A 72,089-nucleotide genomic window follows, 5' to 3' on the forward strand; every position below is an offset into this window, starting at 1 on the left:
ATCCCTTGCAGGGAACTAAAGACTTCAATCAGTATATAATCAGATACAGAAGGACCTAATTGATTTACTGAGTTCCTGACCAATCAAGTGGAAAACAGAAAGAAACCAATCAGAGATGGAGGCGGGCACCAACAGGACATTTATTCTCAATCCGATTATAACCACATCACTACTCCCAGAGGAAGATCTTTATAAGGTCGAAACGCATTGGAGCAAGAATAAATCTAACATTGAGACCCAGTTCTGGACATTCATTGAAAGCTACTGCGATTAGAGACCAAGCGCTACCAGAAACACGTGACCAGGATTACACACTTGATTCTGCAACCAGAGCGCGGCCGCGCCATATGACCGGGAGCACACACGTGATCGAGGAACAACAGTAACGAGTGAGGAGAAGATCACCAGCACACCGCAGACGGGCACCCATTACAGCGGAGCAAGAAGCACAGAGCGCTGACAAAAGGAGGAGGGATCCGGCCACACACGATGACAGGAAGACAGGTGAGTCTCTGAAAATGGAGGGGGAAGCCGGATCAGATCGCCCAAGTTCGCGTCCGACGGTTCCCCTCCCAAGACAGGGAAGTGAAAGACTGACAGGTGGAAGTATAGGATACAGTCTTTCAATAGACGTATCACATACTCCACAGTCAGCCCCGAGCAACCCAAGTCCGGAGATCCTGCATACCAGTCTGAGTGGTTCTCCTCCATCTGCACCAGAAGACACCCTGGGCAGCATACAGTACCATCTGCTAACATTATTTATACACCGGATATAAGTACACCATCCAAGAATTACATATGCAGTCTTGAGACAGTGGGACGCCGCTGATTCCATTCTCATTCTGTACCAACATTAAGGATATTGACATTAGTAAATCCACAGCAAGGACTCAATTGCATCGGGCAACACTTATACAACATTTGTACAGTTAAATCCAGTTCTAAGCAGTACCTTTTTATGAATGATTTCAGTTACTTGTGTATCAGACTGATTATGTAAGTTTGTTATATATGTCTTTTTACATTCAGTAAAGCATTTTTTGCACTAAGCGTATCGTAGTCATCAACTTAAGACCAGCAATTTATATTGTATATGCAGGATTGTGACATTGGGACAATTCTACACAAGACCATTATATAGAAGGTTGAGCGCTGTATATTTTTTCTGTATATTGCTATTATTAAGAGGGAAGGACACCCTCTTGTGCAGCTGCTTACCATCAACAGAGGCTTAGTTGCCCAGTGCGCAGTATTATTTCCTCTTATTTCCCTCATCACGTTGATGTAAGATACTTGTCAAATTTAAAGGGTATATTTGCTCCTGTTCCAATTCTGTACATGTATATATGCTAGTTTTATTTAACCAATCACCAATCATTCCTGTTTGATTATACTGTAGTCTTTAATATTAGGGAAAGTTAGCCCCCCATTTCTTTAGATTGATATTTGTGGAGGCTAATTCTAGGTCGTTTACCATTCCATGTAAAATTGCGATATAATGTATTAATTTGCCTTGTATCCCTTTGATTAGGAAGAATAGGGAGGGCCTGTAACTTATACATTAATTTAGGAAATGTGACCATCTTGATAATGTTAGCCCTGCCAAGATAGGACAAAACCAAATGATTCCAACCTTTAATATCTCGCTCTGTTTCTTTAATCACTTCTACAATATTCATCTCATATAAATAAGCAAGATTTTTAGGGAGTTTAATTCCCAAATAGGAAAACTAGTATTAGTCCATTTCAGCATTCTTGGATCTCCCCATTCTGGGCATTTTTCCATAGAATTTAAGAGCATTGCTATTGATTTATTCTAATTGATAGTAAATTCTGATATAGATCCATAAACTTGTAATTTCTCCAATATTGCTTCCAGTGATATTTCTGGTTTACCAATATACAAGAGAACATCATCAGCAAATGCTGTCAATTTTATTTCCTTTCTACCTATGCTTATTCCTCTAAACATTTAACACATTTGTAATATAGTCAATAGGGTATCCAGAGAAATATTAATTAATGTTGGGGAAAGGGGACACCCTTGACGTGTTCCCCTCACCAGCTTAATAGGATCACCTCTCAAGCAATTAACTGAAAAAGAAAAAAAGAGGACTTAGGAGATGTAAACAAAAATTTCACTAGACTAATACATTTTGGATCACAGGCTCTATATTCCAATATTGCAAATATATGCGGCCACATATGTGCTGGTTTTAAAAATAGAGGGTATCCTACCCCTAAGACTGTGCCTGTTAAGCACAATATTTTCAAATGAATTAAGTGGCTGTAATGTTTGGGGACTGAGGATCTTGACTATGTGGATCTAAAGGAAAACATTAGGTTGGTAACAGTGAATTGATGAAATACAAGGGTACTGTACACATAGCAGAATGACCAAGTGTGGGCTTAAGAACCAAAAAGACAAAGTTTAAAAATCAGGCAGGCCCTCCTAAACACCATAAATCAGTTTACCATGATGTTTGGTTTAGTGCATCAAATGTAAAAAGGATGTTGTATCATGCTTTTTAAAAAGTAAAAAATAAAATGGTCATTTTTTGAGATGAGCATAGCAAATATGTAGCTTAGCAGAAACATTACTCAAGGAGAGTTTAAAAACTGTTCTTTAGATGCAGATTCTTTCTCATGCTAAACTTCTCCACTGTGCTACTTCACCACTTTTTAATTCAATTCTGACATGAAACCCTAAGTTAGACATTTCCAAGTACTTACGAATACATTTGCCTGAAAGAAAAAATACTCACCAAATGGAAGAGCACATGGTGATGTCTGTAGTGTCGGCATAATTTGGGATGGATGTTTGTCCCTACTACCAAAAGAAGGAGACTGTGCTGGCTGTCTGACAGTTTGGCATGCTATAAATAACCCTTAAAGAAATGAAATGTGCAAATTGCAAGCCAACAATGTGTTTTGTCAGTTACCATAGCACAATCCTAATAATTGTACTTACCCGGCTGCTCATCACCCTGCCTCAATAGCAGCTGTGATGCTATTTTCTTCCCACTAAGACTTTGTCATATTGGGATAATAAAAGAAATGCATTAAGCAAAAAAAATATTTTTTAGTACCAAAATAAAATGTTGCCAATATGCGTAAGGACATTAGAGCAAATCAAGAGAATGAATCCAATGTACACTGCCCTAAAACAGTAGTAGAGCAGACAATAAACTTTACTTAGTATAGGCCATAATATTTATCCTTTTGCACATGTAAACACAAATGTAATGTCTTTAGTAATGGCATAAACAAAAAAATCTGCCTTTTTCTTTGTCACTAATAAAGTTCATATTTTGTGTTTTTCCAAGCAAGGTACAACATTGGCAAAAAGAAGATTATGGTTGTGTGGAGACATATATTTGCTAACATGACTAATTTACATTTCCAGGTCTGCAGAAAAACACAGGACAGTGTTTTTAAAGTACTATGGTGATTTGGAAAAAAGTACAGTTTGCAAAAAAACGCAATATTACAGTACAGTATATCACACTGAATACATTAAATTAACATGACAAAGGTTATCATTAAGATATTACTCACTCTGTTTGGGTGGGGCATCTGTGTTGAGCAGAGCCTGAACCACTTCTGGAAGGATGATGGAGTTCAATGGCTCTTCATATTCCAGCTGGACTTGCTGAAACAGTCTGCCTCTGGCATTATGCTTCCATGGCCATTTTGTGTTTGACCCACCACTTGATGTCGTGAAAGCACTTCTTGCAGATATTCACAGTGTTCTTCAGATTCCCTGAGCAGTTGACCTCCTCCAACATCTTCTGGCATATGAGAGAATTATTGCAATTCCTTGTGACCACTTGTACTTGAGGCTCAGCAGTCTAATAAGTGGTCATAGTGCCTCATCACTCCTTTTACAAGGACCACATTTTCTTTAAAGGCAAACTCCACATTGCGGTCACACTTGGTCTCGCCCCTGACCACAAAGCCTTCGTCATGATCCTTCTCCAACTCTGACTCCACCAGAGGCTGCTGCACAGAAATCTGCTCCTCATCAGACTCCATCTCCCCAGCTCTCTTGCCACTACTCTCTTCCTCCATCATAACACAAAACACTGATAAATAAATAAAATTAAACACCAACACCACCTCACACACACTTGTCACATACACATCACAGACACTCACAAATCATTGTAAGACAAAAATGTAAATGGCACAGGACCAAAAAGAGACAGACTTTTAAACCTAACAAGACTACAGAAAAAGGCAAGACAAGTTACTCAACCAATCAAAAACAATCAATTAGATTCTCTATGTTACAAAATTGAAATACAAAATGTAAGTAAACAATATTCTTCATTAATGTATGATTTGAGGCGAAATACATGTCTGTAAAAAGGTGTGAATACCCCCTAATGTTTTTCAACTGGATTTTTCTTTTAAAAAAAAGTTGATTGAAAAGTATAATTTTCTTAGTTACTTCATAGCTTTTCATAGGTAGTTAATTATTTTTTGAGCTTTTGCACAAAAATAATGTTTCTTGGTTTGAAATATGGCTACTCTATTTTGTTTACTGCAATTCCACAAATTATTTTTATATATCAGTAATTTCCACTGAATCATATTGTGTACAATATTAATTATTCTAGATTTCTTTTTTTATTTAAATCCTTTTGTGAAAATAAATTAATAAATATATTTGTGTTCTGAGCATGTACAGATACAATTCCTGAAGGATATTCAGATATTTACTTTCCATATTAAATTAATATTCATAATATTTTTTTCAATTTAAAGAAATGTTAATACAGTATATTTTCCATTTTAACAGGAACAATTTACAGCATTAATATTTTAAAGAAAAACATTTCTGTAATGCTACTAAATATGTATGAAAGATTTAATCTCTGAAAATTGCCCATTCTCAGATGATTTGTGCTAAAACAAAACAGTGTGGTTTGGCACTCCCAGACCTTAGTAGGTATCAAGAGAAGTGTTGTCTTGTTAATATTAGGAACTGGGCACTCCAACCTGCAGTCAATAGTTGTGTGGCCCTTGGGGTAGCAGCTTGCACTTGGTACACACTGGTGCACCTCCTGTTAACACGCCCCTTTCCAGCTCTTTGAAGCACTCCTTCATGACAGCCTCATTGCTGGTTTTGGATAGGTTACTTTTTCAGCTGAAGGTTGTCGCTCTCCCTAATATTAATATCTCAATGTTTGCTTTTTCTAAATGAATGCATATTAAATTGTTGCATAGGCTATTTCTAACTCATAACTATTTACATACTATGAAGCCAACATAGTCAATTTTTTTCTGGAGGAATTATGGGGAGATCGGTAATGTTTTTCATGTGTTTTGTCCATTTCTTTGTCTACCTTTTGGGATGTTGTTTTTATTCTTATTTATAAAGTACTGAGGCTATTTTTAACTCCTGGTCCTTAACCTGCTTCCTTATCCTCCACCCTGCTCTAGTGTAGCCTCTTTAGAGGTATGTGTTAAGTCATATTTTTATAGCAGTATGGGCTGCTATATCTCAATGCTGAAACCAGTTATTTCCCCTTTACTTTAGTTGCTTCTCCATGAATAATTTCACTTTGAGAAAAGACAGCTAATGTTCCTTATTCATCTTCAGTTTCCTATTCTATAATTTTCATCCATGGTGAAAGTGCTATATATATACAAAATTTTATATGTCCAACCTACAGTACTTCAATTTAGTTTGAATGAAAGCAAATCACCTTGACATGCTGTTGGTTGTACCTGATTTTTTAATATAATGGTTGTTGCTATCCAGACTGTTATCTTTTCTGTTATGTTATGTTTTGGACTTATGATATGTCCCGCCTTTTCCTGTCCCCTCCCTTTTTTTCTTTCTTTACCCCTTATTGATACAGATATGTCCTCAAACACTGTGACTTCAGGCAAGCCAAACAGCCGGCCGGGTCCTTAGAAACTCAGTCATGCTGAGCATCTATCTCAAAAAGTGTATCTTATTCACATAAATAAACCAACTGAAATCAACAAGACTACTCTACTAAAATGCATTGATCAATTTGGTGTGCAAAATGTATGCATCTGTGTGCGAATGAGTCTGAATCTGTATATGAAGTGCAATGATGCAGCGGCCATGGCTTTTTCTCATGTAAAGTTCAGTTGGGCTTCATCTCTGAATTTGTATGTGTTTAAAATGGTTAGACCATGTAATTTTGGTATTGTTACCACTGTTCTCAACTGTGTTTATTGTACATGCAGATTAGCTACAGATACAGTTAGATAAAAAAAGAAGGTAGCTACGTGGGCTGATTATCCAGACACTGCTATAGAGGAAGGGGTTCCTTCCTTCCTTTTTCTCCATGTTGAATGCAGCATGTTACGTTTGCAGCATGTGTTTGATCCTGTTCATACATAAAGAGTTACTGTTTGATAATACTTTCTGCTGCTCCTATATAGCATATCTGCTAACATAAACAAATTCCTGTGCAGATACAATAACAGCACATCATATCTTGTAGAGATGTGTGCGGACCCTGTGTTTTGGTTTTGGCAAAACCACACTCAAGTGTTTTGGTTTTGGATCTCTTTTTACATTGATTAAAAACAGCTAAAATAATGTGTCCTCAAATATCTTTGCTGCAGTTGTGCCAAACAGCCCCTCTCAGCACACCAGGTCCCATGAGACTCTGCTAGTGCATCTTTTTTTTATAAAAACAGCTAAAATCAGGTAATTTGGACCTGTGTTTGTACCTATAGTATTATTAACATCAATAAAATTAATTTCCAGTTATTTCCACTAAATTTTAACCACCTCACAGCACCTGAAACCATGGATGGGATGGACTTACATGCAATCCAAATTCTGGTTTATAGATCAGAGTTCTGAACTTGTCAAGAAGACCAGATTAAGGTCTTGATTCTACTCAGTGCCCTAAAATGATTGGAGCTGGGACTGAGTTTAACTTGGAACCCCAAAGTTTGGGTGTGTTCGGTTTTCAGCAAAACAAACCACTCATCTCTAGTATCTAGTACACTTTGAGTGACATTTTACTGTATTTTGACAGATCTGTACTTTTCTCAATAAAAACTATTTATGAAAAAAATCTATATATTTATATAATTCAGTTAACTCCATTTGCATAGTAAATTCCCAGAACTATCTTTGAAATATCATGATCATGAATTGTTGCAAAATACGCACACACAGATTCATTCAGAATCAGGAACAAAAAGCTCATAAGTCCATGATTCTAAATAAGTCTCTCCTTTATATCAAAATTATCTACTTTTAACATTTAAGTAAATATGATGCAATTCACACATCTACAGTATGATTATATGTTGATATTATTACACCAAAGCAAGTATTCAATTTATGTGCACAAAATTCAGTGTTGACTGTTTTGCAGCAATATTCTTGCATCATCTAGAGAAGACAATATGTTTCTGCATGATCTTCTTCTACACCAGATTTCTCTGTCTGTGGTGCTAGCTTAGAAATGTTTATCCATATGTCATTTGCCTGTGGGGAATAGCAAAAAATAATAATAATTACATAATTTCAGATTATAATTTATTTCCTTCTACTGTTCTAGCAAGACTATTAAAACAGCTAACTCTCTCGACTGTTTCGAACAGCTAGTTTGCATTGAAAACTTAAAAAAAATCACACAGTTCCTGAGCCTGATAAAATACATAACATTAACAAAGTTATTATTACTGTTATGCCATCTTAGTCATACATGCAAACTGTAAAGACTACAAATGTCTAGATATGATAAATAAAAGCTTTCATTGTGGAAACCTATAATACAGTCAACAGCATTCTAAATCATTATTATACATACTGCACCACCCTTCATCAAATTGACCTCCTGTGGTATCACTAGTGCTGGGCAAAGACCATATTGTTGGGTACATATAAGTCATTATATATTTATTAACAGTTATTTATAATAGTGCATAAATATTCTGCAGTGCATTACAGAAAATATTTGGCCATTTACATCAGTCTCTGCCACAGTAATGTTTACTATCTATATTCAATCCCTACCATATAGTATGTACACACACATAGAGTACACAATAGTGGTAATTTTTTGTTGTTAGCCAATTAACCGCAAAGTATATGCTCGGATAATGGGAGGAAACTTGAGTATCCAAGGAAAACCCACAAAAGCACAGGGAGAAAATGCAAACTCCACACAGTTAGGGCTTTTTTAGAAATAGAACCCAAGAATTCAGTTCTGTGAGGAAGTAATGCTAACTACTACAAAATAGTAATTGGTGGCATAGTGTTGGCCACACAGGGTAATGTATACTGTTCTGTTAACCTATACTTGTCTGTCTTTCTATCTACTTCTTACAATTTTCATAATAAATTTTCTCCAGTTAAAATACACTTTTCCATTACCTTTATTCTTCATGTGTGCTAATTTATAATTGTTTTTGTAGCCACTATTTTTGTTTGCTATCATAAACAACATATGATATGCTTACATGCAAATGTTAGTAACTTTAAAGTATATGGTAAAATGACAAAAAATGTCCCTCTGTGACCTACATTATCCATAAAAGCTCCTATGCAGTCTTTATATTAATAGCTTAAATTTCACTAACTCATTATGTCATAATCTCTTCAGGATGGCTTTATTTTTGTAGCTCCCTTGTCTCAGGAATTCTGGTAAAGAAGGGAAGCTAACTAATTTGGAAAGAGCTGCTCAATGAATGAGCTACAACCTTGACTGTAATGAGTTTTGCTGGGGCCATGTGCCACTGGTCATTTGTACCCAAGCAATTCCCCTTCTTCCCTCCATAGCTTAAATGAATCTGAAAATTATTAATTGTTGTGTTAAGATACCAAACAATATCATTGTACATATTTTCATCCCCTTAGCACTATGTTATGGTGTCATGAATATATTTACAGATGTGCCCAAGTTCATTGTGACTGATCTCACCACAAACGTGCACGTAGATCCCGCTATGTGCCACGATACCCTATCGTCCCCGATTGCGGGAGTGCATCTCCATTCAATCCTATGGAGACGCAAATGCGCATCTTTGAACGCGGAAGTCTGTCTCACATCGCGCATGGCACAATTCACTTGTGCTACAGGCAAGGATGTAGCTGGGCATATCTGTAGTACCCATTCTATACTATTGACAAAGGTGTTTCCTCATCTAAAACATATATTTGCATAAAAAGTTATTAGAGGGGTATGCACATAAGTAACATATTGGGAGTAGCATTATTTGCTAAACATAAAGCAGTGTGGAATAAAAACATACTATAAAACCTCTACAGCAAATGTCTTAAACTTAAAACAGTGCATGTTTTTCATATATCCTGAAAGAATCACAAGTGAAATAATAAGCTAAACCTGTGGATCTTTTAAAATGTGTCAGTGAGAAATTAATACACCTATGCACCTGGTAGATGACCTAGAATATGTGAACTGTTTGGGATCCTGAGGACCAAGTTTGAGAACCAGTGCTCTACAACAAAGAAGACACCACTATATTGCACATTCATATGATGGCTAAGTTGTAACTTGGTTTAACAACTATACTCTTTAACATTTGTAACAGTTATCTAGTATCTTACATATTTGAAGAAAATAGATTTGATATTTTTAATTGTAAGTCCTGTTACAGAACCTACTGCCAATATAACTGACCTTCCCAATGTTGAGGACATTTTTATAAATTTTATCAGGTACCAAATTGGTTTATGTGAGTTTTCCACAACATTCCCTCAGTAATTTTCTTATTCAAAAATTCCTTCTTTAAGATTGAATAAATTTAGGGGGCATGGCCTGGCAGCCATTGTAGGTAGATGTGCTAACTTAGGGCTCCTGGCTGACAACTATATTAAGCCTATTCCAGGGCCAAAACTAGGATTTTTGTTACCCAGGGCAGGACAAAAATGTGGTGCCACCCCCTCAAAAAAAATATTACAACATATAGGACAAAAAGGATGTGTGTTTTTGTGAGACAGTAATGCCCCTTACAACACATTATTCCACACAGAAATGCCCCATATAACACATTATGCCACAGAGTAATGCCCATTACATCACATTATGCCACACAATAATGCCCCTTACAACACATTATGCCACAGTAATGCCCCTTACTACACATTATGTCACAGTAAGGCCCCTTACACATTATGCTACAGTAATGTCACCCAGTGGCAGCAGCCTCCTCAGAATTGAAAGATGAAACACTATTAAAAATTTACTTTCACATTAAAATGGGATCTTCTAGTAAGACAGCTCCCTCTTTTTACCTGTTCAGGCCACATTTTGGGTGAGCTCTGGTGGCGCAGGATGGTATGGGGATGCCACATGCCAGGGATCAGTCAGCACCATTGTCATTCTAATGTGGGGCCTGTCGCAAACCAATTGGAGTTCACTGATCAGCAGCTGCATCTGACTGGCTGCCAGTCTGCAAGCTCTGATTTGCTCTTGACTGGTGTTACATTAGACAGACAGAGGTGCTGTGTCTTTCAAGCTGGGCTGCAGGTGGCTGCCTGCAGGTCCCAGTGTGCAGCTCCAAACTTACATGTGCAGCTAGCTGGGGTACCCTATTTAGTGTGATGCCAGGGGCACATGCCCCCTTAGCCTCCCTAGTTGTTACCCTACCTATTCCTACAGCCCTGTGACCTCCTCACCATCCCTAAAGTGAATTACCTGGCTCCAATAGAAGGCTCTTGTTGGGAAGTAGAGTCTGTTGAGCCAGGGGAGCCTCCTGTCTCCCTGCAGGTTGCAGCCTATCACTCCCAGGAAAGCCAGGACCTGGATTTTAAAAGGGACCCTGATATCAGTGGCCATGACTCTGCCTGCACCAGCCATCCCTGCTGGATCTTCTACTATCCTGCAGCACCTGAAAAGTGTGGTTCTGCACTTCTGATCAGATGCCCAATCCCCTGCATGACAATAGTGTTCCCAGTCTGGAAGTACCAGCTTTCAGCCCCCTCAGCCATCCACCTACTTGGTGGTCATGATGGACAGAGCATCTCTTGCGGAGGGTACTCCTAAAGCAAAGTGATTGTCGGCTGAACTGTGACCTGTGCCTCCTGGTCAATCTACTGCTCCCTGACTATGGGACCTTAGAAAATCCACACCCTTCTGCTAGACTGTGTTGTGGTAGTGAGTCTTTGTTGGACTTGTATGCTCCAATTCAGTGTCTAGCCCTTCTCCCTAGGCACAGCCTCTCTGTATTGTATTGCAGGGTCATTAAGCTGACTTACCTGCCCTTATTTCTTACTACAGTCCTAACACTGTTTGCCCTTGATAAAGAAACTTGATGGGTATTTTCTTTTCTTCTATTTTGTAAGATTCCTCCTCACATTATCAGGGAATCTGCTCAATAAGTTTATTTTCCTTTATTCATATGACACAGTCGCTCTTGGTTGCTCATTATATTAACATCACACCACAGCAGCATTTTTCTATCTCCCTGTTAGTGCTGTTCTCTATCCCTGTTGCCAAATTATACATGATAACAGACACTCAGACCACTATTTGTATTTTCATTTAACTGTTGTGGGGCTCTCTAACCACAATCTACTCAGTCTCCTTCACCTGCTATATTTAAGCTCTTATTATTTTTCTCCCTGATTTTGCTAGACCTTGATTGCCTGAACATAATGTCACACTAGAAGGCACACCCCTCCATCATCTGGGTGTTGCTACCCCAATATCTTCTCCTGATGAGTACACTTTTTCTTGCCCACTCATTTCATATTCCCTCTTCCCCTCACTTGGCATATATATTTGCACCATTCTCTCCTGTGGCCCCATCCCTGGAGTCCACATAGGCAGAAATATACCACCAAGATGCCTAGGCAAGGGGGAAGTGACCTCAGAACACTTCACCAGAGAAACAAAATCTTGTCAGCAAAGGGGTTGTCCCTCCCCTCCTCTAGGCATCATGGACAAGGATGGCTCACACTCAGGATATAGTTAAAAGACCGATGGCCAGGAAGCCATCTGTCAAAATGCCAGCATCTAAATCCCAACTTGGGACCAAAAACAGGCATGGAAATGCCGAGGCCTGTCTAGATCCTGATGCCAGAATCTCGACAGACAGCTTCCTGAAAGATGGTAAGCTGGCCACTGTTAGCTCATACCCATGGGCGGGGTTAGGTTTAAGCACCCCTGGTGACTCTTAGGGTTAGGCACCCTTGGGGAGGATTAAGGATAGGCTAGGGGGAGGTGGTTAAAGTTAGGCACCACTACAGGGAGGGTTAAGTATAGAGTATGGGGAGGAAAGGTTAGGGTTAGGCACCACTGGAGGGAGGGTAAGGGTTAGGAACCTCCCAGGAAGGTTAGGGTTAGGCACCACCAAGGGAGGTTTAAGGTTAGGGGGGATAAGGGTAGGGTTACATACTTACATGCCCCTATCAGGATATCTAATGATCAGGCTTCTGGCATCAGTATTTCACCTTGCAGCTATTCAGCCACTGTGACTTCATACCCATTCCCTTGCACTCACCTGTCCCTTCAACCAAAGAGGATATCTTAGCTCTCCATTTTCTTCAAGGACTCTCTCTAAACTAAACTCGACAAGCAGTTACATCCATCAAAGCTGAAGTCTCAACCCTTGCCACGTGAACCACTAAACTTGAATCTCACCAAGGGTATCCTGAAAGCCTTGAATGAAACTAGCAGAGACCAGGAAGATTGAATACATTTGCATCTAATGATTTTCTGAGTGCATGGCATACATTGTACGCTGCTCAGACATTTTTACAAATGTATTCATGAGATAGCAATTTCTCTGTTGACATATAAAAGGATATTTCATGGTGGTAACTGGGTGGCAAGGATGTGAATGCACATAAGAGAACATCTCAAGGAGTGTCATGGGCATGTATCCAGAGTTGTTTGCTATTCTAAGTTGTACATATGTACACTGCTAATTGTTCACCGGCATTTAGTATGGAGTAGTTGTAAGTGCAAATTATAATAATGATGGTTGCTCTCATGTATGGAAGATGTGTATGAATAGCAATGTTCGTATAAGGTCACATTAGCACTCTTTTTGCAATTCTTTCTCATTCTGTTCGCAGTGTGCAGCCAGAGATGTGTTTGCATTAAGTGTGACCCAGAATCAGGCCCAGTGCATTCATAAAATAACTGTAGTATTTATATTTTACCAAATTTGCCCATGTAGCTGGTACTCCTCTGCAGCAGTTTGCCATTTTAGGAGCAAATTGATTTTCTTATACTTCAGACTAGGGATGTGCGCTGACCCCGTGTTTTGGTTTTGGATCTGTATCTCCTTCAAGGTTTTGGATCTGGTTTTGGTTTTGAAAACCACCCTCAAGTGTTTAGGTTTTGGATATTGATTTTTTAAATAAAAAATAGATAAAAAGTTTTAAAACAGCTACAATCATGTAATTTATGCAATCCTAAACCTGAAATTTGGATTTAAAATCCGGATGCGAACCGCAAAAAGATCAGAACCGTGACCCAGATTTACCCAGATCTCCTCAGGAAATTAGAACCGTGACTCGGATTTCCCCGGATTCACAAAACTCGGGTGGATTCGGAATTCTGGAGAATCCGTTTTTACTCAGATTCAGACTCAGTTACATTTAGAAGTGCAAATGTCAAACATCAAATTGAACATGGTAATCTATTAATGTAGATTTGTCATTCCCTGTTGTTCTATGTATGCGTACATAAAGACAACTACATAACAATATCACATTGGTAAAGTATAAAGGGTAATAGGATTTTTTTTCCTTTTGATTTGAGCAGATTGAATAACATCCAATATACAATCCCACTTACCAACATATATAAGTTTACTTCAAAATAAAAGGGTGGGGGAACAAAACAAAGGAAGAAGGGGGAAGGAAAGTACAGGGTTTGGTAGATCAAATACCAAGGTGAAATATAAGACTGTAAAACTTCAATGGCCAGTTTATACTTGAACTACCTGAAATAAGTTTACATCTGAGTCCTAAGTACTATAGCTTTATATGAAGGAGATGACTCAATTCAATTGAGCCAAGTTGCAACACAATCTGAGTTTCTCTAGAGCGCTATAAAAGATATCCTCCATGTTTATATAAAAATCAATTTGTGGGCTACAATCCCACACTGAGGGAGCTACCACTGAGTGCCAGCGTACTGGAACAACCACTCCAGCTACATTACTTATATGCTTAAAGAGTCATTTCCTATACTGGGAAATAGGCTTGCCTGTATACTAAAGTAGCCAAAATTCTGGTCATGTTGGAAACCTGGTAACCCAGAAGTTTGGAGGCTAATGTTATAATATTGGACCAAAAGGGTGATATTAGGGGCAGTCCCAACATATATGTATCAGAGTACCTTTATATTTGCCACATCTCCAACATAGAGGAGAAACGGAAGGAAAAAATGTATGTAATAGCACCGGACATCTGTATCATTGTGTAAAAAGCTTCTATTGGGTTTCCACGAATTGTATACAGAAGTGATTTGAAGGGCCTTCTCCCAACATATATATATATATATATATATATATATATATATATCCACAATTTATAAGATCCCCATTCTAAGCTTCACAAAATAATGGGTTATCAGGAAAGTGGCCATATATAAGAAATTGGAGATACATGAGATAACATGAGTGGGGTCTGAAGAGTGAGCACATGGTTTCAAGTGTTGTAAGGTCTTTACAAAATTGAGCAATTCCTCCCAAAAAGGAGGCAAACTGGTGAACCTGGAAATAAAACCAGTAATCCCATTCATGAATACTGGCATACGTACGTAAGTCCAAACAGGACTTAAACACACAGTCAGCAACCAAATGTTTAAGCCTAGTAATGAATACCTCCCTACACAAAGATACAGTCCAACCTGAAGCACGTAGAGAAAAAAGAGGATTATCTAAAATAGAAGTTAGAGGAGATATTATCGAAGAAATTCCTGCCTAAGGTGCAATTTTTTCAATAACAATAAAGTGGGCCCTACAGTGGGATGATCCGAATTTATAATTTTGGAGCACCACAGGACATTGTGAAAACAAAGATTAGTAAAAGGAGGATTCCAATTTTACCGACTGTTTTCTCCCTGGACTCCTGGACCTATCCAAAATCCAGTGTAAAACAATAGCCTGATAGTAAGCAGAGTTCATGGGTAATTGCTGGCCACCCAGCATTTTTTGCCTAAAAAAGATGAATATGCTTAAATCTGGGTTTCCTTCCCCCATACAAGGTTTTGGATAACCTTCTGTGCCTCTGCCAAAAAATAAGGGGGGAGTTTCAAGGGTATTGCCTGTAAGCGGTACAGGTGCCTAGGAAGTATGTTAATTTTAACAATATTTATTCTCCATAACCATGAAAATCTCTGTGTAAGCCATGGAGTTAATTCCTGCTGTATTTTAGCCAGGAGAGGTGTGTGATTTAAGGTTATAGTCATATTCAGATATTTTGGAATAAGTATACCTAAATACTTAATATGGGAGGGATGCCAGAAACACGGGAAAGAGGCAATCATAGCAGAGACAGTGTCCATTATGGCAGTAACATTCAGAGTCATGGCTTTCATATAGTTAATTTTAAATTTAGTCAATTGACCAAATTGCTCAAATTCAGCCATGAGGTTTGGCAGAGAAGTCACTGGGTTGGTAATAATTACCAACAAATCGTCAGCAAAAAAGGCCAAGTGGTGATCCCTGGTTCCAAATCTCAACCCAGTAATGTTGGGGTTACCTCTAATTGCACTCACCGAGGCCTCTATACATAGTACAAAAACCAAAGGTGAAAGAGTACAACCCTGGCATGATTCATTATTAATTTCAATCTTGTTGGATAATGTCCCATTTATTCTGACCATTGCTGATGGCACCTGGTATAAAGAGATAATCTTCTGGAAAAATACCTCACCTAGACCCCCACCATGAAACCCCAATCCACTCAATCAATAGCCTTCTTGGCATCTGTGGAGAGAAGCATCATGGGGACAATTTTACTCTGTAAGTAAGCTATCAAATCAATCACTTTAGTAGTGTTATCCCTTGTCTCTCTAGCTGGGACAAAACCAATGTGGTCAGAGTGGATGACTCTCTAAAGCAGAGGTCCAATACAATTCACCATAATTTTGGCATATAGTTTAACAACAACATTTAAAAAGAGAGATAGGCCTATAGCTGGCTGGAAGACAAGGGTCCTTAACCTCCTATGCGATGACAGTGATATGGGCACCAAAAGACTGATCAAAGAAAGGGGAGAGTGGAGAGACTGCATTACACACCCTTAATATAATAGGAACCAGTTTTTCCTTAAAGGCTTTATAATGTGATAAAGTAAAGCCATCAGTGCCTGGCTCTTACCTGTCAGGGATGATTTAAGAACATCCAACAACTCACCCTCTGTAAAGGATTCATCCAAGCTTGTGCAACTTCCTCAGGGAGAATAGGGAATTCAACCTCCTCCAGGAACCTTGTAATTGCAAGTTCATGATTGGCTTGCTCAAATGCTGTATGGTTTGATGTCAAATTATATAAATCCAAATAATAGTTATAGAAGACCCTAGCAATTGCTCTATCTGTAACATGAATAGCACCAGTAGAGTCATTAATTTTACATATATATGTAAGGCACTTCTGGGCCCTGAGAGCCCTTTCTAAAATCCTCCCTGGTTTGTTACTCAACCTGTGGTATTTATGGTGGCAGCGTTGATATGTTTGTTGGATCCCATCATTGAGCATGCTATTTAAAGAGGTCCTAACATTTTAGACCTCTACGTATATGCAGGAGCAAAAGCACTTTTATGAGTTTTTTCAAGGACTTTTTTTTTTTTCAATTGGGCATTTCTGCACTCAGTTTTTTGTTTCTTAAGAAAATATCCAAGTTGAAAACACTTGCTCTTAACAACACACTTATGTGCCTCCCAAATCATAACCGGCGATATATCCACAGTATTGTTCAATGAGGTATATTCATCAATAATCTCTACCAATTGTGCCTAACAAGTTGGGTCCATAAGGAACTGTTCATTGAATCACCAATGCCAATCACATGCTGGAGGGTGATGGCGATGTAAGACAGGGGTAATCGGAGCATGAACCCACAATCTGTCATATTGTCATATCTAAAAGTAAATCTAAATATGAATGGCTCACACAAAATAATCTATACAAGAATATGAATTATGTGGGAGTGAAAAGAATGTAAAATCTCTATCTGCAGGGTGTAGCAGTCTCCAGGTATCAACTAATTGAAAATCCAGTAGAATTGAGTGAAATCTCCTGGCTACTTTAAATGTAGTCCTAGTGGTCCAAGCTGAAGTTTCTAAGGGGGATTCAAGTGCCCAATTAAAATCTCATCCTACAACCAGGACCCCTTCTATATGTGTCTCTATTAATTCCAATGATTTGCAGAGAAAATGGGATTAATCTTGATTAGGTAAGTATACATTAACAAATGTAAATCTTTGATAAGCTATAGTAGCCTTAACCAGTAACCCTCTACCATCCCCAATTGGTATATCTGTAACATCTGAAAGTTTAAGGTACAGTATTTAGATAAAATATGGCAAATCCCTGAGCCTTAACACCAGAGAAGTCATTAAAGTAGACCTGAGGAATGTGACAAGAGTGGATACCTGGAGAGAAACCCATTTTAAAATGTGTTTCCTGCAAAAACATAACATCAAACCCATCAACATGTAATAAATATAATTAATGAGACCTCTGTTCATGGATATTTAGGTCTTTTATGTTATTAGAAAACAATGTTAACTTTGCCAGAGAAAGGGTATTACCAGAGACGTCCACAGAGAAACTAACTTCCAACCATCCACTGTCAAAATACAATCCTAGAGTACAAACTTCACCTGCAGGAAAAATGGTGGAACAAGATTGAGAGGGGAAAAACACAAGGGTATATAGGGAAATACAGACAAAAATGCACAGGGGAATAATAGTATCAAATTGTAAAGATCAATAACAAAACATCTCCTCCCACCATGTGAAAATACATGTAACATAGAAAACAAGTAAAGACAGAGTTACTCTGCAGTGAAAGCTATGGGAACCCGAGATGGATCTGCAATGCATTGGTGTATAAAGTGGAGTAGTATAGTCTATGACATGTGTTAATATATTTTTGTATGCAAAATGGGTTTAAATGCACTTATAGAAATGTCAAATGTCTTAACCTTTGGAGACAAACTGCACGTTAGACATCCTCACCAAGGGATGGATATGATAATTACCCTAGCCTGGCAGTGGAGGGTTGGGTGTTGACTGAAGAAGTATTTCCTTTGAAATGCAGGCTAAGGAGCCATTGTGTGTCTGTGTACAATACCAAGCAAATTTGTAAAAGACAAGTTGTTTGTGTTTAGGAAGCTTCTATGTTGTGTAAGAGCTTAGAAGGTGTTAAGACTCAGAAAGCCCAAACTGGTTTAGTCATAGACATGCGAAAAGACGAATGCAATAGGAATTTGCATTATATTTACATTTTCAGAAACAGTATATGCTAGCTCAGTTTGTTCTTAGGAAACCAAATGTTTTTGGGTGGTATCAAGGAAATTGATTTCATTTCTGTGAAATGTAAGACATATTTATTTATGTTTTGTGAGATAGCCTGATTGGCTAGAAGGAACCCAGGGCGGACTTACCCCCTGTGGTAATGTGTATTTGAGTGGCATAAAAGAAGGCTTCATGTTTGGTAAAATTGTAAAACCCTGTAACTTCTTTGAGCAGAAGAACTGCTTGATAAAATTTCTTGTATGCTATGTACCCCTTCATCCGGAAGGACAAGTCTTTTTAAAGACCACTGAGCAATAAACATCTTGCCTTTACTTCGAATACATCTGTACCCTGCGACCAACAGAATTGCGCCAAAACGCTATTCCATTCTCCTGCTGTTCTGGGTAAAAGCTCAGCATCTCCAAGTTCGAGCCCTCTGCCAAGCTACTGTGCAGACCTGGTCCATTGCGAGGGATCAGGTGGGAATAGCTGACACCAAACATGAGGTGTGTCTGCAGTTAGTCAATGCATATGCAGCAGAGCGGTTCCAGGTGCTGAGGTAGGAGCCTGATTGTATGTAAAAAGTGGTTCCAAGCGCCACTGAAAGGAGCTTGGTGGTGGCAGCTTCAGTAAATGCCCACGGCGCAGTGGGCGGAGTCAGTGACAGGTGGTCACTGATGTGAGTGGGAGTCCAACAGCACTAACCCGTGACCAGGGCCGGCCTAGCCTTAAGGCGTCTGGTCACACACTGCTTAAAATATGATTGTTGAAATGTAGGTATGAAATATGGTTAATAATTTAGTGTGTAAGTATATAAATTATCTAGTGTTTGCACTCTCTACCTGTTTAAATGAAAGGCAAATAGTATATTAAATAATAAAATAAATTAAAGAAAGAAGTTTTATTGGTCTCAACAATTCTAATTTTGTATGATATAACATTGTATATAAGAAGGCTATGATTCACTAAGAAATTCACTAAGAAGTTATGCTCCTTGCAGGAGACATGACAGCATGGGTACCTACTTACAGCCACATCTCCTACTAGTGAGGAGAAACAGAGATGTACTGGCCAGGCCATCACAGAAGATGTGCCCTGCAGCAGCACACTACAGGGAAGCCACTGGCAGTTAAACAACTTTTCCATCTAAAGGCCCCCATATATCATCAATCTTGAACAATTTGAAGATTTGATGCCTGACTTTAGGATTTCCCAATCTAGCAATCTGCACCTGTACATACAGATCTTTTCCAATGATTTGCAGATCAATTTCAGCAAATACAGATCTGCCAATCTTGAATGTCCCATCATTTTACTACTAACAGTCTGAAAATCTGCTGATTATTACCATACACTAGCAATCTGCAGCCCCAATCAATCTGTGAATTCCAACATGTTGGACAACCTGATTTATCAATTCAAATCACTTTTTGGTTGAAATTTGAGATCTGTGTGCCCCATGCATTGCAGATATTTTTACACAATCATCTGCAAATTTCAGAATTGCCACAATTGATTGCTGATGTATGGGGGCTTAATTAGGAACTGTTTTTCAAATCTCAAGTCAGACCCCTTTTCCACTGTGGCTCTGATCTGAGTTATTCCCGAATTGGCACTGTTCACACTGCACATGGGTGAACTGGAACATTTCTCTTGGAGCTTGGAGATGATGGAGATAACATAATCTCCAAGAGCAAAGAAATCTGGAAGTCCCAATGCTGTAAGCATAACCTGGTTTACCAGTTTGCACTGCAAGGTTACACAGCTCATTCCGGTGTGAAAGCCTGCAAGCTACCCAGGTTTGATTGGTAGGTCACTTGACCTGAGAATCCAAAACTTGCCCCTTTTACACCTAGCAGCAACTCAGGTTAACCCTGCAATAACCTGGGTTTTAGCTGTGGTGTAAAAGGGGTATCACTGGGTGCAGGGGGAGGATCATGCACCATATTGTAGCTATATTTTGGCAAGACATAAACTAGAGGTGAATTGTGGATAAAATTGAGAGAAATTTATCTATACACATTTGACAGATGTTTTGGTCAAAAGTGAAACATGCTTGCCAAATGACAAATTTGCTCCAACATTCATGGAAAAGTTAACACTATTGGGCTGAATTTAAGTCAAATGCAAAGTGACTGTAATTGCATGTAGCCGTGGAAACTAGATTTACTACCTCATACTAATGGGAGATACTTTTCAACTAATGCGTGGGTTTGTGCACGTGCAAGCAGAAACCAGTGCCACCCAATGATTTAAAGCTAGTTGACACAATGGTTGCCATTAGTATCTGTACTTGCACCAGCCCTATGCCTCCCTTCCTTATATGCACATCTCAGAATCGCTTGGAGCCCGCAGCACTCCCATGTATCTCCCACAAATCAGGGTGCTTATATATGATCCCTTTGTCACCACCCAGTTCCTGCCTAAAAATGCCATTTAGACATAAAGACAGATCCGGCCAAGTTCCATCCAACTCAGAATAGGAGGGAGATACGTAATTATGCGTATATTATTTTCTGTGCATGCACTTCATGCAAAAACTTTCTATTTGTGTCGATGCTAAGAGATCAATACAACTCAGTATCAGGCCTTACATGTGTAAGCCTTTACATGTATAATAAAATTTTAAAATCACTGTTTTGTAAAATTTGGACTTAATTCCTATGGGTTGTAATTTTTTTATTCTCTATAAATATTTGTTTTGTATAAGTAAGCACCAAAGAGTGTATTGTTAGTTTCTGACACCTGTTTGAACTAAAGAATGCTCTTTTGTTTACACATCTCCCATAACATCAGGGGCAATTACTTAATTACCAAGTTAATGACCTTATTTGCTTGTGGTGTGAAAGTAATTTATTTAAGTATGTTCTGGGATTGAAGTAATTATCTTCATGCAGATGATAAAAATATGTTTGGAAGGCATTCAAAATTATAAATACTTTTATGGGAATGAATGTAAGTGGAAGAAACAATAATATAAGATATACAGTACACAGTATATAATAAAAGAAAATGTATAATTGCTAGGATTGCATAAATGTATAAATTCAAGAATTAAGGCAATTACTTGTATATTCATAATCATATACAATCAATATCAACTCTTTGTTAGTGGATAACATAAGCACCCTGTTAGTGGATTACAGAAAAACTATCTGACAGATCTTACAAGAAGCATCTAAATGTAGGTAAGCTTGAAAAACCTGACTTTGGAAAAGCTAAATATAATTTTTCATAATAATAGTGTTTGTGTCTAGGTGACAGCACAGCAAGGAGTTAATGAATCAATGTGCAGTGGAGGTAATTTGAAATATTTATTAATCTAAACACAGTATAGACAAATAAAATAAAATAAAATAGGTTTAAATATTGTGATTAAAGTCCATCTATTGCAGTGACCATATAAGTCTGATTGGTATAGAACAGATACTTCAGTCTCTGGCATGCCAGGATAGAAATAAGTACTGGGTAAGTCACAGATAAAATTTGCAAATCACAGCTCATCAGCTGGAAAGATTATATTGTAGCAAAAGTTCCGGATCTTAGTTTGGCAGTTTCCGATGTTGAATACAATGTATCAAAAAGATGTAGGTGGATACATGTCTCTCCTACCTTGTCTTCCCAAAGTCCTGAGCTGTTCTGAGTATATACTCACCACATGTCCGAGTGGCTATAGTGCTGTGAATGCCACCCGATCTCTAGCTTCCCCTCCTGTCCTCCGCTCGCGTCTTGAGATGTTTAGGCTTGCTTGGCGGGTGTTTCCGGCAGTGAGCGTGCACGCTGATCTCCGTCGGAAAAAACTGAAGAGTGGAGTCTGTGAAGCAAGTTGAGATGGGGGGAGTGGCCAACGCATTTCACCTGCTTGTGCTTGTGCGGGCTTTGTCAGATATTGGGTGGCATTCACAGCACTATAGCCACACGGACGTGTGGTGAGTATATACTCAGAACAGCTCAGCACTTTGGGAAGACAAGGTAGGAGAGACGTGTATCCACCTACATCTTTTTGATACATTGTATTCAACATCGCAAACTGCCAAACTAAGATCCAGAACTTTTGCTACAATATAATATTTCCAGCTGATGAGCTGTGATTTGCAAATTATATCTGTGACTTACCCAGTACTTATTTCTATCCTTGCAGAGACTGAAGTACCTGTTCTATACCAATCAGACTTATATGGTCACTGCAATAGATGGACTTTAATCACAATATGCATTTGCTTTGATTATTTTAACCGATTTTATTTTATTTAATTTTTCTATACTGTGTTTAGATTAATACAAATTTCAAATTACACCTCCACTGCACATTGATTAATTAACTCCTTGCTGTGCTGTCACCTAGACACAAGCACTATTATCACATACCTCTATTTTGGTGACAATGGGAATAGTCACCTGTGTCTAAAGCTGCAGCAGGAGTCCCTACCCTTTAACCTAAATCCCCAGGAGCGCACAACACCACCATACAAAACTAAACAATAATTTTTTATAATGTTGTTGTTTGGATAATGGAGAACCAATGCTAAAGCTGACAGCCATTAGACCCAAAGACTACAGCAAATTTTTATATTAATGTCTGCTGCAGGTGGTTTGGGTATCCCTGTTGTGTTTTGAGGGTTTAATAGGTTAGATATCCTATTATAGCTGTATGTAGGTGTTAGGGTGGGTATTAAGGTTTATATATAGTTGGCACCTTCTTTGAGGTATCTTTGGTGCTGAATTTGTCAGGAAGTACATTGTGTCTGCTCTTCTTTATTTAATGAGTTATTGTATTGACTTTTAATCAGTATCTGTATTTGAGTCTGTCTTTGTCATTTCTTAATACTACCCTATATCTGTCCTGTCTTTTATTTCCTGTACTTTGTTTATTTTTCCCACCTTTTCTTTTGAAGCATTTATCTTTTCCTTTTCTCCTATTGTGTTCTTCCCTACTTGTTTCTTTTTCTCATACTTACATTTTAAGGATTCCCTGTCATAACCACTTATCCTCCTTCTACTTTTAGGAAGTGTCTGGGCCTTGTTTTAGGGTTACACTAATGGCTTAGGGTTACCACATCTGCTTAGCCAATACTGAGCCACCTAGGGACATCCATTTGCAGATACAGTAGCTAATTTGTAGCAGGTAGCTGTAGACTGCCTTTATGGGCCATTTCCTGTATGGGAGTGGCCTGGTACATGTGCCAAACAGTGTGTGCACATTTGACCTGACCTCAGCTGTCATCATAGGTTGCCCACTTGGCATGTGCGATATGGGATTAGGCATGCATAAGGCATAGGATTGAGGGTCTCTGGCATGCCTTATATTTGGTGGGGACACACCATAGCATGGTAACCATGCAGAATTAGGTGCAGCAGTCCAGAACATGGTGCCCAGACATATTTGTACTGTTAATATGAGAAGGAGTTTGCAGCACTGTGACTCATGTTGCTCTCACTGAGTTGCTTAAACCTTGTGTTTTGACTAGATATGGATATATCTGGACCAATTTGGGAGCATTTTGTACACTTGCTGTGCAGTCCAGAGCTATGGACACCAGTGCTCATCCACACATGGTTAGAATGGCTCCTGTGGTGACAACAGTTACAGGGTGGGGTGCAGTCTTTCACAGTGGAACAACCAGAATGGTGCAAGAGTTTGTTTGATATCTTTGATTCTGGGTTTTCCTGTTTTGTGGATGTGTCAGCTAAAGTAGGGATTTCTTTGTACTACATTTGTGCCCATGACCACTGTGCTGCCCACCGCAACTGGTTTGGTTGCTATGCATCTCCCCAGGCATTGCAGAACATTTAAGTGTGGATAGTGACTGAAAGTTCAACTGGTTTCGGTTTTTGGGTTGAGCATTTCCCAACCCTGTCATTCCTCCTCCTGCTGTGGGGGGTACTGCACAACAGGCACAATATTTGCTGGCCTTGCCCAGTGCCTTGTTTGTAAAGGGAGCATCCAATCATCCCTTGACTTTTCAGAGTCTGGAAAACAGATTGGCCTAAGGACATGTTTAATCTCAAGGATGATGTTTTGCATCTGCTCTTGGTGTCATCTTGTAATTGGACTGGTGAGTTGCCAGAGTTTTTCCTTGTTGTCTGTGATGTTTTCAGGGGAAATAATTCCTTCACATTTAGTGTTAGCTCTAGTGGTTCTGGTTACCAAAATATCAAGGTTGCCAGGTTAGTCAGGTAGCAAAGGTATTTTAGGGCCATAGTATGCATACTAGTAGAAGCAGAAGTGAGGATGCTGGTGGTTGTCCTGTGGGTGTCACAGACTTGGGGTTTTGAGACTGTGTTCCTGGTCTGGGTCTTGGACCTGTATTATTCAACTCAGATGCTCTCTGGAGGAGAATTGGTTTGATGAAGTTCCTATGTATGAAAGAGTAAATAGGACTAAATGGAAATTATGAGTGCATGCCGTTAGATGGTAGAAAGCTGACGACAGCACAGAATTGTGCCAATGTTGCGGCAGTAGCCATAGATTAACAGTCTAGAATTTGGAAATGGCTTTGAGACCCGATGGTGGCTGATAAAGTGATGGTGGCACAGGAGCTGTGAGGTGCAGCTAGGAAGCCGTATGAAGAATGGCGGTAGCACAGAGCTACTTCAAGCGGCTGGATAACCATATGGTGATTGTGGATAGCACAGAAGCTACTTGATGCAGCTGGAGAGCTGTATGGAGATTGATGGTAGCTTGGAAGCTACTTGGTGCGACTGGGTTGCCATATGGAGATTGATGATAGCTCAGAAGCTACTTGGTGCAGCTGGGTAGCCATATGGAGATAGATGGTAGCTCAAAAGCTACTTGATGTGGCTGGAGAGCCACATGGAAGTTGGTGGTAGCGCGGAAGCTACTTGGTGTGGCTGAGAAGCTGTAAGATGAATGATGTCAGTATGGACTGCTTGGAGCATCTGAGAAGCTGTAAGATGAATGGTGGCAGTACAGACTGCTTGGAGCGGCTGAGAAGCCGTAAGATGAATGGTGGCAGTATGGACTGCTTGGAGCGGCTGAGAAGCCCTAAGATGAATGGTGGCAGTACGGACTGCTTGTAGTAGCTGAGAAGCCGTTTGGAGCAATAATTACTAGAAGGTAGTAATTACTTTTAGGGAGCAAAGTGAGGAGGCTAAACTAAGGGCTTGTTGCACTGGCAACTTGTGAGAGCAGTAGAGATCCTTTCATAGGAAGTGCATTTTGCTGATTGGCTGAGATTGAGGGAGAAGCATTCTATTGGAAGAGACAGTGCCACATGGGCAATCCAAGATGGCCGCACACACAGACCAAAGGACCGCAGCTGAGCACATGTGTGAGATTCCGGACCTGAGGCAGCAGTCAGAATGCAGGGGCCAGCGGAGAGCAGGAGGAGAGACCACCCACATTGAGAGGCAAGAGGAAACCTGCAAGAACTGACCGGTGGAGAGCCAGAGAGTAGTGATGCAGCATCCTGAGAGGTAAGTGCCAGGGTCTGATTCTGGGGTCTCTGTTGCAGGCTGTGACAGTGACAGTGGGTCATTGATTGACTGCTGTGCTATGCTGCATGGTTTGTGTCCCAGGATGTATGATAGGATCTTTGCATAGCAAGTATGTTGGTGTATTTGACATTATATGCAAGGCTATAAAGATGAATTAGTTAATATCATTGGATGTTAACTAAAATCTTTTGTGAATCTTTATAAAAACCATTGAATGGATTACTTACTTTCACAAGACTTATACTAACCAAGTTTATTGTTTTTTCTTGAGATAGATTGATCAGTGGTTTGATGATTTGTGCAGGACATGTTTACTGGTTTCCTCATGATATCAGACTAATACTTTAAATGTTGATTGATTTTTTTTTTCATTGTGTCTAATTTTTTACTCATTACATTTGCTTATGGTTTGTTCCCATTCAATTTTTTATACTTCTTCATTGCTGCTAATTTTCATTTAATTGAGATATTTTATTTTAAATTTGTGATATATATATATATATATATATATATATATATATATATAACACATTATCAGGTTGGGTATAGGATGATGGTGCACTGGATCTTGGTGGTCAGAATCCTGATGCCTGCATCCCCACAGGGTGAGGATACTGACACCTGTTGTTAAGTATCCTAACCCTAAACTAAAAACCTCCCTCCCCACACCCTGAACCTAACATCCCCCTAGTGCCTAAATCTAACCCTCCCCCCAGTGCCTAACCCTAACCTTCCTCCAAGTGCCTAACTCTAACCCCTAACTCCCCCTAACCCCACTACTTGCCATCAGGATGCCGGCACCAGGATTCTGACAGGTGTCAGGATTCCGGTGCCGGCTTTCTGAGCACCAACATCCCAACAGCCGAGATTTTAACTACCTCCCCAAATTATCAAAGAGGTACATTTATGTGTAATTGTGTATTTTCATGAATATTTATATTTATGTAACTTGTTTCTTACTTACAGTGTATATTTATGATTTAACACACAGCACCATCTAACTTTGTGTTCTAGTATATTTGCATGGTTTGAGGCAGTGGCACTATACATTTGGTGTAAGGCAGCAGTGTGTGTTCTTCATTACATTTTTTTTGTATTTTAATTACCAATATTTGATTTACTGATTATTGATACTCTGCATTGGCATGAGTTATAAATAAGTGCAGCACATTCTACTTTTTTGTGTTAATCCATTTTCTGTATTACCCACTATATGGTTCAGTTAATGCTCCAATTCTAGAGGATTTATACCTGGTTGGTAATCAATCCTTTGATGCTTCCTTGAGCACAGTGAACACCTTTGGGTAAAGTATACATAGGGAGAGAGGCCCTAGATTGCACACCCTAAGCACAATGTGAGGTGCTACTTGCTGAGACTTGGATGTGGAGGTAGCCTTTTGTCTGTTATCTTTGTACCCTGATTCATTCAAGTTTGTGGGGTTCAGAATGGAGGATGGCTTCTATATTTATAAATGTCTACACTTGGGTTTTTTTGGCATCACATGCATACTTAGAGCCTTGTAGCACTTTCCTTCAATGGTGCATTTAAGCGGGCACCCAGAAATATGGGTTAGAACACTAACCTGATATCTTCCTGTTTGTTTGTATGGCTTTATCATCCTGTTATGCAGGGTTGCAATTTTATGTTATGGTTTTGTTTGCAGAATCAAGACTCAGGGGCAAACGCAGGAATATTAAAGGGGGGTTTCCAAAAGGTTGATTTAAAAAAAACAAAAAACAAATATACATATATGTATATTTGTATATATATAAATAAAACCAGAAAACTGTTTTTATTTATGTAAGCAATGTGGTCACAAGCCACTTGCACCCCAGTCCTAGGAATGGTGAGTGCAGGTTTGCACCCCAAATCTGGGAGTGGTGAGTGCAGTGGATTTCTGACTATATATATATATATATATATATATATATATATATATATATATATACCATGCATAGACAATAATGACCGCAAAATAGATTGTTTTTTTGGAGAGGGTGAAGGAGATAATGTTGTGTGGATAGGAATTCTGCCACTGTTGTCACTTCACACAGTGGAGACTCCAGGCTCCATGCTGGTACCCAGGACATATTTTAACCCCAGCAGCACATAAACAGAGATAGTGGCTCTCTGTGACTCTGACCAGGACAGCACATAAACAATTATATCCCCATTCATTCCTTCCCCTGTCACATACAGCAGCACACATACCCTGTCACATACAGCAGCAGCAACACACACACACACACACACACACACACACTGTCACACACAGCACACAGCATGCACCTCTCTGTACTTCCTTCATCCGAGGAGTTAATTATTCCCGAGTCAGCTTGCCGGGCTGAAGGGGACTCTGGAGAAGTGAAGGGTGAGGAATGCAGGCTGTCGTTACTGTTACTGCCGGGCTGCTGGGTGTCAGTGATCATCCTTCTCCCATGCTCCCTGCTCTGGGAGGACTGTAAGATAGTGCCCGAGCAGATCCGATCAAGGAGGGTGGCCTGCCTGCGGCTGGTGCAGGGACGGAGACAAGGCTGTCTCCGTCTCTGAAAAAAAAAATTGGTCTGTCAGGGGGGGTTTATAGGTACTCAGAAACCCCCCCTGCGTGTGCTAGTGAGACTGATTCTGAATCATGCTACTATCACCTGTCATATGATAAAGTGACTAAGTTATGTGATGCAATTGCTTTAGCAGCTGGGAAAATTACCTTGTTATGTGATCCCCATGGGCAGTTTTCTGTAAGAGACTAGAGCATGCTACTGGAGGTGTATGCAGGCCATACAAGTTAATAAGGTTGTCCACTGAAATCAGTAGGGATCTCCTAGTCTGGGATTATTTTCTTCTACAGTTTAACAGTGGCCTTTTATAGCAATTTTGGGGCTTATTTGGATGATGCTTTATGAACTACCTCAAGGCCTGCAGAGTGGGATGGAGAGGGCTTGACCAAGAATTTGCTTCTGCAGAATATTTTTCCTATTGTTTTAATTAATGAGTTGTGAGGGGAGAGCATTCAAAACAAGAGCATCACATTTTGGTTCTAAAACTTGGAACTAGATCAACCAGCAGTGGACTTTTTTGTTGATGGGGGTCTGCCTGATTGTGCAGGTCTTCCTGATCTGCAACCTTGTGTTTAGGGCTTGGCATATAACTGGAGTTGAGAATTCCTTTGCTGACAATTTCTCTAGGCTGAGTTGTGCTAGATAAGTTACTATGATTTGTGCCAATAATTTATTTTATGTGTAACTGTTATCAATCTAGGTATACATACTCTTTTTTGTAAAAGATAATCAGTGCCTAAAGTAAGTAATATTGGCATGGATATTGTGTGCAAATGTGAACTATTGTTTAATTAAAAGTAAGAAATTACTTTTTTGCAAATATTTTGAGAAGCTTTATAGCTTTAAATTCCAAAAATGTATGTCTTTACTTGTAACAAGAAACAGGTACCCAGATAGGACACAAGCATGTGGTTATGCTAAATTTAAACACCCTTTTACAGATACAGTAAATACAGTATAATTTTTATAAGAATATTTAGTTTTGCTTTATGAATTAAGACATTTAACATTGCAAATTTCTAAAATTGCTAAATCATTTCTTGTTACATGTTTATCAATTTTTTGGTACTAACAATCTTACAATGTCAAACTAACAATAAGATGTACCATCTCTGCAAGTGTATGTAAAGTCCTGGAGATCATCTCATTGACCAATGAGAACAAAAGTTTTATTAGACTCAATGCTAAGCATAATAAAGGAAGTGTACAGTATACAGTATGTGTAATGAGAGAATAATTGTGGATATTACATTTGGCACTTTATGCATACTGATTGTAGGGAGAATTTAATCATTACTGTACATATTGTTCCAAAATAAAACAACTATATTATTAATAAACCAACCAACTGGACCTTTTTTATATTAATAGGGTACTTTTCACTTTATCAGGTCCCTTCTTTTATTTGACATATAATTATTGAAACATGGAGGGCCTAGCTCATTGGATGGTTGCCCTTGGGATGTTAAAGATGTATAAATCCATGTTGGCTGGATTGGATTTTTTCATGACCTAAATGAACATACAGTATAGGTAAGAATGGTCATCAAAAGATGAATTCTTATATGTGTGACCTCTGTGTGGATGTTATTTCTAGGACAGTTGTTGCCACTTAGTTTTTATGTGTCTGCTTGATAACCAAGATGTTAAAAAAGTTTATTTAATGAGGAGGTTTTGAAAGACTAGGCTAGAGCTGCTCCTGCTCTGAATCATAAAAGGTACCCTTTGACCTGCATTGGCTTGCTCATTTGTTTATGGTTGTTACTGTAGTATGCTGTTCCCTTTAGTAAGGTATGCCTTTTCATTTGGCCTTTGTTTTGGCTTTTCATGGGGCTTTTCACATGGGGAGTTACAGATGTAGCCACGTTCATCCATCCCGCGAAGAGTACGCAGTGCGGCATGGATGGCATGACTGGTGAGCCACTGTCTATTATGCACACATGTGTACATGCATGCTTGCCATAGACTTCTATGTAGAGAACGTTGGCTGTGACTAGTCACAGTCCGGTGAATGTTGCACTATGACGCATTGTGTATGCCCATGCATATGCATTGAAGGATGGATGATCATGGCTACATCTATAGTTGCACTGGCATAAATTAGGGGGTCCAGATTCAGCTCCTCCTCAGTCAAAGGGAGCCAGGCGCTGCACAACAAAAACATCACAGTAGAATGCCGGGCTCCAGATCACTGAGGAGAAGCAGACAGTGCTGAGAGAATCACTGCTGTTAGCCTGGCATCTCCAAGAGAGCTGGGCACACCTTCAGAGTGAAAAAAATTAGGTGTGTTAAGAATCCATGCCCCTCCTAGCGAGGCCAAGCCTCCTCATTGGATGCACGTTCTGTTTTAACTAATCGACTGGTAGTCACCGACCCTTGTGACGCCACTGGTTAGTTGCACCATTAAAAATTGCAGTGGTCTCTCTGCTGCATTGTATTGTTGTCAGCAAGGTCTCCATGTTGTGCAGGATTCACCACTCTAATACTGACCAGTTGTGTAAGGGGCACTGGTCTTCTTTATCATCCTGGTGGGACAAGCATATGTGGCTATTGTCACTGTCCTCAGAAGTTTGGAAATTTCACCCTCATACTGTATGTGTGGGATATAGTTAAATCATGCAGATGGCTCTCCTGTCACTAAAGATAAAGTTGGTTGGGTCTTCAAGCACTGCATGCTTGCACTTGTCTTGGTCTACTACCTACAGTATGCACTACAGTAACACCACAGATTTATGGTGTTATGTCTGATGCTTTAGCATTTGTCTAAATACCTGAAATGATTGCACTGAGCTGCTAGAAATTAGGCCATCAAATGTGCAACCTGCAATAGGTCACATGATAAGTAATTAGCAGATCTTCTCAACAGCAGTCAGTAACAGAGAGACAAAATGATTCACCTTGGACACAAATGTGTGTGACCTATTCAATAGAAAGTATTTTTGTATACACATGGGGCATTGGATAGTCATGAACTCAAGAGCACTATTGTGAGGTACCTAATCCTCTGTACAGCAACTTACAGTACCATACATATGCAATGGAGCTTTGACCACTTAGTATTATTCATATACTATGTTCAGAAACAAGATTTATTTCAGACATTTATTTTTAACCTTACCTTTACCCAACTGGACTAAAAATATTAAATGACCACAACACCCACAGTGGCTATAGTTGTAGAAAAAATATTCTTATTGCAAATCATTTAGATGCACTTTTTAAATGTATACATCTATTTTGTGAAATATATTGTGTATAACACTGCTTAGTAAATAGACCCCATAGCAACTGGCTATGTGCTAATAGGAAAATAATTCTATGAGTATGGATAAGCTGCATATATAAGGTCTTTATTGGGAGTATTACCTTCTATCTTTATTCACAACTCATTTTTTTAAGTTAGTAGATAAATTATAGTAATATTAAAATATAGTTTATTTAACTCAACCATATAGTAACTGTATACTCATTAAACCCAATGGCGGTGAACACATTGCATTCTACATACAGGGCAAGATGCCTGGCAAGACTTAGATGCTTCACTACGATTCATGTACATTAAATAGTTTTTCCTGAATTTTGCATATTATTTCTTTTACATACATACAAATTCACTTACAGTCTACAAGGTACTTAGGATTAGTATTTTTTGTTGCAAATTAATAGGTATAAAGTCATAGATTAAGCATAATGGAGACAGGCATGGCACGGACCACTCATATCGGACCCACGTCTTTCCTTTTTACGCAAATGACTGGCTATGTTGCAGAAACAAGCTACATTCAATATCATTATCATTTTTCAGGGTATGCTTGCATTGTACTTTTGTCACTGAAAATGTGATCTGAAAATGATGCATATTTTGAGAAAATGTCTTGGTGGGATGCTTGGTGCAGATAAGTCACAAAGTCTGTGGTGCACCAAAGAGGGCTATTTGGTGCTATTTGAAGATAGGTGTATATGCACACATCTGTATGTGACAATGGCTGCTTAGGGTGAATACCAGGACTAACCTGTCTGTAGTGGATAACCAAATGGTGGCATTGGGTACATTACAGAAGCACATTCTAAGTTAAAATTATCCAATCAGTTATAGCAGCTGCAATAGTTATGAAAAGTCAGTAAGCTCATAATAAACAATACAAAGCAATTAAATTACAAAAAAATATATTTTACCAATTGCTCAAATAAACTAGAATTTCTTAAAAGTCCATGATCTTCTTTAATTAAATATGAATTTCTTAAGTAAAGCTGGACTGATTTGGGATAACATTAGTTTTAATTGTACAACTATGCACTATTCTAATAAAATAAATATAAATTGTAATTATGTAAATGTTCACAAATGTATTTTGCTCCCATTAGATATTTGAAGTCATTCCAGGGAGGCAGAAGACACCATTTCCTCGGTAACCATAGAAATCCTTTGCCCAAATTAGAATTTTCTGTGTGAAGTATATAATATTGTCTGAGCAGTTTCTTTTTCATGACTGTACTGTGATTCATAAAGGATACAATGATGCAGCAATGGAAGCTTTCAACTATAACTGTAACATAAGCTAAATGATGCCTGTCTCTAAAATACCACACTCATTTTTAACTAACATGACTGTAATATAGAAAAACATTCTTGCAAAAGTAAAAATGAGCATTAATGACCATAAATTATATAATACACATAGGGGGTCAATCAGACCCGCTCATGAGCATCAGTATGCTCGCAAGCGGGTCGATGTTCCCCACTGTGCATGCACATGATGGAGGGAGCTCCGTCGTGCGCATGTGCGAGACCCGGGGAGCGACGGGCTTTCCATCGCTCCGGGTCTCGCAGCAAAGGGGGCGTGCTGTCGATGTTGATTGACAGCACTCCCCCTTTGGTGGGCGTGCCGGAGGCGTGCATGCCAGATGGAGGCACCTACCATCTGCAGCCGGCCCCACTGACATCACTAGTGATGTCAGTAGGAGTGATTTTGGCTCTGATAGAGCCAAAATCACTCCAGGGCTTGTGGCAGGGAGACCCTACCGCAGGGTCTCCGTCGCAAGTCCAATGGTTGCGATGGTCAAGACCATCGTGACCATCTTTTTGGCCACTCGCATATGCTGTGGGTGGTCACCCACAGCTATACGAGCGGCCAGGAGACCGCTCCATTTTCATGGAGGAGGGCCCTGATTCAGAGCGAGTGCTCTGGTCAGAGCATTCAGCTCTGAATCAGGCCCATAGTTTTCTATTTATATAAAATAATTTTTATTTTAAAATTGGATGGTATACCCATGTCAAAGTACAAATGTCATAATAATAATTATTTAGTATAGTATGAATCTATTTGAAAAACTAAAACAAGGAACTGCATTACACAAGTCATACACTAAACAGATGGCCACATGACTTAGCAGGTACAGTAGTAGCCATCTGCTAACCATTATTATTAGTGGCAGCTCCTATCCTTCTTGATGAGGGGTACTGCCCACCATACTGCTGTCCAGATTTGCAAAGGATCTGGCAAGTGCAGACTGTCTCACAAGCACTCACTTGTATGGACTCCATTGGCTGCAGACTCTAGATGTCAAATAGGCCAGATGGAAAAACAGGGGAGTGGCTTCAAACTGGAAGCACTTTCTATGGTAATGGTATTTTGGACTGGCAAACCCAGGGGTAGAAAACATCTCCCCTGGGACTGCCTGTCTTGTGTATTATTAGTAGATAGTACTTATCATGGGAAGTCACTGCCAGTGCACAGTCACCAACTGGCTCACTGGTGGAGTTAGATTTTACTCAGGGGAGTGGAGCCCTGCAGTCCCTATGTAAAATCTGCAACAAATTATTATTTTCATCTTTGATAAGAATACAAAGAGTTTCATTTTAATTATTTTAGGATTATATGCTTTTTAGTGAATTATTCAAGCAATTTCTGGCCGATTGTCCAACATGACTGATGATATCACAACCCAGGCTTTATTTATTGTAAATGTACACTATGGGGCAAATTCAATTGAGCGCAAGGTTTAGCAAGGAAAAAACCTTGCACCCAAGTTTGGATTACCGATTTAAAAAACTGGCCGCGTAAAAAAAAAATTACACTTACCTGCCCAGGGGTATCCAGTGGTCTCTGCGGCTCCTGGGGGCCTCCCCTCCACCTTCTTACTGGGGAGGGGACTGCAAGGAGTCCCAGGGGCTGCAGGGAGGCACAAGGGCTGCTGGGAGATGTAGTTCTCCCAGCGCCCATAATGGGGGGGCATAATTACACTGTACACACACACACCAGGGGTCACGCACACACTCATGAGCACACACACACTCACTCATAAACACTGACAAACACTCATACACACTGACATACTCACCGCTGCTGCAGGAGACCGGATCCCGACACTGGATGCAGTAGACAGCACTTCGGAAGGTGAGTATTACTGACTAATTAAGCTAACTGGAAACTTCCAATTGCTTAATTAGTAAATAGGAAGGGTGCCGCCAGGGTCCCAGAGCATTTCCCAACCATTTTTTCTAAAATTGTGGATTTTAGGAAAAATTGGTTGCGCTCTGGAAGTGCACTAAAAAAACTTCCCGGCGCTCAAAAAATAAAAAACCTTGCTCCTAATTGAATAGCAAAAATCCTGCACCTCCAGGAAAACCCCACAGGTGCGGGATTTTTGCTATTCCACCCCCAATTGAGTATGTCCCTATGTGTACTCAAACAACTAACCTCAATACCCCATGTGGCATGAGACACCTGGTGCGAGTGAGCTGCTAGGTCTTTTGCTACTTGGCATGCACCGGAAGCATCAAACTGCTTCACGAGACTATACTGAATAATTTGATATGTGACACTTGTTTATCTGTGTGACTGAATCTGTATACAAGAAGCACAATGTACCTTGGTGTGGAAACAAACAATGGCTGCTGCATCATAGAGCTTTGTATACAGATTCAGACACATTCACACATAGATATTCAAGTGTCGCATGTAAAATTATTATAATAATTATTATTATTATTATTATTATTAATATTATTATTATTCAGCGTAGTCTCATAAAGCAGTTTGTCGCATCCATTTGTGATTAAGACACATTTTTGTGCCAAAAAGATGCAAAATAAGACATTTGACGTAAGTTGAGTCACACAGGACCTGATGCACACAGAAGGACGTGAATCTCTTAATGTTATGGATGCCGATATAGAGGAGCCTTGAGGCTGGCCAGACGCTTAATCATATATTTGGAAATGTATGCAACTAATACCTCTGAATTTCTATTATCATGTAGGATTCAAGTATTTTTGCTAATATTGCTGCAGTGTGCTGGAGGGAATATCCCTTTTTTTCTTTTTTTCTGTGGTTCAGTGTAAACCCCACCCTTTACAAGCACTTGGCCAATATAATTAAGCTGATGTGAGCGACCACAATACTTTCTATTTGCAGTTCTGAGAGGCATGAAGGGAGCCAGCATTGGGAGGATGTGCTGGTCTGTATAGAGCCATTTGGAGGTATTTGGGGTACCTTCTAGGTGAGTCAGCTCTCGGTTTATACATGTGCTGTTATTATGCAGGACATTAATTGAAATTAATTGACCCAGAGTGGGTGCTACTATTAGGTACCAATAATTATTTTGGGGTGAGTGTTTGGGGTGGGCCCCCCGGAGTTTGCTCTGGCTGGGCCTTTTTTGAGGGCATCACCACTTAATTCACTTAGATACTTTTTCATCACCTTTCTATTTGTTTGTTTATTATTTATGTCATTTTAATTCTTTCTCATTATATTAACATTTATTGATTATCTTTACACATCTATACTTTACACTTCACCTTTCTTCCCTTTTTTGTGTGATGCCCGGGGATGGTCCTTGGCTGGATTCTTTTCGGGTGCCTTGCACCTCGGACGTGAACTCCTTAATGTTAGGGATGCCGGTATAGAGGAGCATTGATGCTAACTCGGTGCTTAATCATATACTTGCAAATGTATGCAACTAATACCTCTGAATTTCACTTATCATGTAGGATTCAAGCATTTTTACTAATATTGCTGCAGTGTGCTGGAGGGAATGTCCCTTTTTTTCTGTGGTTCAGTGTAAACCCCACCCTTTACAAGCATCTAGGCAATATCCTTAAGCTGATGTGAGCGACCATCATACTTTCTATTTGCACACAGAAGGGTTGTATGGCTGTGACTGCAGTAAGTGTACAAAGACACATCTGTAAGCATCTATCAGCATCCTAATTACAACCAGTCATAATGTGAGCTGTTCTGGACATTTTGGTAGAAGCAATGTTTATATTGAGTTAGAATGATTATTTTCTTACTATTAAAATTTATTTCTTACATATATATATATATATATATATATATATATACATATATATATATATATATATATATATACATATATATATATATATATATATATATATATATTAGCACAAAGAGTCCGGCACTCCCTAAATTGTAACAATACTTGCCTGGGTGCCTGAATAGAAAAACTCATGTAGAATACAAAGGCAATAGGCACTCCTGGTACATTATAGCACTGCCCGCTGGAGGTGTGGTCCCGGTACGGACATGGCGTTTGTTCTCTGGGTGAATGAACTGCTATAACATAAGATGTGTTAAGTTTGTTTTATTGGTCCTGATGAAAAAGCCATAAATAAAGGCTTTGAAATGTTGACTATATACACTGTTTAAACCTTGTCATCTGTACCAGGAGTGCCGATTGCCTTTCTATTCTACATGAGTTTTTCTATTCAAGCACCCAGGCAAGTATTGTTTCAATTTGGGGAGTGCCGGACTCTTTGTGCTATTTTGGATTTGGGGGTCTCTTATGGCGTTTGAGACCCTTTTTGTCTGGGCACCCCATTTGTGGTTATCAGCTTCAACCGATTTTTTTTACTGGAGTGGACTTTGTTGTTTTTATTTATTTTTGAGTGGTGCTTATTTTAATATATTCCTAATAAAATATATTTTATTTTTTTTAGGGGGATTAGTTTCTAATTTCCTCCTTGTTTTTTTCATGGACTGAATTTATATCTGGACAGGATTAAGATGCTGGATTTGCAATTTGCACATTGGACTATATTATCATAAGGTTGCTGGATTAGCATTTTTGCAAATTGCATTAGCTCATAAGGTTGCTGGATTTGCACTTTGCACATTGTACTTGCACATAAGCACTATCAGCACTTTTTTGTTATGGCTGACAATATGAATGAGGACACAGGTAGTGGTTTTCAACAACCTGTTTATGCTATTGGTGATACCTTTAGCTACTCAGAGTCTGAAGCAGAGGCAATTTTGTTTAATATTCAATATGCTGGACAACTGGATTCCTTGCCTGTGGAGGTTTTGTACCGTGATTTGTTAAAACTTAAAAAGAGAGAAATACTTTTTTACAATGGCCTAATTCTCAGTGAGTATTACAGGGCTAAAAAAGTACCTCGTGATCTGCGGATCAAAAATAGCCCCACAATTGGTAGGCATGATCCCACTTTTTGCAGACGTTTGGTGTCAATCCTAAATAAGTGTTCTTTTGACTTAACTCTTCTGATAATTGAGCAATCTACTAAATAAGTGAATGTTACAAAAGAAAAAATAGCCACGTATGAACTGGCACACAAAACCACCTTGGAAAGAGACCCCAATGTCAAATAGCTGGAGAAACTTGAAAGCCAATTGGCTGCTTATAAGTCTGATCTTATTAAGTTTAAAAAAGAGAAGAGGATTAAAGTTGATTCAGATCATGAGCTAAATACGGTGTATCAATTCACTAATCCAGGGAGACATCCCGATTATAGAAATATGAAACCTTTCTTCCGACAGAACAGGAGGAATTTTGTGGACACTGAATCCTCAAATGAGCAATTTTCATCAGCTAGTGATAATGAGGTGGACTCCACTAGTAGGTAAAAGAAATAATACACTCCCTTTAGGGATGCCAACAAGAGCCCAAGGTCCCATAGGGGGAGCACTTACACAAGACGGGGGGGGGGGCAAACCCAAAGACAAAGGGTGTGGCAGAAAACCTCCCCTGCCCCACAAAACCTAGTGGTGAATCTTTCATCTTACCCTCTTACTGACATCGAATTGAGCTTATTGGGCAAAGGACTTTCATTTGTGCCTTCAGTCTCCTTTAACTCCTTGAAGTGGCAAATTAAACAATATAATTTACAAAGGCAACTGAAATTAAAAGAATATTTTGCCAAAACAAAACCTATTTTGAATGCTCAATCTACTGACATACCACCGCAACTAAGTAAACTACTCAATCTTTTAACCCGACTATTAAAACATACTTGCGACTCTTGGGTACAGAGATTTCAAATGAGGTGCCTAAACTTCCTAAATGCAGGCCACATTTTAACAAACAGGAATTTAAGGCATTACATGACTTGGCTGATAATTCGGAGTTGATTTTTCGCCTGGCTGATAAAGGGGGTGCCCTGGTTGTTCAGAATTTGAGTGTTTATAAATTACAAGTAGCTACTCATTTGGATGATACAAAGACTTATAGACGGTTGTCAACAGACCCTACAATTGAATTTAAGGAGGAATTAAAGAATGTATTGGCTGAAGCTGTACACAGTAATATTATTTCTTCAAAGTTACAAGATGCTCTACTTCCGCAACATCCAGTTGTGCTGATATTTTATACAATTCCCAAAATTCATAAATCTTTGAATAATCCCCCTGGTCGCCCCATTATAGCAGCCAGGAATTCGTTATTTCAAGCAGTGTCAGTGTATTTGGATGCCCTCATGCAACCAACCATCAGATCACATCCTCGTTATCTTTTGAAAAACTCCACATTATTGAGGAAATTAAATATGCTACCTAGTTTTGAAGAGATTTGGTTGTGTAGCATAGATGTATGCAGTTTATATACTATTATCCCCCATGATGATGGAGTGGCTGCCACTATGAATTACCTCCATCATCATCTGGATTATACGGGACCTGAGTTATCACTTGTTAGGGACTTGTTGTATTTGATTTTGACAAAAAATTATTTCATTTGTGATGGCGATTTCTTTTTACAGTTAGTTGGCTGTGCGATAATTGCATCTAGAATAGCGTTTTTTACGTGCTATAGACAACTTGCTAATTTTTTGGAGGGGTCCTAAGGTAGACCTTATTAGTGTTATTGAGCAACATAATTTGAGCCAATCACCGGTGAAGCTCACCTATAACATTAGTGATGTCCAGATCCATTTTTTGGATGTCTTGATATCAATTAACCTTGGCAAGATTACAACTAGTTTGTATTCTAAAATTACAGATAAGAATAATTTGCTTCATAATGATAGCTGTCATCCTGTGGCATTAAAGCGAGGACTGCCATACTCACAGTTATTGTGGGTTTTGGCAAATTACCTCTGACCCTGTGCTAGCTGAACATCAAATGGACGCGATGGTATTGAAGTTCTTAGATAGGGGTTATGACTGCCATGAATTGGAGAAAACTAAGCAGAAGGTTATGAAACTGAATAGATTAGATTTATTGGTTGGTAATGTTCAGACTAACAAGCCTCCAACATTAATTTGGACTAAACATTTTAGTAATGCTAGTTCTAAGATAAACAGAGCAGCTGAAAATTTATGGCCAATGGTCCAATCAGATCTTGGTCTATCACTATCAAATACTAGACTTATGCCATGCTACACACGTGGGCATAACCTTCGAGATATACTGGTAAAGACAGATATTAACCCATCCATCTTTTTGTTCTACTAGTATTGGCAAGAAGCAGGGCTGCTTTCGTTGTACCTGTATGACTTGTATGTATCTTTTAGCTGGTGATGTATTTTACCATCCACATTCCGGTAAGCCTTATCATATCAGATTTACACTCACATGTAATTCCACATTTGTGGGTTACCAAATTTTGTGCCCGTGTGGGTTGTCTTATATTGGGAAGACTGAGATAAGTTTTAAAGCATGTATGGCACTCCATCGTTCGGCCATTCGCGCAGCTTTAAGTACAGGGCCCAGCGAACAGTCCATGGCAAGGCATTTTGCCACAGTGCCCCATACCCTTGCTTCCCTTCATTATTGCATGATTGATCATGTGCCAGCCTCTATTAGAGGTGGAAATCGACCTCTTAAATTACTCCAATGTGAGGCTCGCTGGATACACACGTTGGGGACCCTTGCTCCCAAGGGGCTCAATGAACAGTTGGGTCTAAACTGCTTTATTTAGGAGGTACTTTTTGCGGTTATTTGTCATATGGTTTACTATTTATTGCCAGAGTTGGCTGTTTTGTTTGTCGATTTATGGTCATTTGATGTTTAATATATATAGATTATCCAGTACTTATTACCACTTGATCATTAAGTGAAAATAGGGTTGTGTGTTACCTGGTGCCTAAACTGGGTTTCATGTGCATTCTCTTTAATTGAGCAGTCACTATGTGCTGTCTGTTATTGATTTAACCAGTCACTGCTGTTGTTTAATTTAGTCAGCCATTAATATTTCTATATAATAGTTATTAGTCCATTTTAAATTAATTTTCTGTGTTTTAATTTCTTGATTTTGTCATTTTTGTAGAGATCCATTGTTATGCGAGCTTCCATGGTGACAGGGAGCACCGCTAGGTCATCAGCTCGGGTAGAACCATGTGGTTTGGGTCTGATGATGTCATTATAGTGCTGCCCGCCTGGGGTGTGGTCCTGATACAGACGCTTGTTCACTGGGTGAATGAACTGTTATAAGGTAAGATGTGTTAAGTCTGTTTTATTAGTCCTGATGAAAAAGCCATAAATAAAGGCTTTGAAATGTTGACTACATACGCTGTTTAAACCTTGTCATCTGTACCATGAGTGCCGATTGCCTTTGTTTTCCATTCACTTTATGACACACAGAGCCCATTCAGGTTATGCCACACAGTTGTAGTGCCCCTTATACATTATGCCACACAGTGATGCTCCTAACACTACACAGTAATACCCCTTACACATTATACCACAAAGTAATGCCCTGTACAGATTATGCCACATAGTAGTAGTGCCCCATATAACATATTATTCCACACAACAGTACTGCCCCTTGCACATTTTGCCACACAGTAATACCATATTACATATTGTGCACTGCCAGCAGCTCACTTCCCTATTCCATCCCTCTCACCTCCCCCTGTGTGCCATCAGTAGACAGCATGTGTAGATTTGGAGCTGGGCCGCTAGCTAATTACAGCTGGTACACTGGTAGGCAGTGGTTGACTTAGACAGACAGTGCCATTGCAATTTGAATCTGGCATTGATAGCGAGCCAATCAGAGCTCGCAGACCAGCAGTCAATCAGGAGCCACCACTGATGGCAGGCAGTGGATGACATAAACAGACAGTGCCAGTGCAATTTGAATCTGACATTGATAGCAAGCCAATTGAAGCTCGCAGACCAGCAGCCAATCAGGAGTGACCACTGATGATTGACTGCCAGTCCATGAGCTCTGATTGCCTTGTGATTCATGGAATTGTCTCTCCATGTTTGCCTGCTGGTGTGCCAACTGTAATTAGCTGATGGAATGGCACCAAATCAACACAGCTACCACTCAGGCCCCCTTGGTGGCCTTGACTGGACCAGCCACCTTGTTTACATGACTGGATGAAGGGGGAGTGGCAGGCCTCAGAGGAACTCAGGCTTAATAGCAGCCATACCCTTTACACCCACGGTAGTTACACCACTGTTTGCTTGCATGTTAGTAAACAGTGGGGTCCATTTCAGGATCAATAGAATAGGGTTATAGGTGAGGACAAGTAAGCAAATAAAGGCTGCAGTTGTACTTCAGGGCAGAGTTTTCAACATATGCAATGCCGGGGATCCCAGCTTGTACTAAATAACAAGCTTAGCTTTATCTCCTATGCATAGATTTATCTCCTGTGCATCTGACCCATCCTCTATTAACTTGTAAAACAATTCAATAACCATTTTATAATGTATGGGTTTCCCCTCCAATGTCTCTTTTATAATACCCATCAATGCTCTGCGGTGTCTCCCATAAGGTGAAAACCCCTCCAAAGATTCTGGAACCACTATAATGGCCATAAATGAATAGGGTAACAAATAATCCCAATGTTTTATCCACCACTTTCTTTAGCATATTTTTTAAAGTTTTGTTTAATGTCTCCACTAAACCATTAGTCTATGGGTGATATATGGAGGTCCTTAGCTGAGTAACCTTAAAAAGGCAGCAAACTCTTCCTTGATTTTGACATATATGCGGTACCCTGATCAGTTAGGGTTCCTCAGGTACTCATTTCTGCTAAAGACAAGTACTAGTTTCCTAGCAATTGTCTTTGTTGAAATATTGTGCTATGGCATCGCTTCCAGGTATCTGGTAGCATAATCCATTACCACCAAAATATACTGATGACCCAAAGCAGACTTTATTTGAGGTCCAATCAAATCCATGGCTATTTTCTCAAATGGGACCTCAATAATGGGCAATGGGACAAGCAGAATTTAAAATATGGCTTGGGTGTGTATGGAAGAATAACAGTATCAAACGGCATATTCTGAAAACTTATTTTGCATGTCCATAATGAACAAGAAAAATCCGATATGCAAGCTAATTGTCATACAGCTTATCAGCCTTATTAAGCAGACTTGTTTACACATATGTTAATCAAAGTGTCTAATATACACCACTGACGGCAAATGCTCAATCTAATTATGACTACAAATTAAAAAACATTCCATACCATTTCTATTTCTTCTAAAAGTTCCCCACCACAAACTATGATTCAAGGCAATCAAAAACAAAACATTTGTACCAACTCAGAATTTAGTGTTAAAGCTACATTGCAATTATATTCTGGATCATTCAGCTTCCATTTTGTATTCAATAATCCACTGGAGTTATAGAAGATAGTAAGCACATCAGAAGGGCGTGTCCATAATTTTTATATACTGTATACCTTATTTATAGCTTCTAGGTTCTCATATAGACTCACATCAGTGAGATTTTCATGTTTTATCCAAGTCAGTGTGCACAACTTGTAATTCCTGCTCTACAAATTAAGGCATTAATACATTGCTAACAAATTATTGGTCCAATCTTGAAACCTATGGATACTAAGCCTAAAATAATTATGTCAAACATAATATATTGTATTATTCCAGAAAAGAGGTTAGCAATACTTGATCCTAACTATCCAAAAGGGTCCCACCCTTCTCCAGCACCTATTTTTTCTAAGACTTATGTGATTCCTGAACCTTATACAACTGTCTAATAATTTCTGAATTATTGTCTATATATGTACAACATTCTTGACCGACAGTACTAAAGCACATGTACCACCATCAGCTACCAACAACTGGTCCAGTGCCATTCTACTCTGTAAAGTCACTTTCTGAATTTGGGCAACTTCTTACACTGTCTGATAAATAGAGACAACCATCTTACAATTTGATTGATTAGAGTCAGGATTTCTGAATTTCTTTTCTATAATGACAATAGAGGATAATGGAGAAAGTACTCCAGCAGTATGGTCACCATCTAAAAATCTAAAGGACATATCCACTTTTTCACTTTCCTCTTGCTATGATGTTCAGGTGAAGATGTGTTCTCATGCACCTAGTCTCAATATTCCATGCAGCATGAGACCTCTGCCTCAAGAAAGCCACCAGGTCCAATGCGACTTGACTTGCACCTAGCATTTTTTGTAGACTTTCACTTGAAACTGAGTACGAGTCACAATCAGAGGAAACAACATGCATCATGGGACTGCACTGTTTAATTTGATATGCAAAACTTGTATATCTGTGTGAAGCTGTGTCTGAAAAGAAGCACAACTGACCCTGGTGTGTTGTCAGTAACTCTCACAAAGCAAACTATTGTATCTAGGAGAGTACTGTACACATTGTCTTCTAGCTTCCAAAGAAATCCATGAATAGGCCCATTTTCCATATATGGTACCCAATATTTAGTAAGTATAAATGAATCCCATATACAGAAGTGTCCACATACACCTTTCTGAAAATTGTGCCATGGTGTCCTGAAAATATTATATAACTACAGAAAACATAACTAAGAAGATTTTAAAAATCTTTTTTATATATACGCAACTGGGGATTGAACAATGGTCACCTTATATGGGAGGTGATGCAACTCCATCACTGATCTTAATTAGAAATGGTATCACAAGGAGGATAAACTTTACTAAATTCTAAAACCCATAATAAAGCTCTTCAGGATTTATTAGTGGATATATTTTTCTTTCTGTGTTTGAGGCTGTCCATATCATATTCTTACTCTGCAAAATTATGTCAGCAGTGTTATATATTTTTAATGAGAAGCTTTATATGTTTAGTGTTTAAATATTGAAGTATACGTATTTATAATATAAAATATATTGATTTAAACAGATGGTGTCCTGAAATTCTGTTTCTGCCATATTGGGAACATTACCCTTTTGATTAGCGCATCACCATTTTTTGGTTTATGGTGGCGTTTTTAGAAAACTATACTGTGGCTGCATAAGCAGAAAACTGGAGAGGAAGATCCTTTACAGTATGCTGCCTCCCTTTGCAGTGACAGACAGGCTTACAAAATGCCCTGCAGACTTTGGCTACATATACTGTAATAGGTCCTAAAGAATAGAAAATAGCGCTTGGAAATATGGCTCTATATTTCATATACTAGAGCTATAAAATCAAATTTTCGATAAACGACATACAGTAGAAAATAGCGCTTGGAAATATGGCTCTATATTTCATATACTGGGGCCATAAAATCAAATTTTTGATAAATGACATAGAAAATAGCACTTGGAAATATAGCACCATATGGTAAAAAAACTGTTGCTTTATTTCTAGCTGGGACTAGTACTCTATAACAGAAGTTGTCAGTTTCAGTTTATTTTCACTATGTAAGAAGTAAAAGTCTATGGCTTTCACCTGTAGGTGTTATGGAATAGTGGTAAAGTGACTGCACATCACACCAGGCATTTAGGGTTTGAGTCTCAGTGTAAACAATTTTTTGCTCCAAAAATAAATTTATATGATTCAATAATATAATATTATCAATAATATCATTTTAATAACAATGAAACTTTTTAGAATAAAATCATATTTCATCTAGAGGGTGTGAACAGCATGTACAGTATGTGGGGATCTGCGTCAGTGAGGATGGTGTGTGTGTGTGTGTGTGTGTGTAGGGATTCATAGAGATATACTGTAGAAATTACCACTTGAAAATATGACACCATACTGTATTTGATATACTGGAGCCATAAAATTAAATTTTAGATAAATTACATAGAAAATAGTGATTGGAAATATGGCTCTATATTTCATATACTGGAGCCATTAAATCACATTTTAGATAAAAGCCATAAAAAATAGCGCTTGGAAATATTTCTCTATATTTCATATACTGGAGCCATAAAATCACAATCATAAAATCCTGCACTTGAAGAAGGACTGAATGTTCAAAATGCATCATGCAGCTGCCATGATGAACTTACCTGGGAATCTTGGATCTACCATTATTGGAAAGGGCTAAAACTCTTCTGGTGTGTTGTGGAACTCAGGGCTAAATTCAGACCCGCTTGCTAGATGCGTTCGCAAGCAGCGAAAGTATGCAAATTCCTGATCACACTGCAAGGCAGCTATGTCTTAGCGTGCGATTGCTCTGTGTTTGCAGATGCCCACCAGCCTGTCTTAAGATGCCTACTGTCCCACGTCATCTCAAAGAAGTGTATGCAACCATCAGTAACATTGAGTACCATCAGATGCGATCGCAGCACTTGTGGTTGACCATATCCTGCCACAAGCACTGCAAGTATATTTTTGCAATGTGAGAGGAAACCGGAGTACCCGAATGAAACCCACGCAAGCACAGGGAGTATATGTAAACTCCACACATAATAAATAACTACAGTATTATACAGAACACCATCTGAATCCACTACAAATGTTTACTGAAGTTTACTAATATGCATCTAAAATTATATATAAAAGATATTGTTGTTTTGTATGCTATATACCTGTAATAGGGATTGTCATGCTTGTGCAATTACTGATAAAAGAAAAATATCACACAAAATAATCAGTTTTTCTATCTTTCATCCGGTAAAGAGAGACCATAAAAATGCACACTGCATACAACCATGAGGATGTACTGTGAGAGATGTGCAGCTTTCTATATTATAGCCACTATTGGGCAACAATATTCTTACTTCACAGAATAGTGCTGAACAATACAGAATAAGATGATTAATAAGATTATTTTCTACACTTACTGTACATAGTACACTAGATAATATCATAAAACAGCATTAGTACAAAATGACAGGTGCTATTTAATGGAAAATTAACTTAAGTTTATTTATTCTGGTTGTTTTATTTCATTATATATCACATGAATTATGCTCTTCTGCACAAATACACTTTTTATGCTTGGTATATTTGACTTGAATGATTTGCTTGGTATGTGCTACAGGATGTGACTTCCACTACCAAGGCAAAGTTTAAAATCCAAATTAGATCTAACACAGTGAATATCATTGCAAGTAGAATGCTTAAATGGCATCAAAGGCAATTTTTTAAATTTCTATTACAGTACATCTATTATTGATAGCAATAGGGGAGACATATATGAATTTCCTGTACCTTCTAAAGGTCTTTCCTGGAAAGAAAAAATACATGAGCTAAGACAGTAAAACACACCAGCTACACAGCTGTCAAATACTCTATGAAGTACTTACATTTTGTATCATTAAACTCTACATTAGTTTGGAGTAGAAAATAACCTTATGTGAAAATCTCAATTTTTTTTGTTTTCTCTTTTTTGCCTTAACTTCTTATCTAGCGCCTGTATTTTCAGAATGTTGTCTTATTAAATATTAAAAATCTATCAGATTGCCATAAACCAAACTGTTAAGTTGCAGTTCCACATTATACACAGCTATGTTCGAAAACTCCCATACAATCACCATACAATGAAAATACCAATTCAAAAGTGAATAATGAGAGCAATTTGCGATGTGTCTAGCCTGCGCTCACTTATGGTTACACTTCATTGACTATGACAAGTAAATGTAAGTGTACTCATGGAAACTCTATTAAATGCCAGGTGCCATACAGTATATGTACAGTATACACTTGCCTTGATAGAATTACAGCACTTTTCCTAGTCATCACTAGGTCAGAAGGTCTATTCTTTCATTTATAAGTAAACACAAAGCAGCATAATATTACAAAGGGGGTTCTTGTACTGTACAACTGCCAATTTCTACATATGATTCAGTTTGTATTATCCCATAAAGTGCCTTCTACAAGAGTTGAACTGATGCATTTTAACAAAGACAATAATTAAAGATTGATTTCAAATTTAGTAAGCCACACTTCTTCGGTTCTCTTGGCTTATTAATGTTTTCTTATTTTATTAATTTAAGTTATTTCAAACTACTCAGCAACAAATCACTTAATTTATGTGCACTATAGTAAAATTAATATTGGTATGGATTACACTTCAGAAGTTGTTTAGCTTTGGTGTATAATTGGTTTCTTTGTTACTTCTGTTTTTAAGCAACAAAAAAAAATCAAATTTGCTATCTGCTTCCTTGACCTATGGAATTTGCTTGCAGAACTTAGTAGCTTTCTTATTTAAATACAATGCTTGTATATTCCACACTAGTTTCGGGAAGGTGTTGGGGTCAGTTTGTGCCATCTCTAAACTTCTATTTACAAATATGGAGTTAGTAAATTTCAACAGAACTGAAACAGTGGAAAGCTCTAATCTTCATCTAGAGCAATCTACAGGAATAATTTAATTATATTTTTTGTTTTTCTGTTTGGCTGCTGGACCACTGACTTTGGGTGTTAACATATGATTCTGACTAACCAGCCATGCTAACCTAACTATAAACAGTAACAGTTGTGATAGCACAATATATATTAACTTGCCTACTGTCATCTACAAATTTCTACACTAGAGCTGGTTAGATATTTTATGTACGAGCATTCAATCTTGACTTTGCTTATGTACAAGTTAATTAATATATTACCAAAGTTGGGGAAATACAAGTTCTTTAATCATAAGCCATGGTCATACTGAGTCCTGACTCGGATCACTTTTGGGGTTCCAAGTAGAACTGAGGGCCTAATTCAGACCGCTTGCGAGTTTTGAGCACTCGCAAGCGGGTCGATGTTGGCCTAGTGCGCAAGCGCATGACGGAGGCGGCTCTGTCGTGCGCATGCGTGAGACCCGGATAGCGACGGGCAAGCCGTCGCTCCAGGTCTCACTACAAAGGGGGTGTGCTGTTGATGGTGAGTGACAGCATGCCCCCCTTTGGTGGGCATGCCGGGGGCGTGGCTGGCCAGATGGAGGCATTCCCATGGGAATGCCTACCATCTGGGGCCAGCCCCACTGACATCACAAGTGATGTCAGTGGGAGTGCTCTCTGCTCTGATAGAGCCGAAAGCACTCCAGGGCTTGCGGCATTGTGACCCTACCACAAGGGTCTTGTCACAAGCCCGATGGTCGCGATGGTCTTGACCAGGAGGCCGCTCTAAAAATGAAGAAGGACAGCCCTAAATCAGAGCGAGTGCTCTGTCAGAGCGTCCGGCTCTGAATCAGAGCCTGAGTTTTGGCTCCAGTTTTCCGGCAAGTTGGATTTTGGATCTAAAAAAAAATAATCTTGCGTGTTTTTATTGCAGGTAAGTCCCTTCATAATGATTTCAGGTGCCAAAATTGGTCAAAATGTACTGGAAATGACTGGAAATTGTTGTTATTAATGTTAATAATACTATAAGAACAAAACAGGTTCAAGTTACATTATTTTAGTTTTTCTCTATTTTTTTTTAAAGAAATCCAAAACCGAACAAAACACTTGAAGCTGGTTTTGCCTAAACCAAAACCATAATATTTGAGGGTGGTTAAACCAACACCAAAACACGGGGGTCCGCGCATATTTATAGATAGGACATGGATTTCTTCGAGGTTATACAGTATGTGCGGATGCAAAAGCATATGATTTTGTCTTTGAGAATGCACATTCTATATGTCTGCTGCAAAAAACTGAGATAACCACAATGACACTATTCATTAAAGAAAAAAAAAATGTATACACTCCCAGTGGCAAACATGGATATCACTTGCAGTTGAACAATTACCATGTTAACCTGGAAAGTTTGGGGTCATTTTATTGTGCCACATGACCATAGTACAGTATTAATGGTTAGTTATGTCTTCTGGCTTTACACCACTTGGGATAATGTTGAGGTTTTCCAGCATTTGGCCAGATGTTATGAGGATAATCGTAGGTGCTGCATGGTATGCACTGATCCACTCAGTGTAAAATACACAAAATTGCATTGTCCATGTCTAAAAAAGGTTTAAACCTAAGTACATATAAAGATTTTATACTCATTACTCCAAATGCTTAGAAAGTCAGATATGAAAGTCTAATGTGAAGCTGGGTACACACCTGGATGTCCAGGTGACCCAGCATTGCAGTGATGCGATGTAACAGTACATTGCATCACCATACACAATACATGATCTGCTGTACGATGGTGCAAAATATTGTTACATGTCTAATGTAACCCTACCACATCGTCGCTAGCATTGCCGCAACTGATGTGCAACACATCTAATGGGAGGATGTGACCACTCAATTCTTCATATGAGGAATATGGTGGTTTTCAGGGTACACACCGGATAATATGTCATATAGTCATGGGCGGATTGGCCATTACCTTAGTCTGGAAGATTCCAGGTGGTCTGATTGGTCTGTGGGGCCGCTTGTCATTTGTGGCCCCGCCCCCCGAATCACATCACCTGTCACTGCTTTCTTTCATGACAGGCAGCCTGCCGGCTGCCAGTCACAGCTAGTAGAGCTGCCCACGGCCCACCTCTATCATGAGTAGAGGCTTCAAGTCCCCACCCAGCAGGAAGTAGGGGAGGGCTGTGTGTTTTTAAGCCCTGAGGGACCGCCAGCTACCTGCAGCATGCCTGGTATCCAGGAGACAGGCTGCAGCAGGCATGTTCATGTAGGTCTATCTTGCCTTACACTGCTAGTCTGCCTGGCTCTGCAGATTTATTGGCAGATTCATTTCCACAACTAGACGGAGAGGGGGCGATTACTTTTCAGCCACAAGTGCAAAGCCCTGCCGAACTGCATGTGGTTAGAGCTGGCTACCGAGCAGCCTCGTCTGCCTCCCTAGTCCCGACCGATAAGCCCCGCCTCCCGATGATAAGCCCCACCTCCCAATGATTAGCACCGCCTCCCTAGAAGCTCCTTCTCCAGTTCAGAGACTCGGAAGCAATGGTGGCTCAAACATCCTGCCTTGTGTGTCCCCCACAGCATCTGGCTATCACAGAGAGGAGATGTGAATAATGCATTGTGAACCCAAGCAGAGCCCACAGGAGAGCTGCTGCTGCAGACAGAGAATGAGAGGAGGTGAGATGGCCTGCACAACCCACACTGTCCCCTGCCCAGTATATAAATTCTGTGTCCACATAATGTAGACATCTAATACCCACACTGTCCCCTGCCCAATATCTACATTATATGCCCTCATAGATATCTAATACCCTCACTGTCCCATGCCCAATATGGGATGTAGTTAATAGACCCCAACACTACCTGCCTTACACTGGACTTAAGTTAGGCATTGAAATGCCGATGCCTATCTTAATCCAAATGCCAGAAGACTGACCCCCTCCATCCCGATCATCGTCAGCCAGGTAAGTATAACACTTAGCCCTGGGATTGGAGGGGTTAAGTTTAGGGACCCCCAGGGGGACTTTTGGTTTGGCACCCCCCATTGAAGGTTAGGGTTAGGGTAGGGGAATGGGTGGTTAGGATTAGGCACCCCCCGGGAGGGTTAGGTTTAGGGTGCGGGGAAGGGGGTTTAAGTTTAGGTACCCCTGGGGTGAGTTTAGGGTTAGGCACTGGGGGGAGGTTAGGGTTAGGCACCCCTAAGGGAGGGTTAGGGGGGGAGAGGGGAGGGTTAGGATACTAACCACTGGCCGTCGGGATCTCCTACAGTCGGTCTTTCACTGTCGGGATTGGAACCGGCAGCTGTTGAGCCATCGGTATTTCAATCCCATTAAGCCCAATATTTATATTCTGTGCCACTGTTCCATGCCCACTATGTACTTTCTGAATTCACATAGCTAATACCCTCACTGCCCATGCCCACTATATATTTTCTGTGCCACTGTCCCATGCCCACTAAGTACATTCTGTGCCACTGTCCCATGCCCACTAAGTACATTCTGTGCCACTGTCACATGCCCACTAAAGGCCTGATTCATTATGGATTGCAACTGCTAATCCGCACGCAATTGGCCGATTGTTTTGCACTACGCATGCATAGCAGTGCATGAACTTGCCACTGCGATCAGGACTGCGATCGCAGCAAGCATGCAGAACCATATCAGACGTGCTTAGGTTATCTAGTGCGATGCCATATGCAGGATCATAGCATGCACTGAAGTTAGCAATTTCTGAGTAAGGTCAGGTCTACCACAATTGTGCGTATGGGTCCGATGTTACTGATTGTTTTGCTATATAGTGTTATGAATGTGAGACAAGGGGAAGTTGGAATCGTTATGTTTGTATGCGATCTTAATGTGCTGCGATCGCAATGCATAGCACCGCTGATATTAGCAACTGCGTACTGTGTGTGTTAGCAGAATAGCGATCCGTAGTAAATCAAGCCCTAAGTACATTCTGTGCAACTGTTCCATGCCCACTAAGTATATTCTGTAACCTCATAGCTATCTAATACCCTCACTGTCCCATGCCCACTATATACATTCTGTGCCACTGTCCCATGCCCACTAAGTACATTCTGTACCCTCATAGCTATCTAATAACCTCACTATCCCATGCCCACTATACACATCCTGTGCCCTCTTAGCTAACTAATAACCTTAGCCCACTATCAGGGATGGCACAGGGGGATAGTGCTGGAGTGATTAATGGGGGGATGGGCTGGAGACAGACCAAGGTGATAGTTCTGGAGACACACAAATAGGATGGTAGGACCACTGGTACTATTAGAAGAAAAGACTGGAGGACAGTAATCTTCAGTAAAATAACAATTCTAATGAAATCATATTACTGATGCAAATGGTACCAAATGAGCAAATATATTTTATTAATATAAAATTGTATAATATGGGAAACTCACATTTTGTCCTGCCCCAAACCTTTGTTACTATGTATTATATGGTTAAACTTCTGTTGCATGTTGATGACATTGGCTTTATTGCTATGCAAACAGGTGGCTTCCGGACCATGTGACCTCAGCATGAATAGTGAATACTAACTCAAGACACTGCCTGTCCAGGAATGATCAATTTCTTCAGAGGTTCCCTCGTTGCAGAGAAATCATATAGGTAAGAAACTACTCATTGTCATTCACATGCTCGCTGTGCTTATTCACTGGAGAGAGGGACTGTGGGCATGCCCATCAGCTCCTGGAGCAGTGAGTATTCCCCCAGCATGATTAAAATGGGGGGAATGGCTTGCGGGCATGGCATTTCACGTGAGGCTACACCACTTACCACGAGGCCATGCCCACTTTTTGGACACGCGCTTTAGGCGTGCACACATAGGGCCTGTTTCAGAATATTTTCCAGGGCCACTTTAAATTTCCAATCCGCCCCTGCATATAGTGTGTACCCAGCCTTTGGCAAAGACAATAAGGGAAAGTCCTGTATGCATAAATGTGAACAGATGTTGTGTGAGTAGAATTAACAGAATGGCTTATTTATGTAATCATGATGAAATCGATTTTATTTTGGGGAATACATTGCCAGCAATGAACTTCGAATAATAGTCCTTTATATTATGTGGCTGAGGATGTGTTTATGTAACTTATATTCTTTTCTTATTATTTTAATATTTTATATATCTCTTTCCAACAGAGTCTAAAGAATAGACCTTTCTTTTCTTGCAATGTAATTCGGAAGTGTATCATGTGTCTATTACAAATAGTTGCAAAATGTCAGCTATTTGGAAAAACAGTATGTCCATGTTCAATGTACCTATTGGACTATGCCCTTCAAATTCAGCTCTTTTTAGCAAGCTCAGTACAGTATATATCAAACTATTATAAAAAGTTGTATACATCCTGTAAGAGGCAGACTCACTTGGTATGACAAGTTATTGTGTCCAGATATTTATAATTATCTAGAAGCATGCTTAAAGATGAGGGGCTAAGCTGAGACTAGATATACTACTTCATCTGTTATTTTTTTTATTGAGTGATATATTGAGAACAGTTCTTGTATAGGTCTAAAAATAAGCTGATGTGTCAGTTGCTCTCCCTAGAGGTCAAAATTATATTTACTGTGTAAACAAAACATAAAAGGTGACTAAATAAAAGTGGGTGAAGTAACATGTAAAAAGCTAGTATTGTTATACAAACAGTGGTTTGCTACAATTTATGATTGACAGTCCATGATTTAAAAATGTATAATTGATGCATTGTATAGATTCATACAAAGGTACACAGATCTAGCTTTTTCAGCATCTTATATGTCCTGCAGAGTATGTATCAAAGACATGTGATTGTCTAAAAGATTAAGGCCCTGATTCAGAGCCGGACGCTCTGACCAGAGCGCTCGCTCTGAATCAGGGCCCACCTCCATTAATATGGAGCGTCCTCCTGGACGCTCGTATAGCTGTGGGTCACCACCCACAGCATATACGAGCGTGCAAAATGATGGTCGCGATGGTCTTGACCATAGCGACCATCGGAACTGCGAGTAAAAGCCTGTGGTTGAGTTTCTCAACTGCAAGGCCAGGAGTGATTTTGGCTCTATCAGAGCCAAAATCACTCCCACTGACATCACTAGTGATGTCAGTGGGGCCGGCTTCAGACGGTAGGCGTTCCCTTGGGAATGCCTCCGTCTGGCAGGCACGCCCCCGGCACGCCCACCAAAGGGGGCGTGCTGTCAGTCACCATCGACAGCACGCCCCCTTTGATGAGACACTCCGAGCGAAGGAAAGTCCTTCGCTGGTCGGGTCTCGCGCATGCGCACGACTGGGCTCCCTCCGTCGTGCGCATGCGCAGTGGGGAACATTGACCCACTTGTGAGCATACTGCTGCTCGCGAGTGGGTCTGATTGACCCCCTAAGTCAAGCATGTAGTGTTCTGCAGAGGCACTGGTTGTAAACTAAAAAGAGCAATCCTTGATCAAATTTGCCTTTTTATAAGCAAAGGAATTCCTGTCATTCCCGATTGTGAGGAAAGTTTTAAAAACTATGTGGTTTGGAAACACTGAACAGATCACTAGGGAATTCAGCATCTGCTGATTGGCAATGTCAAGTTGGATCTATGGCAGCACTATGGGGACCCATGCTATAGTGCCATATGTCATGGCTGGTAAAGTCTAGTGCTAGCTAGTAAACATTTGGAGGACCCACATTATTTTTCTACCAGATTTTTATACCAAAAGCCTAGGCTTAAAGTCCTAGTGCTGGACAGCAATTTTTGCGGAAATCCCATGTGATTTTTGAAGGGGGATTTCCCATTTATTTAAATAGAGGAGCCTGTAAAAATCATAAGGATTTATGTAGTAACTTACCCAAATTGTTGCACGGAGGCAACTAATTTTTTGATGTATATTTTGCAGATGGTTTGAAAACTTGCCACTTAGTAAATCTGTTGACTTCTTTCACATGTCAGCATTTCTCATATTGGCATTGTGGACATGTCGACATTATGCACATGTTCAATGTCAACATTTTACCAATAGTAACATAATAACTGTCAACATTTTGAAGTTGACATTATAAATGCTGACATTTTGACTACATCCCCTAACTAATAGATCTACTGTGGGGTAACTAGATCAAACAATAATAAGAAAGAATTTGGTCTTCTTTTCAAATAGTATAACTAAATGTAACAGGCAAGTTCTGAGTATTCCTACCTCAATTACAAATTACACTAGAGGGGGATTCAATTACCTAAACCCCGAAGCCAGCATTCATCTGGGATTTTTTTTCCACCTGCCCAAGGCAGGTGAAAAATAAATCCCCAATAAACAACCATGTTTTCTAAATTGTGGCTGCAAAAACAAGTAGATCCGTGACCTTATCACAAAAATAAATTATAATTTTTAATGGATTATTGGATAATCATGGATAATCGGGTGAAGAAAATGGGATCTAATTAAATTGCCTGAAGGCAAAACAAATGTGGTAAGGTCTATTTTACTTGCCAAAAGTTTTATCAGGGCCAATTGAATTCCCCCTTAAATCTATAAGTGCTGATGTTGTGAGAAACCTACTGGAACCTCTCATGATCCTGACTATATAAATAAAGGAACTATAAAATAAAAAAGTTACAAAAGGTTATCAATTATTATTTTAAAGAACTGTATTAATTTTTGGTAATGCATATAGTTTGTATTAAATTCATGGTTTTCCAGTATTTACTTGAAAGTAACCTTTAGTGAACTTCAAAATGATTGATGCACACTCACCATCAATACATTGGAATATACCTAAACTTTATTCATCAAATCAGATTTGATATACAGTAAGTACAAAAACGAAATAACTTTACTAGCTGTATGTAAAGCTCTGTAATTACTGTATATCATGAGCTAGCACAAAGGTTTAGGTATCTTATAACATACCATTTACACTTTACAGGTTCATTTTTGCTATTATGAACTATATGGAATTATAATCCAAAATACACCATTTAATTCTATTATTTCAACATAACAGGCCATTTCCTGCAATGACACAAAAGTCATACTAGCAGATGTTTGCTACTATCAGATGGCACTGACAAGAGATCTGATAGCTGGTAATAAAAATAATGCATAGAAGAAACTCTGTGACTAATCTCTTTTTCATGAGTTACAGAGGAGTGTGAGCACTAAGAAGTAGCAAACAAAGATCCGAAGATATGTGGTCATTCAAGTGTTCACTGAGCATGAAAATGAGCCTTCAGCAAAAATCGTAGTACATACCATGATGTGCAGTCAAAAAGAACTGTGTTGAATTAGATTACAAAATTGCTTTGTCTATATTGCTTGAAAAAAAAAACATCACAAGTGCAAGATATGCTAATCAGAATGCCCTGGAGACATGTGGATAATTAATTTAAAAAATGCATACAAAACCATAACTATTCTTTATCAATCAATATTAATGAGGGACATTGTTGACACCAGCAAAGAGTGACACTTCTTGTTTGGTGTATATTAGCATAAGAAACTGACATCTCTATTTCAACCTAGGCAGTATAGTATAATAACTCATTCAGGTTTGTTTTTCTGTGCTTAAGAGATGTATTGGAGAAGTGCTAAAAAGCCATGGGAAGTGTTTATTATGCAAATATTATATTACCTGTCATTTGCATTGGTTTGTTTTTTAATTATCCATGGACTGTAATTAATGCAGGTGCTTCTCATGTCCTTGTATTCATTCCCAGCTGCTGAAGTGATGTTACTGTCAACACATATTTAAAATCAACTAGTTACATCATGTGCACCATACATTCATCCCTTATTGTTACATACAGCCTATCCTCTATGAGAAAGAAAGGTAAACAGGCCTATCATGTAGCAATGACAAAAGTTCCTTGTGTGACCCTTCTGATACTGGACAGTTATCTGTAAAAATTTACTATATTTGTGTGTTAATCCCCAAGAGCACGCAATATCTCTAGCAACTTTACAGGTTTGTAACAGTGGTAATTCTCTTCAGAGAAGCAAGTTCCCCTACTACATAGATCTTAGTCTCTAGATTTAAGTCAGTCACAGGTATTAAATCTAAATTTAGAATTCAACACAAATAAATTATCTTTACTATTTCATTACATTGCATGTCCACCAATTTATCCAACACCTTATAACATAACGTACATGACATTATTTTTAAATATGGCAATATACTATACAGCACAACTTCTATCACTTGCCAGTGGAACTAAATAACTTTGAAAATGTTTTTATACTGCAGTATAAATTATTTCAGTACAATAAAATGTCTCTAGGGTTCAAACCTAAATTATGAGCTGGAAGGTGCACATAAATTAGTCCCAGAGCCTGCAGGAGGTTGTATAGTGCTATAGATAATGCTCCGGATTGTTTACATCTACTATATATGATGTCACTGTGATTGCCAGTGGCAGAAGGCAACCCTTTGTACTTTGCACATTTGTCACTATATATATGCATATATATCTCTATTGTAGTCACTTTATTTAATGTCAGTTTCCAGGTAAGTATTATCTTCTGGAGCCCGGTGTGATCCTCACATGTGGCTGTTGCATATATTTTATATTGTATCTCTTCAGTGTGCTTCATATATTGCTATGTGCCAGTGCAGGTAGTCCATTCATATGCTCTATATGCTGAATACAGGGGCTGCAGCACTATAAAGAGCTCCCTGGGTACCTTTCACATCAGTTTCAGACCAGTCTGCCCTCTTCCCACCTCTGCGGTCTGTCTCTGGCATCTTACATCCTGCCTCAGGGCTTTCCACCTTCTGAGATCTGCAGAGCATCCATCTTTCTCTCTGACTATCACCTCAAAGTCTCCTGAGTAACTGCTGTTCACTTTCAGCTATCACATGTCTGACCACCTGACACTGGTCACATGACCTGCTGCTGACCTCTACAGTAGCTGCAGAGATTGCTAGAAACTGTAGTCTGCTTGTGTAATAGCCTCTACATGTGCTGTAGCATGCTGCACTGTGTAAGATATAATAACTCACATAGCGGGGTACTACATACATCCCTGCTTAAATCTTGCATGTCCTCATTCAAAGTCCACTGTAGAACAATCTCTTATACTTTTTTTTTTTACACATATACTATTCACATCTGTTTGGTTGGGGTGGGCCATGATGGAATGGGTGGTCTCCACTCTGGATTCATCGGGCATGGAGCTTCCTGGGGAAGTCATGCTCAGAATATTCCCTGCAGATCCTGTTGCACCAATCCACTTGGTTTCTCTATTCGTCGACCAACTGTTCTCTCCATTAACTCACTCTGCTCTGAGACATCCGAATTTTGTTGTCTGTGTCCATTAGGCCTCCTTAAATAGTATGGTGGGTACTGACGCCTACAGAAGGGCCATTGTAGATTAGTACTCTCTTTATCTGCTGCAATTTCAACTTTTCCTGAAGTCTCTCCTCCTTCACGGTGTTGGTAGTTTTGCTGGTAGTTGGTTGGAGGATCTCTGCGATGTCGATAATACCAATAATGATTGCGATCTTTTGCATATTTGCTGCCTTGCACCGAAACACCACCAGGACCAGTTACATTAGTGGCTTTGAAGCCCTTCTCTTTCATTACCACAACAAACTCAACAGTCTCTCCAGCAACCAGACTTCGAAGATATCTTCTGGGATTGTTTTTTTTGATGGCAGGATAATCGCTCTTGGTGTCATCTCGTTTTATGAACCCGTAACCACGCTGCACATGGAACCATATGACTTGTCCTAAAATTTTTCTTGCACAAGCTGGTGTAACATCGCCTACATGTGCCATGTGGACAGCTTTTGCTTGGTTCTGCAACATCGGACCAAGGCTCATACCTTCCTCGAAGAGTGGACCTATTTGCCCCTTTCTTTCTAAGGGCTGGTCCTCAGGCTCAGGACTTCTGGGTTTAAATTTCCCAGACTGTTGACAATTGCATTCGATGTGTCTGCTTCTTTGAAAACATCTACACATCGGTCGGTCTAGTTCATCAAACTTATTAGTAGTTTGTTGGCCTTAATTCCGAGTTGCCTCCCATCGGCTGTCATAGCAGGGCCTTCATTCAGATCGCCAATCTTTCTCTTCCCTTTTGGGTTTTCCTTCAAGTTCTTAAAATCTTTTCACATGTCTGTCACCTCCTGAAAAACACATGCGATTTGTTCTTTTAAGGCGACTAAGGGATCTGATGATGTGGTCGATTGGACTTGTTGCGCTGCTAGTTCTGAATTTGCAATTACTTGTTCCTGCTGGGAAGTGGTCTTTAGAATTTTAATTGTTGTCTCCTTAAGCTCCAGGATACTGCTAGTAGAATCTTGGAGGCGCAAAAGTTTAAGCTAAGGTTTCACATTGACATTATAAACTCCCTCGATAAATTGACTGATGAGTTCCTCATCTTCCTGACTTATCTCTCCTGGTTTGCAGACCTTAATGGCTTGCAGTGCTTCCTGCAAGCCAAGAGCAAACTCCTGCAATGTTTCACCTGGTTGCTGCTTTCTTGCGTAAAACTGTATATTTAGTTCTGACAATGTTCGGGAATCAAAGATGTTCGCCAATCTTTGCAATACATCTTCTGCAGTTCTTTTTTGACTCTGCGGCCATGAGTTTGCTTCGCGCAGAGCAGTCCCTTTCAGTTGTCCAATTAATATTTCCACTTTCTGTGACTCACTTATTGGGCACAATCTGAACATGGCCTGAAGTTTTGTTTTGTATTCTTTGAATTCAGTTGCTCCTGCTGAATGTTTTTCTCCTGAGTAGCAGGGAAGCCATGGCGCCCTAAAATAATATGGTATAGTAATGTGGGTAACAGTATGCATTATGGGACTCCCTCTATCAGGTCCCTGACCCATCTGTTGTTCCCTGTGTGACATCTCTTATTAAGTAGGGGTAGTGCTTGCTTTGGATTCTGACTGGATCCTGTTTGTGGACGCCAAATGTGGTAATGCCCAACAGCCCGCAATAGCTCTAGCAACTTTACAGGTTTATAACAGTGGTAATACTCTTCAGAGAGGCAAGTTCCCTTACTACATAAATCTTAGTCTCTAGATTTAAGTCAGTCACAGGTATTAAATCTAAATTTAGAATTCAACACAAATGAATTATCTTTACTATTTAATTACATTGCATGTCCACCAATTTATCCAACACATTATAACATAACATACATGACACTATTTTTCAATATGGCAATATACTATACAGCACAACTTCCATCACTTGCCAGTGGAACTAAATAACTTTGAAAATGTTTTTATACTGCAGTATAAATTATTTCAGTACAATAAAATGTCTCTAGGGTTCAAACCCAAATTATGAGCTGGAAGGTGTACATAAATTAGTCCCAGAGCCTGCAGGAGGTTGTATAGTGCTGTAGATAATGCTCCAGATTGTTTACATCTACTATATATGATGTCACTGTGATTGCCAGTGGCAGAAGGCAACCCTTTGTACTTTGCACATTTGTCACTATATATGCATATATATCTCTATTGTAGTCACTTTATTTAATGTCACTTTCCAGGTAGGTATTATCTTCTGGAGCCCGGTGCGATCCTCACATGTGGCTGTTACATATATTTTATATTGTATCTCTTCAGTGTGCTTCATATATTGCTACGTGCCAGTGCAGGTAGTCCATTCATATGCTCTATATGCTGAATACAGGGGCTGCAGCACTATAAAGAGCTCCCTGGGTACCTTTCACATCAGTCTCAGACCAGTCTTCCCTCTTCCCACCTCTGGGGTCTGTCTCTGGCATCTTACATCCTGCCTCAGGGCTTTCCACCTTCTGAGAGCTGCAGAGCATCCATCTTCCTCTCTGACCATCACCTCAAAGTCTCCTGAGTAACTGCTGTTCACTTTCAGTTATCACATGTCTGACCACCTGACACTGGTCACATGACCTGCTGCTGACCTCTTTAGTAGCTGCAGCGATTGCTGGAAACTGTAGTCTGCTTGTGCAATGGCCTCTACATGTGCTGTAGCATGCTGCACTGTGTAAGACATAACTCACATAGTGGGGTACTACATTTGTATGCAATTGTATAATAAATAATTTATGTGGTCTGTTGTAAAATCTGAGCAATGCCTCTCACCTGTTTATTTGCTACAACACTGTCACACACACAAACTAATGGGTATAGTACAGAGAGATAACACACACATACTAAGAAGATTAACAAACATACTGCACAAAGGGCCTGATTCAGAACCGTTCGTTAACAGCAGTACGCTCGTTGCGTTCCGATGTTGAGAAAGCGCTCATGCATCGGTGTAACACTGCGCATGTGCGTACGGCATATTGCAAGCTTTTTTTGTCTCGTTCGTCAAATAGCGTACAGGAAGTCACATGTCAAATGTGATTGACAGAACAGGGCGTTTTGGGGCGTTGACGGGGGTGGAAATGGAAAAACACAGGCGTGGCGAGGCGTTTTTTGGGCGTACATACATTATCAGATGCGAACGTCAAATGTGTTCGTACCAACTCATACGTCACTGGATGATCCTCTTTCCATTCAAAATGCTAGCACAGCTTAGGGTCTGGATTACTCGACCACATTGGCGATGGCCTTCTCCTCCGTCCCGGCACTCCACGATGTTGCATCGATTAATCACGGCTTGTCAGAAAAACAATTAGTGTTGTATTGAAAACCGGCTTGGAATGTGTTTTGAAATCAGTTTTTTGGGTTAGCACAAAACCGTACGCAGGTGGAAATCATAGCTGCTAATGTCAGGATTACACAATCAATTAGCGTACATTTGTGGGTGTTTTGTTTTGGGTTGATATTTTGTTTTTGGCCTATTGTAACAATAATGGCATCATGTTTGTGTGTTTTTTTCCATTTTGCTTTTGCCTGGAGAATTTGCATCCTTATGTAAATTTTAAAACGTTCCTTAAAGAGCCCTTTTTTTTTTTTCAGGTAAAATTTTGGGGGAGCTCGTTTTTGCCTTGTGGGCCAGGATTAAATGTAAACCATTTCTACAATAATGTCAGAATACAATGTCGTACATTTTTTTCAAATTTATTGGAAAATAAAAACATTTTCATGCACATTTTTGGCCCAAACATTTTTTGCAGTGTTCTTCCCAAAAATTTTTATAATTGTGCAAACATAAAAGGTATGGAAACGTAAAGCTAAAAATTAAAAACAATTCACAAGAAAGGAGAGGGAAGTTTTGGCCAGTAAGGAATATGGGGCAAGCACAGAAGGAGTGTGGGAAAAGTAGCCAGTGCTGTCAACGTTTTTCCCCCCGTTTGGCAGGGGGAGGGAGGGCGCCAGACCGGGTCCGGGATGTCATCGGGCTGGCCCGTCTAGAGGCAGATGTTGTGGCCTCTGGACTAGGCACAGGGCTAGGCACATTTGGAGGATTGGCTGATGTTGTGCCAGAGGTGGAGGATCCTGATGTTCCGGCAGGAAGGGAGGTCGGCTCCACCATGTGCTGGCGAACGAGCTGCTCCAGGGCATTGGCGATGCGGATGTTGACCCTGGTATTCTCCGCCAGGGCCTGACCAATGGTCACGTTGGCCGCAGCATTTTGCTCCAGGGCCTCAGCCACCCGTACCAGACTGGCGTCCATCCTCTGCAGAATCTCCATAAGGAAATCCAATTTAAAATTGAGTTCTGTGAGGAGGGACACTGCCTGCAAGGGGGATTGCCCTGGACTGGCTTCTGCAGGGTCCTCAGCCGGATGTACTGGTTCCTCCCCTGCAGAGCCAGCAGAAATTCTGCGGCCAAGGCTCCCCTCTGGAGCAGACTCATCCGCCTGTGTCTCTGTTGGAAAAATGAGAAAATAGTCACATTAGAATCTACATATTGGCACAATATTTACCTTGGACAACATGTGGAGCCGCAAAGTCTGGCATGTCCGTATCCATGTTGGACACACCAAACACCTCCACAGCCTGCACACACCCCTGTGCCAGCTCTTCTAAATCATTCAACTCCAATGACACAGGGGTGGCCCCCCACCTGTCCCCCTTGCATGCCTAGCCCTGTCCGCCAGTTTTTGCTTCAGGCGATATTTGAAGTCGGCCCATCTGTGGGTGAAATTGGAACCATTATCCTTTTGATTTAAATGGGTTTTGGTTTTAGGGGGGTTAAGTTTTTACTTACCGCCGTTTGACATCCCGGGCTAGACGGACATAATCACCCACCCTATTGACAGCAACGGCTACCTCCTCCCACATTCTCCACTTCTTGCTTGCACTCATATTCCTGTCTGCCTGTGGCAGGATGTCCACACACTTCTGAAACAAAACCTCCATCTCCTTTCTTGTGAATTGTGGCTGCCTTTTCTTTTTGCCAGCTTTGGCCGGAATACTGTTTAAATGTTGAGAATTTTAAGCTTTACAACTTCCACTATATTATGTTTCAAATTAATCATTGTTTAGAAATGCCTGAAATACTTACCGGCAGACTGTTGCCCATTGTTTCCTTGGTCTGTAGCCATGTCTTATCTCCAAACAAGAAATACACCAGAACTTTTTTGTTGGCTCGTGACGTATTTATACATGCGTACTTATTTTCTGGCCGCATCATTGATTGTGCATTCCTATGATCCCGCCTTAATTTGTGCGGGAAACTAAACACTATCTATGGCTTGGGGCGTCTCGTGTGTAGGTGGCGGTTGTTGATTGTTGGAGGTTACGTTGGTCGGAGTAGATTGTTGGCGGGTTTTTGACTTGGCGTTGGTGGGAGTTGTTTTTGGTTTGTCTTTTTCTTTTTTTTTTTTCCGTTCGCTTTTTTTCTGGTGGTTTTTTTTTTTAGCATGTATTTATTTGGTAAGTTTTTGGCCGTCTAACTTTTGTTCAATTTGTGTCTCCTTCTTTTCCTGAATTTTGCCTCGTTAATGTTTCCAATTTTCGCCTTTGTTAGGTTTCTTTTGGCTCTGCCCCAACGACCTTTTGAGCCGGAGACTTATATATTATCTATTGGTAAGTTTTTTTTTTCACTTGGTTATTAAATGTTCATGTTTGTATTTACGCAACTTTGTTTGACCTTACACTTTTAACCTTTGGTTTTATTAGTCAGAAATGTGTCAAATAATTTGTGTTTTTCTATCTGCGTATTTTTGTACTTGTATTTGCGAACTAATTTGCACATTTTTATCTGTTTCTATTGTGAATGGTATTTGCGAACGAATTAGCGCATTTTTATCTGTTTCTATTGTGAATGGTATTTGCAAATTAATTAGCGCATTTTTATCTGTTTCTATTGTGAATGGTATTTGCGAACTAATTAGCGCATTTTTATCTGTTTCTATTGTGAATGGTATTTGCGAACTAATTAGCGCATTTTTATCTGTTTCTATTGTGAATGGTATTTGTGAACTAATTAGCGCATTTTTATCTGTTTCTATTGTGAATGGTATTTGCGAACTAATTTGCGCATTTTTAAATGCTTATTTAGACCCATTAAATTGGTTGTGTTTTCCCTTTAGCATTTGTTTAATACATTTGGGCCCAATTTGAGGTAGTCTGTGCACTGTCGTTTTGCTATTTGGCCAAATGTGTGTTTCTCCCCTTTTATGTTTTGTCTTGCACCCAATTTATATTCCTAAATGCCCACCCTAAATTGTTGCATTTTTATATTGTGATTATTTAGAGTTTGGGCCAATCATGACAATACCCCGGCATGTAAGCATCAATGGATTGTATCATCAAGCTAAGTAAAATTCCTTTTTTTTGTGGGGAAAAAAGCCTTACATTCAAATCTTGCCATTTCAGGTTGATCTTGGTCGGATTGTTCTGGCCATGCTCCCGGAAGCCGACCAACCTCAATCTCGTCCCAGGCATAGGCATCGTAGGCGTGCAAGGCCCCAGATATATCGAACACGTGTCACCCTTTTTGGAATGCCCGATGATGAGGTATTAAGACGTTACCGTCTTCCGCCCAAAATCATCATAGACACTCTCTCATTAATAGAGAGTGATCTTGAGCGGCAAATTGACAGTCCAACAGCAATACCACCACTTACGCAATTTATGGCGGTGTTACATTTCTGTGCCTCAGGATCGTTTCAAACAACGGTGGGAATAGTGGCGGGAATCTCCCAATCCTCCTTTTCCCGGATCCTGAGGGCAGTGATGGAGGCACTTTTCAAGCACCTCCATCATTTTATTAAAATGCCTTTGGATATGAGTGCCCTTAGTGTGGCCAAGGCAAATTTTTACCAAATAGCTGGCTTCCCACACATCATAGGGGTTGTGGATGGTACTCACATACCACTTCAGCCTCCAGCACATCTGGAGGCCATATTTCGCAACCGTAAACACTATCACTCCCTGAATGTAATGGTGGTATGTGATGCCTCCCTCCAGATCCTGTCCCTGAATGTAAAATTACCCAGAAGTGCACATGACTCATTCGTCATCCAGCAATCAGGGATATGGCACAAATTAAACAACCTACAAGCTGGTGATGTGTGGCTTCTGGGTAAGTGGAGACCTTTAGTACATAACAATGTTAAGCTTGATACACAGTGATCCTGATGTTGTCACTACTTTTTCACAGGAGACAGTGGCTACCCTTGCACGCCCTGGCTGCTCACTCCTTATTTGGCACCCACACCAGGGCCACAAAGTAATTTTAGTGCCGCACTTACAGCCACCAGGCAAGTGGTGGAGAGCTGTATCGGCCTTTTAAAAGGCCAATTCAGATGCCTCCACCGCTCTGGTGGCGAGCTCATGTATTTGCCGGATATGGTTTCTAAAATTGTGGTCCTATGTGGGATATTTCACAACATCGCCTTAAGGAGTGGTGTCCCAATGCAGCCAGAGGATGCCTTACCTGAGGATGGCCCCCCCGAGGTTGGTCGGAGGTCAGTATGTGGGGGGGCCATACGCGATGACGTGGTGGCCAGATATTTTAGGTAATTATTGGCAACACAACAGTGTTTAGACACAATGTGGTAAGGATTTTTTGAGAACATCTAATTATTTATTTTTTTTTCTCCATCTTCTGTTTGATTTCATAGTCTTTGGGACTCCAACGATGACTACTTCCTGCTACCCTAAAAAAGCCTTCATGGGGACACATTGGAAATATATTCTGGAACCCATATTGCAACGCAACATTTGTGGAATCATGTTGGCATGGTCCTTTGTCAACCAGTTCTTGATTTTTCTTTTTTATTTTAAAATGTTGTTGTATGGGTTGTATTTTTGTTTATCACTGTGTGTATTGTTTGTGAGTGAACACTTTGTTATTTTAGTTATGTTGTGAATAAATGTTTTGAGAGTGTAATTTTGGTCATTTTATTGCCCATTACAAGCAAGTGTAACCAGGTTCACCCACGTTAAAATTTACTAAGGGGTAATCCTGTAATGACGCAAGTTGAGCTAAAATTTAAGATGTTTTCTGGGTCCAAACCAACACCAAAAGGAATCCTGTACAATCAGTTGGCTTTGTAATATCGGCCTAAGCAGGTTGCCCCCCAAATTGGAACCTGTAAAATGTAGTAATATATAAATTGTCAAACACCAAAAAAGGCCAATCAGATTGTTACTATTAGGTGTTTCTTGTGCCTGTTTTCCATAAAAATACTACACACAATCTTAGTGACAATAATTGCAAATAATTGCTGGAATAGTCTACTTATGTCAGTGTAAACAATCTCTGATTTGGAAACAAGGAATGAGACAGAACATTAAGATTAATTTTTTAATATAGAAAACTTTTTTAAAATGAAATCAAAAAATTAGTGACGCAGGATGACCGACATATGGTCTAGGACCACCAGCAGCCCGATGACGTGGCCACGCATCTGTCCAACACATCCGGCTAATTCCGCCATATGCCTCTGTTCCTCTGTGGGTTAGAATAGTGTGGGGCTTAATACATCAATAATGAAACCACATTAAAAAACAAGCCAAACAAAGCTAACCAAAAATGTCAATATTGTGACCCAAAGCAGAATTACCCCAAAAATACCAAGCACCCAAAAATGGTCCCCCAAAAAATTACAAGTAAAAAAATCTGATTCTGACAGGTGTGATATGTGTATGGGGAAATCAGCAGTAAAAGGTAAAGACAAACCGAAAACTACAACAAATTCTCAAAACCACACAAAAAAGGCACAGACACAGGATTACATACAAACAGTTTTTGCAAAAAACTAAAAAAAAAAAAAACATACCGTTCAAACTAACGCCCGCTCCAGAAGCCACTCCCTCGTCCTCCTCAGAGGTGCCTCCATTCCCCAACGAGGTTGGCAGGGTGATTTGGGATTCAGGGGAGGGGGTAGTTGCAAGAGGGGTGGTTGGAGGAGAGGGGGAATTGGGATGGAGGGAAAGGAGCCGATGACGCCGTAGTCTTCGCTCTGCCCCTAAAAGATGGGAAGCAAATTGTGGTTAGTTTCAACCAAAACCTAGTTAAACACTAATTTATGACAACACAAATATGTAAACATGGTCATGCAGATATGAATACAAAGAATAAATAGGCCATACATGAAAACATGGCCATGCAGATATGAATACAAAGAATAAATAGGCCATACATGAAAACATGGCCATGCAGATATGAGTACAATGAATACATAGGCCATACATGAAAACATGGCCATGCAGATATGAGTAAAATGAATAAATAGGCCATACATGAAAACATGGCCATGCACATATGAATACAAAGAATAAATAGGCCATACATGAAAACATGGCCATGCACATATGAGTACAATGAATAAATAGGCCATACATGAAAACATGGCCATGCACATATGAATACAAAGAATAAATAGGCCATACATGAAAACATGGCCATGCACATATGAGTACAATGAATAAATAGGACATACATGAAAACATGGCCATGCACATATGAGTACAAAGAAAAACATGAAAACCACAGTCACAAAAACTTACTTTCCACGATCTGCATGCGAAAGCATGCCAGCAAGCGGGGCATCCGCCGTTGCAGGTTGGACCACCTGCGCTCCAGCTGGCCGATCTGGCGGCGTGAGCCAAAGGAACGCAGGCGGCCACGTACCTCCGCATATGCGGAACGCTTTTGTCTATTGGTGATGGGTGGAGGCTGGCTGGTGATCCACCTGTCCATGACCTCGGTTAACACCAGCAGCTCGCGCCTGGTGAATGCCGAGGCTCTCATGATGGCAATGTTGTATTTTCTAAAAATCATTTTTATTAAAGACCCGAAAAAAAATTTGATTGGCTAATGTATTTGGGGAATTAACAGGACCAATTCTATTGGTTAGTGTATGAGTCATGTGTTCGACAGGGCCACAAATCTCTTGAGAGTTATGATAGGCTTGATGCAGTGACATGCGTAAGCAAATTTAAATAAAGAAATGATCCCCGGAAAATATGCGTGGTTAAAAACATATAAAACAAATGTTTAATTGGCTCTAACATGTATTTTGACAAAGAAAAGCGAATGTTTAAGTCGTACGTATTCTGCGGGTAAACACAAACACGGACAAGAGTAAAGTTTATTGCATTGTCCACCCAAAAAAAAAAAAACAATTAAGCTAATTGATATATTGATTGGCATGATACGATTGAGGGAGGTAGGCAGAATAAACGAGCAGGTAATCGGAATCTGACAGTCCCACTTCCAGTTTGTACTTGTGCGTGCGTTCCCTTCAAGCCACTTTGGGGATGTACGCTCGCTATTTGGCACGCTCGTTAGTTAGAGGAGGGGTCGGTAGAGTTTGGGGAGGATGTTTAGCTGCGTTCGAAAATATGAGCGAGTGCTTGAATTTACATATGTTTGTACGTACGCCGAACGTACGAACGGCCACTTGCGTCCGGGTCTGAATGAGGGCCAAAGACAGATAAATACCATACATGTACACAGTAACAACACAATGTAAACCATTGAAAAGCTCAGACCCACCCTGATGATGGTGTCTTCAGATCTTTTTCCCTTTTGAATTTGATGTAATGTTGATATGATGAAAAAAGGATACCTGACCCAGATGTTTGCTCATAGCATAGCAGCTAATGTATACTTCCTTATAAGTACTTATTTATAATATCGACAAAAATGTAAAAAAAAATATTCCTGTAAAATTAGGTTCTCAGCATTCTAAATCATGGAAAAATAAATATATCTAGCATAAAGATTTCAGACGTAAAAAGGCTACTGTCTTGGGGAAATAGGACATATTGGAGCCCTACATAATTCTTTTCCTTTGCCATTGTCTTTCAGTGTTGCATGTCAGGCACCTCCTAATTACATGAAGGGGGCAGTGATTTATATAACAAACTACTGCTTTCACCCTCTGTCTTGCCAGCAAACCCATTCAATACAAAATAATTTATCCTAGCAGTATTCTACAAAACACTGCAACAGTAATCAAACTGCTATTAAAAATGGAGATGTGCGCTGGATCATTTTTGCTGGTTTTGGTTCTAATTTGTCGTCGAGTTTCTGTTTTGCCAAAATGCAGTGACTGGTTATAATTTGAGCTTTCTTTGTTTCTAGAGTATTAGTACCTCAATAACATTAGTCATTTTCAGTCAATTTTGACCACCTCACAGCTCACACATTGTTTCATCCAGTTTAGGCCAAAAGGGTGCACCGAGCTAGCTGGCTAACTAAGCTAAGCGACAGCAGTGTGTGGCACAAACATGTGACAGTTCAACTTCCAACATGGCACATCAGGAAACAAATGTTTTCAGTAATCAAGAGGCCTGAGGCAGATGGACTATGTATGATTCCAAAGCAAATTTATGAGGGAGGAGGGGAGAGCATGGTTGAACAACATGTCCCATGTTTTGCCCACAAAATCAACTTGGTGGTTCAGAATATTTTTTAAAACTTAAAGGGGCATGATGGAGATGCTATCTCTGGCCATAAAAATTTCTGGATACTTTTGACAATCAGCAACAGCATGTTGAAGATTTCATCTGCTACATGGCACATCAGGATACACATTTTTTAATAATCTAGAGGCCTGAGGGAAATGGAATATGTATGTGGTTAAAGGCAGGGTTTATTTTTAGTTAATTTAATTAAATTTTTGGATTCCAAAGCAAATTTATGGAGGTGAGGCATTTACAAAAAATATTTTAATTATTCACATCAGTCTTTGCCCCAGTCAGGCTTTTCGGTGGTTTAAAATAAAAATAAAAAAATCAAATTTACATGCAAGAGATGCTATCCGTGGCCCTAAAACTTTTCGACATTTTTGGAATTCATCAACTGCATGTAGAAGATTTCAGCAGCTGTGGCAGTTCACTTACTAACATGGCACATCAAGAAAACAAAATAGCTTTGTGGTGGCAGACAGGATGGCAGTTTTAATAAACTATAACAATAATGTTTGTCATCTACTCTACATAAGTAAGTCAGCAGTGCCTCAATTAGTGCATAATGCAAAGAAAAGAGGTGCAAGATGGTATTGTCCTTGGGCCCTCCCACCGACAGGAGTAATACCGGTGTTGGACTTGCCCATTTTGATTATTGAATAGGTGAAAGAACTACTAACGTAACAGTACACAAAATGGTAGGTCTGTACAGTAAGCGGGCAGAGGGATTATTAAAGTCTGGTACTTAACATCTCTCATCATTGTGCTTCTGGGATTATGTATGGAAGGCTGGAGGGGAAGCAGGAGAACATCTCCAGATTCCAAAATTCACAAAATCTTCTCTCCATATGGTACTTGAGTTGCCTCTGACCAAACATGGCTGTTATGATCAAGGAAAGACAAGCTCATCTGTTGCTACACATTTTAATTAAAGTTTTAAAAAAATTTAACCAGGTTGGTATCTACTGTACAAATTAAGGTTGAAAAGGCATAAAATAATTTTGTAAGTATATTTATTTGTGATTTTAGTTGAAAAGAAATACAGTATGAACAAAAAAAGTGAGCGTCAGAGCAGCGGCACAAGCAGTTTTAAAAAATATAGGACGTCTATGAAACATTGCCACACAGCAGTGGCAGTGGCAAACAGGGTGGCAGTTTAATAACTATAAAAATGTCAGTCAGCAATACCCCAAACAGCGCATAATGCAAAGAAAAGATATGCAAGATGGAATTGTCCTTTGGCCTTTCCACCCACCCTTCTGGTGTATATATTAAACAGTACATGCACAGTTTAACAAACCAATCACTTCAGAAACAGGGACTGACATTTGTGGCTGAATTAATTGGTTTGTTTTGCCCTCCACAAAACAAGCTACCAATGGGTATAAGGCATCTAACAGTACTGTTGATAATACTCTCTTCAGTTGAACTGGAACAGGTAATTCTCCTCACCTGATTCCTCACTGTCATCACTGTGTACATCAGCCTCACACAATATTAATTCATACCTACTGGAATCCACCATTATAGGCACTTATGTATTATTTTTATGTAATTGACAGTAGAGGTCTACCGCATGGAATATAAAGTTTTTTGATGAAAATCATCTTTTCTACATTTTGAGGAAATAAACCTCCAATGCCAATCACTGATAAGGTTCCCGGTTGTGCTGAAAACTCTTTCTGAGTACACACTGGAGGGTGCTCGGCTTAGATAATGCAAAACCAGTCTCTACAAGGGCCTCCAAATTGTCTTTTTGTCTTTCCAGTAGTCAAAGTGACTCTGTGAAATACCTATGTGTATGGGGTCATGAAAATAATCCTCCACCATTCTTTGGATGGTGACCTTATCAGATGGAGTCATGGTAGTGGTGTAACTTATTTTCTCTAATTCTTTTAGAACTGACCAGATGTCAAAAATTGACTCCTCTGTATCACCACTGGGTCTTTTGGGAAATATGTTATCATGTTGTGTACCACTTGAGCTGCCAACTTGCTATTCAGGAGCACTTTGAATCTCTTAAGATCTGGGTCAGTTGGAAAGAAAGACACAATGCATGCGGATCAAGCACAGTCACCAAAATATAATTATCCAATTTCAAGATATTGGCAACCCTTGGATCCTAGCAAAGCAAACAAAGGACTTGATCAACAAGTCCTACATACTTAGT

General features: G+C 39.6%; 1 long non-coding RNA gene across 1 annotated transcript; it reads right to left on the reverse strand.

Annotated features, from left to right (window-relative positions):
• Positions 1-7,359: 7,359 nt before the first annotated feature.
• Positions 7,360-57,924, reverse strand: LOC148534795 (uncharacterized). Its single transcript, XR_015876905.1, has 3 exons — positions 57,842-57,924; positions 56,790-56,891; positions 7,360-7,495 (listed from the first exon to the last, which is right to left on the reverse strand). It is a non-coding gene; the product is annotated as an uncharacterized LOC148534795 (long non-coding RNA).
• Positions 57,925-72,089: the final 14,165 nt, after the last annotated feature.

This window comes from Taudactylus pleione, unplaced genomic scaffold, assembly GCF_031769625.1.
Source record: "Taudactylus pleione unplaced genomic scaffold, aTauple2 ptg000064l, whole genome shotgun sequence".
Classification (NCBI taxonomy): Eukaryota; Metazoa; Chordata; class Amphibia; order Anura; family Myobatrachidae; genus Taudactylus; species Taudactylus pleione.